General features: G+C 47.6%; 1 pseudogene; it reads right to left on the bottom strand.

The window, feature by feature from the left end:
• Positions 1 to 5,254: 5,254 nt before the first annotated feature.
• On the bottom strand, positions 5,255 to 54,942 carry LOC136580438 (transcription initiation factor TFIID subunit 7-like; annotated as a pseudogene).
• Positions 54,943 to 63,860: the final 8,918 nt, after the last annotated feature.

Genomic DNA, 63,860 nt, shown 5'->3' with positions numbered 1-63,860 from the left:
CCCCCTAAACATTATTTTAAACATTTTTAGTACATTAAGTGAGAAAAATTGGCTTCTACCTCATTGGGGGGTTTTGGCCTTCCTCTGGATCAAGGTCTTTTTTCGGCCTTACATTCTATGTTATTAAACTGATAAGATATAAGAATTGTATTCTGGTTGGATTTACAGCCTTTGGATAAGTTTATCCTACAATGCCTACTTTGTATTCATTAGTGGAACAGGCAAGACTACTGAAAGGTCTTGCTCACAGTGGGCAATAGTTTGGCGGTTCATTACTATCCAAGCAAAGGAAAAAAAATTGGCAAAAAATATTTCTATTAAAAGGTTGCTAAAATGGTCTTTATGAAAATGCATGTATTGCAGTTTTCCAAATGAAGCAGTGAAGTTAGTTCAAATCAGAAACTTTGCTATTAACCCTTTGCAATCCAATTTTGGATTCAGGGTTTCCTAGGGGGCTCTCTCTTTCTGCCATTATACAATGGCACCATCTGCTGGCTAGAGCCAGTACTGCGGTATGGGACATGCTGGAGAGACCCCCAACAGAGCAGCCGGTAATATACAGTAAGAATACCCTGCCGGACGACTTCTGACATTGACATCTGAAGACATTCAGATTGAAGGCTGTACAGCTTCAGACAGTGGATTGGCAAGGGTTAAAGTAATACTAAAAACATATTCACTTAACATAGCGGCCGTTCAGTGCTGAATGTATCAAGTATAGGCCTTTTTAGGTCACTGCTAAAAAATGTTTGATTTTGTAATGATATAGTGGATCTTTGACGGGTGGTTTTATATTCTTAAGTGAATTAAATGTTTGAGGCCCTTTTACACGCAAAGATAATCTTTCAGACCAATGAAAGCTTTAGCAATTTGCATAACGTCTTAATGGCCATTAACACTTTATCATCTTCATTTGCATGTAAAAGGTCCTCTACAAGTTGTTTGCAGAGCCCAGCATGTTTAAAAGCGTGCCCAGCTGTGCAAACAGCTGCCAGAACATTCCATTGTTCTCCTCCAGGCTGCTGGCAGATTGCCTTGTTCTCCTATTGGTTAGTATAAACATGCCACAGGGAGAACATCCTGCAGTCTATTGAAAGATGAACGAAATACAATCACATGGAATGTATTTGCTCAGTCTTTCAGCGGCTGAACGATGGATTTTAAGTGAACCAAAATCCATTGTTCAAAACAAGAAGTGAACAAGGCCTGTGTTTACATGGGACAATTATGGCTCATGTTCAGCTGCTTGGACGAATGGGGAGCGATAATCGTTGCGTCTAAAAGGGCCTTAAAGGGGTTGTCCGGCCATAAACATTAGGTCTCATTACTTCTGTTTGCCCAATACAATGCACTTTGTAATATACATTGTGCATTGTAAATTAGGCAAACAGAAGTTATTCACTTACCTCTTGGCTGCCCCCCCCCCCTGTGTTGCTCCTCGGTTGCCATGGTTCCTGGTTCCGACAAGTCTCTTCTCCTCTTCTTGTCGGGACGACCGGGGACGCGCCTCTCCAGCACAGCTCTGCGCATGTGCAGAAGAACTTCAGCCTGGGAAGCTGCCTGCAGGGGAGGCGTGTCTGCTGGCTCTTCAACTCCAAGGTAAGAATGAGAGGAGGGGCGGGCTCTCGTGGGGGGGGGGGGAGGAGGGAGGGAGGGGGGAGGATGGATGGATGGATGTGTGTGTGCAAGTAGCTGTCAGAAGTCCCGGGAGGGGGGGGTGCGGGAGCGAGCGAGCGGCAGTGATGTGTGTGTGTGTACAATGTCCAGGAGACCGGCTGTCAGAAGTCCCGGGGGGAGGGGGGAGGGGGGGGGTGCTGTTAGTGTACTTGTGTGTGGGCACTGTAAAGGGGGACTCTGTGGGGGAGGTCACAGGGGGGGCACTGTATAGGGACGCTGTGGATGGGGGGCATGTGGAGGGGGGCTACTTTGGAGTGCAGTGGGGGGGACAGTGGGGGGGTGGCATGTGTAGGGGGGGTACTGCGGAGGGCACTGTGGGGGGGGAATACTGGGGGGGCACTGTTGAGGGGGGACTGTGGAGAATGCTGTGGTTGGGGGGAATGAGGGGGGCTACTTTGGAGGGCACCGTAGGGGTGACACTGGGGGGCATGTGTAGGGGGTACTGTAGAGGGCACTGTTTGTGGCACTGTGGGGGATCATTAGGGGGGGCACTGTGGGAGAGTGCACTGTGGGGGGGGGTCATTGTGAGGGGGGGGGTCGCTGTGGGAGGGGGACTATGAGGGCATGTGTGTGGGGGGAAATGTTTTGTTTCACTTTAGCAGGGTGGGGGGGAAGTAGGTAGCCTTGCAGTGGGGGGCTGCAGGAGAGTTCTCTCTGGGCTCTCCCCAGCCCCTCTCAATTCACTTTACACAGTGCTAGTGTTTACAGTCATGCCAGGATTTTATCCTGACATGAGTGTATAACGCAGTCTCCCCTGGCCACACCCCCTCTGATTATAGTATGCAGCAGGGGGCGGGGCCTGGGCGGGGAGAGACTGTAGAGCAGTTCAATAGAGGTGGGCGTGTCGTGGGCGGGGCTAGGACGAGAGCTGTGGGAGGCCATGAAATCCTGCCTTTTCATGTCTCTTACTACCATTGGGAGCGCGCACACAGAAGAGGGAGAGCGCAGAGAGGCGCCATCTTTGAAAGCTGCAGTGAAGATCAGAATCTAAGGTAAGAAACTGACATTGCAGCTGATCCGCCGGCCGGTTTGAGCCCCTGTATGCTGTCTGTTACTATCCTTACTGAAAGGAAAGCAGCAGCATTATAAAAATTTTTACCCTGTGTGGCCGGACAACTCCTTTAAGTCTTAATGTAGATTTGCTAATAAGACTTGTTCTTCAGTGATATGCGTTCAATGTAACAGTAACACTGAATAAACCTGGAGCCGTGCAGCAGACATGCTATTAGATCCAATGTGGTGTTATAGAAAGCTGTCATACAAACAAATGACTAAAATTGCCTCTACCAACACTCTGTCCACATCAGCGTTGTAGCTTCCAGTTTTAATTGGAGCCACAATACTGTGCCGGACTAGGACAGCTACTCTTTCTATTGAATGTGACGGACTCTGCAGTAGAGGCTCTGAACCAAACCTTCGGCATAGATGTGAACAGTCTAAAGCCCAATTTACATGCAAAGATGATCACTTAAAATTCGTTCAAAAGAATGGGAGAATGATAGCTTGAGCGATCATTTTGCATAAGCTGCTAATGGGCACAAATGCTCATTAGTAGCTTATTAGCTTCTTTTGCATGCAAATGAGCCTCCCTTCACTGTATGCAGACAACAGCAGGTGGTCTGTTATCTGCATACAGCCCCTTCGTTCTGCCACAGAACTGCAGCTGAAAACAAGGTCATCATCGCTCCCGTGGAGAATCAGAGCGTGCGGTCCCTGCCATCAGCTGCCCGGCCAAATGATGGATTTTAATCTTAACATAAAATCATCGATCGGCTGAAAAGCAAACGATCACTACTCAAAAAATTGTTTGAGCGACTTTTGAGTCATAATCATCCCATGTAAATGGGGCTTAAGACATGTAGGGGGGTTAAAGAGCATTTTGTTATTTCAGTGTGCTGCCTACAGACGCTACGCATCGAGCTGCCATGCTCTTTTCACTAATGTGTAATTTTTGAGTTTTGAGATTGTACAAACAATATGCCGGTTTGTGCAGGGAATTTGGAGATCTGAATCGGAAAAAAATGAAGTTTTGAAAGCTATAAAGATATATTAAAGGGGTTGTCTCACGCCGAAACGGTTTTTTTTTTTATTCAATAGGCCCCCGTTCGGCGCGAGACAAACCCGATGCATGTGTTAAAAAAAAAAAACGGGTAGTACTTACCCGAATCCCCGCGCTGCGGCGACTTCTTCCTTCTTCTTACTTACCTTAGTAAGATGGCCGCCGGGATCTTCACTGTGAGGTCCATTGCCGATTCCAGCCTCCTGATTGGCTGGAATCGGCACACGTGACGGGGCGGAGCTACAAGGAGCAGCTCTCCGGCACGAGCGGCCCCATTCAGAAGGGAGAAGACCACACAGCGCAAGCGCGTCTAAAATCGCCAGAAGAGGTGATTTTAGACGGATCCATGGAGACGAGGATGCCAGCAACGGAACAGGTAAGTGAATAACTTCTGTATGGCTCATAATTAATGCACGATGTACATTACAAAGTGCATTAATATGGCCATATAGAAGTGCTGAACCCCACATGCTTTCATGAGACAACCCCTTTAAGTAACTAAAGCAAAAAATTGTGGACCTAAAAAAACAAAAACATATGGTGTTAGAAGGTGGGCAACCACTTTAAAAGTGTTATCTGGGGCCAAAAAGTATCTTAATACTAGCCATACTCACCTCTCCAGCCCCCTCCACTCCTGTTCTGCCAGTGCCGGGGCTTCCTGCTGGTCGTCTCTTCTGACTGCAAAGAGCCATCAATGGCATTACAGACACCAGGAACTTGTGACCACTACAGCCAGGCACCTGCTTATTTTGGCCAATGATTAGCTGTGCAGCGGTCACATGTCCTATTGTTCGGAAGTCATCGCTGCTGCAGGTGGAAGTGAAGCTAGCATAGGGCTAGGTACTGGTGGCACATAAGTGGCAGGCGATCAGGTGAGAAGACTATTGCTTGTTTTATAGCATTGTGAACAGTTTTTTAAAAATTCTGTCCCTGGATAACCCTTTTAAATGCAGAAGGCTATTGTAAGTTGGACAGGAAGGTTATCGCAGGTGATTGTTTACGGATACAGAAGCGTTTACTGGAAGAAAACTCAAAAATCAGAGCAAAATTAAAAGCATTTTTAATGATTAAAAGATAGATTGAAACTACTAGTTTCAGACGTTTAACATAAAAATGTCTGTTCTTGATTTGCTGACATTAAAGGGATTATTAGAACTCCATTTTCTTTTATTGTAAAAACAGGTTCACCATGCTGGAAAGTAACAAACGAGCTTATACTCCCCTCCTGACCGACAGAGCCAGCGCTCAATTGTTGTGCTCTGTGATTGGCTGCAGCAGCTTGTAAACAGTACATCATAGCAGAGATCTGGCGCTGTGGGCAGGGCAATGCGGGGAGAAGCGAATAGGAGCTTGTTTTTTTTTTTTTATCTCCAACATGGAGAACCTGTTCTTACAGTAAAAGTGTATCATGGAAAACCCTCTTTACTTGTGGAATTGTCACATAGCAAAACATGTATAAATGACGTACAGGAATGCAGTCTTCACTCAATATTTAAGTAGTTGCGCCTCACAAATATATTTCCATCTAATCTTTATTGGGAATCAGTTATTTCTTAAATGAGTCAACATGTATCAGCCATCATCTTCCAACCCATCTGCCTGAAGATCACCCGGTACTTGAGAGATTACAGAGCTTTGCTGTGTTATTCCGTAGTTTGTTCCTCATTTCTCTATTAGGGCCTCAAGCTGCTCCTGCAATGATGTCACCTAAGAAGAAAACATACAATTATTAGCGGTGCACGAAATATACCTCTAACTGTTTTGCACATGTTGAGGTCAAAAGTAGGGTACGGTTAGAGGACATCTGTCACCTACTTTTAGCCCTATAAGCCAAGCTAAGTTGATGGGCTAAATGTAGATGAAGCGCCAAGTCCAGGGATGTAAGGACTATACCGTAATTCCCCCGATGTCTGCGGTGGAAGTCGCCGCTCAATGCATTGCGCGGTGCTGTTAAGTAGTCCGCCTGTTCTCATACTACTACTGAGCAGCGCTGTTCAATGCACTGAGTGGTGACTTCCATCGCTCACACCGGGGGTATAACTGGGAAAGCAAGTATAACAATTAGATCTCCGGACTCAGGGCTTCACCTACTTTAAGCCCATAAACTTAGCTTGTAGTGCTAGTAGGTGAGAGTCTCTCTATGAAAAGCACCCTCAAAGAGATAAAAGAAAAATATTAGATGTTTCACTCTAACAATCAGTAATACACATCTGTTTTTGAATTACATGTGTTGTCTTTTGTGAAAATTATTTATCACTAACCCATAAATAAAGATTGAAGGAAGTGGGGTTTGAGAATCCCAACGCACCCTTGCCTCTTCGTTCAGTTGCCAGTTTGGCGGTGAGTTGGGGATCCGGATGTCGTACACATCCAATTATACATTTCTTCCATTTAAATCAATCATCAGAAATCCCTGCAGAATTTCACACACACGTTAAACCCCCTTTGTAGCATTATTCTTATTTACGGCTACTATTAGACACCCATTAGGCTGCGTCTGTATGGTGCTTGCGCGCCATCTTTTCCTGGGGCCCTTTGATTCCCCACTTCATACGCTCTGAAGCAATGTCTTGCCTACTTTCCTCAAGAGCCATAGGTTCTGCTCGTATGTAAAAGTAAACATCTTACTGTGTTCTGAGAACATACGAGAGAGCAGGCAGGCTCTGCATTTAGAAGCATCCCTTACATCTGCCAAGAGATTATGCCATTGAGATAGTCTCTCTCTGACACTCACAAGGAGTGAGTGTCAGAACAGCAATGTACATACAACAGGGAGTGGATCGTGTAGAGCAGTTGTGCCTTACACTCAGCGGACATAACATTTAGGAAACAGTGAATGAAGTGATGTCCTGGAGCCATACAATACGTATATCCAACAATTATAGCAGTTCCGTGCCAAGACAAACTGGCTGCTAGGGTTGCACTGCTGTCTGCTTTAGCTGCTTGGCATTATGCCCTAGCAACCAACTGGACTAGCACCATCATGCCAGCAAAGGGGAGAAGGAATTAATCATGTCAGATTTTCCATTGAGAACCTCCCACTAATTGATAACAATGCTAATAATGCCAGTACTAGTCTTCTATTGATTCTGTTCTATAATAAATTTCCTTCTTTCCTCTTAACTTCGTGTTGCCCGTTACGTAATACAAACATATCGCATTTCACAATCAGTAAGACTTAATTTTATAGTAACCGCTAGGTTGTATTTATTGGGCAAAATAATGATGGAAAAATATTGGAAACCCGTACTTTGCTATTTTTTACCTGTTTAATGCTTTTATTGCGCTGTATAATCAATAAAGAGTTGGCTTCACAACTCTATCATTATATAGACATCTGTCTAAAACATTGATTTGTACATTCCAAGGTATGTGAAACATGCACCTCATCATTCTACTATCCGCATGATAACCGAGTTCTGATCTGTGTCCAATCGCAGGGATACCGACGTCTACATGCTGGTTTTTCACAATCACTCACTTAATCTAGACAAAGTATCAAGCTGCAGTTTTTAGTCCCAGAGAATAATTTAAACCATGTACACGGCTGGTGTAAGAGGCTCATGGAAAGCTCAATGGAAAAAATAAGGAAAAGGTACTACATGAGTAAAATGAGAAAAAAAAGTTTGGTACCAAGTTAGCCTGTAGAGCAACATGTGATTGTTCTCAGTAAGGAAAACCAAGTAATGTTGTCGATATGATACATTTTAATGGCTAACAAACATACATTATGTTATAGGGAGCTTTCGGATCTTCTATGGACACTTCCTCAGATTAAGCCTGAGGAAGGGTCCATAGAAGATCTGAAAGCTCACACTAACAGCATGTATATTTGTTAGCTATTAAAAGGTATCATATCTACAAGATTATTGGTTTCTCTTACCGAGAATAATCACACTTTCATAGTGAGTGTTCCCGCAGGACTCAGTCACACGGGCGCATCCGGGCGCCGATGCGCCCGTGTTACTGCAGGATAAGACGGCCGCACTGCAGGTGCGGACGACTCTCTGCACCACCGGAAGAGCATCTATAAATATTGCATCTATCAATATTGCACCTGCCCGTGTTTAGGAAGCCTTACAGTGAGAGCAAAAGGATTAAGGGCCTGCAAGAAGCACATCTCATGCAAAATGTAATTGCCCATCCTATTGGGATTGTAGCCCCCACACTTAATAGTGTAACAAAGCTAATACAGCTATGCAGTGCTACAACTACACCAACAACAGGATAAAGCATCATGTTTTAGCCATACACATCTTATATAACTGAAGTCCTATGAAGACATGGACCTCCAATTCTCTCCAAGAAATAGTTGAAAGGCAATGAAAAAACTTCAGAGGAATGGTAATGTGAAAATCATTATTAGGACTTTGAAATTAAGAAAACAAAATCTGATATCAGCCCTCTAAAAGTTGACCATGGAAAATTTAAAGCGGTTATGTCATTAGAAGAAAAAAAAACCAAAAAACCTATACTTACCTATTCCTCCCCAGGTAGCCTCCTTACCAGATCTTCACCTCACCGATCTTCTCCTTGCTCCTCCAGTCCCTCGGATCACCTCACCTTCAGCCGCCTGGATCCTCTTCTTCCTGTGACGGAACGTACATTGCCGGCATTCTGCTTCCTGCAGGACAATGTACCCGGTCACTAGTGACATAGCATTCGCTGCCTAGCAGGGAATGCAGAATCCATGGCAGTCAGTTTTAACACGGCTGCGCATGTACGATGTCTCGCCACTAGCATTTCATATGCTATATGAAACACTAGCGGGAAGATATCAAGCATGCATACTAAAGCAGGCTGCCGAGGGTTTGGCATTCCCTGCTAGGCAATGAATGCTATGTCATTGAAGTGAACTGCAGGTAATGGACGCCCAAAACAGAAGAAGAGGATCCGGCTAGCAACAGGTGACAGGAAAAGATCGGTGAGGAGAAGATCTGGTAAGGTGGCTGCCTGGGAAAGAATAGGCAAGTATTGATTATTTTTTTCTAAAGACAAACTCCCTTTAATAGTCGACAAGGTGGAGACCGAGGGGCTGATCTCTAGCAGGTATTTTTTTGAAATGTGGGCAAAACATGGTTTTCCTCACAAATACATATCGTCAAGATAGCGCAACGTGTGCTGATGTCTTTATTGTTCAAATCACAGCCCCTCCACACGACCAGCCTTCTGGACGGCGCCAGTTTTAGTACTGTAACCAACATGTCATCATGACCCCTCCATAGATGCAGTGTGCCTTCTGTCTGTGCATGAGCAAGTCCTGGACATAGGAGTCGCACATCTATGGAGTAAACATGATGCCGAAGGCTGGCCTTGCGAAGGTGGACAGAGCCATAACATGCATTTAAATATTTTTTTAAAATGTCCGCAAATGGGGTCCATAACATTTAAAGGTGTGTGGCACAAAACCACCTCCTGCCCTATTTACATGATAGAAAAGAAGCATCTGATTGGTGGGGAACCACTGGGAATGTACACACTACCACTCCATTCATTTCTATGGGACTGCCAGAAATAGCAAAGCACAAGTGCTTAGCTATCTGCAACTTGCCCACAGAACTGAATGGACTAGTAGTGCACACACATGACCACTGCTCTGTTCATTCGAGGACCCCAGGGACTCCAGTTCTTCCAAATCAGTAAGGGTTCCAGCAAACGGACCCCCCAATGATCAGATATCTATCCCCTATCTTAAGTTGACCCAATCCTCTCTCACCTCATCCCCAATCCCACCACCTTACCCATGTGCATCCTGGGGTATTCTGATTAAATAAGCTGTACTTAATGTCTAGCAGCAGCTGCAAAGCCAATAAGATTTTAGCATGGGAGATTTCTCATAATGTGAAGCTAGAAAAAGTGGACTTGTTTAGCTTGGAAGAAAGATGCCTTAAAGGTGGATCGTATTTACACTTATATGTGTGGCCAATACAAAGAACTGTATGAAGGAATGAGGAAGATTCCTTACGCTTTAAGGAAAGCCATCAGACACGAAGGGTTCCTTACAGTTTAGCGTAGTCAAATTATAAAATGTTCTACCCTGAAAAGTAGTAATGTCAGATTCTATAGCAGCATTCAAAAAGGCCCGGAGCCAATAAACTGTAGTGGGAGTTAATAATGATAGTGCATAAAGTTGCAATTGGAGAGATATGTTGCTCAGCCCAAGTAATTATGTTACTATGTAAAACCTGCTGATATCATCAGAAAATTATTTAAATCATGTATTTATTAAAACTGCTCGAGAATAGAACACAAATAAGCACTTGGAATGTAGAAAGGTAAGACGACCAACATCGAATATAAAAAAGCCTACAGGCTTTTTTTTTTGCCCCACACTTTGACCCCTTTATGTGACCTTTGGTGGAAGATTTTGGCGTCATTAGATTTGTTACATCCTCACCACCGCCATAAAATCATACAATGTGAGTTTGATACATGGAGTCACCTATCAGACAAGGTCAAAGTTCCTATGTTAATTCTAGTGGCGGTGTTGTGCTTCAGCCAACAGCGCTGCTAGAGAGAGTAGGGCTCCTTTACACTGACAAGGGCATTATGGGGCCGTGAATCATGGCCTGATCGCCCTCGCGATCCATGTGGAAACCTGTGGATGCGAGGAGTTTTCACATGAAAACAGACTCGTATCCCTACGGGGCTGAAGGAATTCCCCGGCGCAGCTGTCACAGCCATGGCAGGGGATCGCATGCTCTCCCATTGTTATCAATGCAGTCAGCGCTGCTGCCGCCGGCCCCATTGGGAACACTGGGCAATAATCGCAAAAAGAAAGGACATGCTGCGATTCTTTCCCTGCATAGCATCGCAATGCGGTGTCATGCAGGGAAACCTCACAAATGTGAATGCACCCATTTTATGTTCGCGTAGGGAACATCGCGTCAATCTGGTTTTGTAGAATATTTCTGTTGTTTCTCACGGTCTTCCTGCTGCCTGAATTCATCAAGGACTGCTTGTAAACGTGTCTGAGGGGTTACAGATGATAAAGAAAGGTGAGAATACTATTCTAACACCATTATGACCTCTCACAAATACGGGGTAGTAGCAATACTCCTTTCTCCTCACCTTAAGAGCGACATTCTCCACTTTCATGATCAGCTCTTCCTGACGTTTCCTTCTTTCTTGAGTCTCCCGTAGTTTCTTCTGTAAATTTTCTACTTGTTTCTGCAGTTCTAGCACTAAAGGGAAATAAAAAATAAAATATGTATTCAGAAACAAATCAGCACAAAACTGATTCCACAGCATACGAGGGGGTACCCAAAAGAAACGGGAATCTTCTGGTGGGCGGGGCGCTACTAGTACTGGATTCTATTGCTGGGTGAATATCTGTGGAGCCCTTCTGAAGCGGTATGTATTTGGCTATAGAGATTTTTTTTTTTGACAAGTTCTTTAGTCTTTGGCCTACTTTGTGCATATGAATTGGCCATCACAACGTGCAGCTGGGAATTTTTTTTTTCTTCATAAAAAAGTCATAAAAATAAATACATTTAAAATTTTTTTTACAGAATATAAAAATTCCATGCAAACGACCCACCGCCGACCAGAACAATGGCCATACGCACCCTGTAATCCAAAACTATACATAATATACTGTACATCAAAACGTACGAAAGAAAATGAGGATCTCATTTCACATACTTCATTTTAGAGTAAATAGATTAATTTAAAAAACAAAACAACTATAAACGTTAGAAAAATTGTTTGTTTCTAGCTTTTTACCCCCAATAGTTAGTGAAAAAAGATAAAGATACAGATATATATATATATATATATATATTTATTATGGGGGGGGGCACAGTAAAAATAATTTTGGTTGCTGAAAAGAAAAAAAAAATAGGCCAGTAAAAGCCACATGGGTAAAATCCCTAAAAAGTGTCTGGTCCTTTAGGACCAAAACAGCCTGGTCTTTAAGGGGTTAAAAACTGAATTGGCAACATGCCAACATGGTTTTTGGACGCTTCACAATGTCGTTGGTGGATGTCATGTCTAAATCGTAAATTTGTAAGTAATGAGCTCCACTAGTACTAACTGCGGCACCAGTAATTTTATGATTTAAAACCCTGTTTATACTTGGGTAAAAAAAGCTGAAGAGCCAGACTGTTATCCATTATCCAGCACAACAAACCTAATGGACCAATTATAATCCTCTGTGAGGGGCGGATAATGCATCATAAAGGATCGCGACAGATGTCTCATGGATTCCATAAAAGCAGAAGTCATGGCTCTAGTATGAACATAACCATGCTTCTATAGCGGCATTGACTCATTGTTTTTTATGCATACTGTATATCTAAGTTCATAATGGTAAATTGTTGTGGAAGCACTGATTGCATATTCAAAACCCTAAGGCTGGGGTCACACAGGACCGAAATCCCACGGAAATCTCGCGGAATGACCGCATGGAAATACCGCGAGATTCTCGTGGCAGAAATGCAACTTCAAAACCCGTGGATTTTTAAGCGGCTTGGCCACCTGCATTCCGCTGCGGCCATCTCTCCCCATAGAAAGGAAAGCGGCCACCGTGAAAACGGGGAAAGCATTGACATGCCGTGGCTTTGAATTCCGCGTGGCATGTCAGTTTCAGCGCAGCTTGGCCGCAGCATGTGAATGAGATTTTTGCAAATGTTCTCCACTTTGCTGCTTCTTTTACCCGGGATAAGAAGCCGCAGGAGGGATTTCCGTGCAGAAAGTCTGCATGGAAATTCCGCCCAGAGGGAACTCAGCCTAATACCTCCTGCCGCCATGCTCACAGACACAGAAATACCCACTGCAAGTACTAAAATGGTCCCTTCCCTGAGCAGTACATGTGTGTGGAAGAGGTTAGCTGACAATCGTGTACGTCATGCAGTATGTACAACTATTTCAATTGTTAACATTCACCTATCTGGTTGGTTCCCCCATCCTGGCCATTTTGACGGCCTCTTTGCTCATCTTCCGTTTCCATAATGTTCAAGTCTTCTTCTTCTTGCCGTTCCTCTTCCTCTCCATCACTGCTGCTACTAATGTCATTAAAGATCTCACGGAGTTCATCTCGTTCCACTGAAAAGGTTTAGGAAAGCAAATGGAATTAATCAATATAAAATAAAGGCATTGATGAACCTATTCTAAAGGCTCTTTCCCGCAAGCGTATATCGGCCTGCTGTTTTCACAGACGGCTGATATACGCGGTGATCTTATGCACTGGATTCCAATGCATCAGATCACATGGCCGTATTCATGATATGTAAAAGCGACCGGCCAATATAACGCCAGGCGTTTTTAGGTCGGGCCAAAAAGATAGTCCTGGAACTATCTTTTGGGCTGGAATGCGTCGGCCACTGCATAGGCTCCTATGGAAGCCCATGGCAGTAGCCGGAGGGAGTTTAGCAGCGTGGCTGCTAAACTCCTTCCCTCTGCTCTCCTCGCTCAGTGCAGACTTGCCTCTGCTCTCCTCCCCGCTGGCTCTTTGCAATGGGAGGGGGCGGGAAAAGGGCAGAGTTAAGTGCCATCCTGTCTCCTCCAATTGCTGGCTGAAGACAAGGGGCAGGATGTGGGCGGAGCTTAGATCCCGCTCTCTCCCCGCCCCTTGTCCATAGCCATCAATGGGAGGAGACGGGATAACGCTTAGCTCCGCCCCTCCCCTCGCAAAGAACGAGAGGGGAGGAGAGCAGAGGTGAGCCTGCGATGGGGAGGGAGGGGAAAGAGGCAACAGCATGGTAGTCTTGGCGTATATACGCCGGGACCCATGCCGTCTGAATGGGCGCACAAACGTTTGATTTGTGCGCCCATTCACCAGTTTTATCTCTCCCAACATAGCGTATATTGGCCGGCCATGAAAACGGCGGCCGATATACGCTTGTGGGAAAGAAGCCTCAAAGCCTGTGCAAAGGTAATAATAGTGTAGATTTTCATCAACTTCACTATGGAAAAATATGGAAAAAAATAAAGGGCTTCTATTGCATATCCTGAAAAAACAGCCATTTTAATTTACTGTAAATGAAGAATTTAGGTAATTTGCTAAAGGGAATTGGTGATAACAAAAAGGTCAGCACTTAGAAACACATTAAATGTGAAAGCTCATGTAAGCCATGGCTGCAACAAATACAGTAACAGAAAGGCGCACTTCAGCACTCGTACACATTTAATATCTGATTAAAATTGCCCAACTATTGTTTATACTAACCCTATAAAAATGCAAGATTCTTAGCACACATTTTGATCAAAATGTGGGCCCATCTGTCATGTCCCGCTGAACCTTATTGGATGGGTTGGGCTCCTAATTCTAAAAGACACCTCTTTTTTTTTTTTATTGTAATAGTTTTTATTGAGATTATTAATACATTACAAAAAATTAGCAATGGAACAGATAGCAGTACAATAAGTCATAGACGTTGCGAGCAGCTTTACAAGAAATTGGATAACAAAGAAAGTCATGACGCAACACCGATTATTTATGGTGGATCTGTCTATGGAAATTGCATTGGTAAACATAGTATCGTAGACGTCAATAAAAATCATAGCAGAATATAATGAGATAAGCATAGTGTACTGAAATGTATATTCGTGTTTATATCTATAAGGTGTAAACAATAAACATTGAACGTTGAACAATAAACATGGCATCTGCGAGTATATTGTATTGTCAATGATCATATTTAGATCTCCACAACTCCCACTGTGCGTCAAACTGTTTAATCGTATTGTTACGAAACGCTAGCCATTTTTCACTAGCGTATTGTTCTGCCAATCGGTGTTTGAACTCCTCTATTTCTGGGGGTTCTGGTTTCCTCCAATACTTTGCAATTATAGTTTTAGCTGTCATTAAGGAGTGCGCTAGCAGAGGTCTTATTTGTCTTGGGAGGTCTTCGGATCCCACCAGTAGTAGAGCTAATGTTGCTCTTCTAGGTATAGTGATTGCAAATGTGTGTTCCAGGAAAGTGAATATCTTGTCCCAATACGGTTTTAGCTTGGGGCAAGACCAAAAAATATGAGCAAGTGTTCCCTTTTGACCGCACTCCCTCCAACACAAACCGTTTCCTATCTTCGATCTGTTGTAAACTAATGAAGGTGTGTAGTACCATCTTAATGATAGTTTGGTTTGGGTTTCTAGTATACCAAAACCTTTTGTGGATTTGGAGGCCAGCGACAGAGCTCTAGCCCATGAGTTTTCTGGTATGTTTGCTTTCAATTCTTTTTCCCAACTTATCATAAATGATTTTTTTTTCAAGAATGTATTGTTAGTCATAATGTCGTAAAATATTCTTGTTTCAGACTTTCTTTTTAAGCCTGATAGATTAATTATGCTTATTAGTGACGCCGGGAGTGCGATTTTATGTAAAGATGTGTCTTTCAAGAAGGAGCTTATCTTCAAATGGTTGAAGATTTCACTTATTGGGAGGTCGTAGTTAAGCTGTAGTTCATTAAAACTTTTGGTTTTATTTGAGACTGCCAGGTCCCCAATTCGCTTAATACCTCTGACTATCCAAGGCTTCAAATCCATGTCTGGCAGGTATAGGTTTAATATTTCTATGGGTAGTGAAGGTCTGCTCATGTTATCCTCCGACCCAATTTTGTCCGAAAGCCCTCCCCACATATCAATTGAGGTACGCAAAGTCACGGGTGTCTCGGAAATTTGTAGTTTTCATTTTTTTGGGTATAAATATTTTTCGACTGAGATAGCATACATTAAAGCCTGGCCTGAGATGTTTTTTAAAAAAACCTCTCTCTATGGTAGGCCAACCCAAGTCGCCGCTGGTAGGCAGCAACTGTCTTGATTGGTTCAATACAGTAGCTTTGTAATATGCGTTTATGTTGGGTATATCCGCGCCTCCATTTCTTCTGTGCAAGGACAGAACCGATAAGGCTATGCGAGGCTTCTTCCCATTCCATATGAATGCGCTCAGCTGTCTTTGGAATTTGTTTAAGGTAAAGTTGGATATAGAAATAGGCAGGACTCTAAAGTAGTATAGTATTAGAGGTAGGATTTTCATCTTATAGGCCATGATCTTTCCAAACCATGCCAAGTTTAACTTAGCAAGGTGGTCTATCTCTTTTTGAGTAGTATTTAGTAGTTTGGGATAGTTTTCATTTTCTATATTTTTAAGTAGCGGTGTCAAGACTATTCCCAAATATGGGATGCTTTTTTCTCGCCACACAAATGGGAACTCCGCTTGAATCTCCTCTCTTAGATTTCTTGGCAGGTTCATGACTAGTATGAGAGACTTGTCCACGTTTAGCTTATACATAGAGACCCTATTGAAGTGCTCCAGTATCGCACAGGCAGAACGCAGTGAACCCAAGGGATGAGTCAATGACAAAATTACATCGTCAGCGAACAGTCCCAATTTGTACTGCCTGTGGTTCACCGGAACACCCCTCACATTCGGGTCAACGCGAATCAGTTCCGCCAGAGGCTCAATAGCCATTACATACAAAAGTGGGGACAGCGGACACCCCTGCCTTGTACCGTTGGTAATTGACAACGGGTCAGAAAGCACACCGTCCACCAGGACCCTTGCAGTTGGGGAGGAATACAAAGCCCGGACAGCACATGTGATTTTTTCACCAAATCCAAATTTCTCTAGCGTTTTAAAGATATACCCCCAATGGACCCTATCAAAAGCCTTTTCGGCATCTAATGTTAACAATATAGTTGGGGTTTGTGTTTTTTCTATCAAGTGTAATAAGTTTAGAATTTTTCGGGTGCTGTCCAAGGCCTGTCTGCCCTTTACGAATCCCATCTGATCCGAATGGATTATATATGGAAGAACATGAAGAATGCGTTGTGCAAGAGTCTTAGCATATATTTTAATGTCAGTATTTAACAAGGATATAGGTCTAAAATTCTTTGGGAAGTTCGGTTCTTTCCCGGGTTTTGGTAGCACTACAATTGTAGCCTGTAACATTTCTTGGGGAAAAGTGCCCTTTTGCATGGCCTCTACGAACATACCCGTCATATATTTTGTTAATGGCTTTGAGAAATTTTTAAAGTATTCCGCAGAATACCCGTCTGGGCCAGGTGCTTTATTATTTTTCAAAGAGTTTAGAACCTTGGATACCTCGGCAATGGTAATTGGTTCGTCCATCATCTCCGCCTGTTTTTGGTTTAAAGATGGTAGGTTCACCAATTTGAGAAAGTTTTGAATTGAGGTGTTATTAGGCTGGACCGTTTGGGCGTCCTCTTTTAAATTGTACAAGCTGCTGTAGTACGACGAGAATGCGTTCGCTATTTGCTTTGGATGAGTCAGTTTAGTTTTTTTGTTTTGGTGACTCCAAATATAAGGAATATTAGCTTTTATAGTTTTTTTCTTTAATAGGTTGGCCATCCAACGTGAGGGTCTGTTTAATGATGTGTATACGTTAGCTCTTTGAGCATTTACTTCTTTCTCAAAGTCGCCCAGCAGGTATCTACGAAGGTCTAGTCTAATTTTGTGCATGTCGTCATGCGTTTTTTTAGAGGGGTTAGTTTGGAGTTCTCTTTCTTTAAGGTGAAGATTTGTAAGTAACTCATCTATTTTCTTTGATTTGTCTTTTTTATATTTGGACCCCAATTTTATCAGAATGCCTCTTATGAACGCTTTATGGGCATTCCATAGTATAATTGGATTCGTCTGTGGGACATCGTTAAATTCAAAATATTCCGATATGGCTTCTTGAATTTCTTTTTTGTATTTTGGAATAGTCATCAGATATACATTATTTCTCCATGTTTTGTTGGGTTTGTTAGGGCAGTCTATATTTAGATGTATGGCTAGTGGGGCGTGATCGGTCCACGTAGCGGTACCAATTTCTACTTTTGTAACTGATGATAGTAGTGGTTTCTCCACCAAGCACAAGTCTATTCTGGAGAAAGTCCTGTGTCTCGGCGAGTAGTACGAGTACTCTCTCGCCGAAGCATTAAAGCATCTAAATGAATCATACAACGCGTTTCTATACAACCAGTTATTCAATGTGGCGTTTCTTTTGACTGTAGGGTTGGTAGTGTCCATGTCTTTATCCGGGATTAAGTTAAAATCCCCAATCATTAGTATTGGCCCTTGTGCAATTTTGTTTGTTTTTTTCATTAATTTATTGAGGAAACTTATCTGCTTCGTATTGGGTACGTATGTGTTAACCAAGGTTACTTTTTGATTTTTAAAGGTACCTGTTAAAATTATAAAACGTCCCCTTGGGTCACAAATTTGTTTTTCTATGGTGAACGATGTGCCCTCTTTAAAAGCTAACATCACTCCCGCATGTTTTTTCTTTGCGCATGCAAAGATGACCTGTGGGTAGGATCTATGTGACATTCTACTACAATCATTATCTAACAGGTGCGTCTCCTGAATACATACTATTTCCGCGTTATGGGTAGACGGTTCTTTCCAAACGCTTCTTCTCTTGAAGGGCGAGTTCAGACCGTTGACATTTAACGATAATAGCTTCACAGTCATGATGGTGGAGACTGGAGAAAATGCTGTGGGTGTGGGAGATCCAGAAATCTGAAGATGCCTGTAAAAACAATACAAAAAAACAAGACAGAGTCCTCCATGTATGGTGGTCTGCAGAGCAGCCACGGAAGGTGGCTGAAAGCTGCAACGTGGAAGACCCAGAACAGTAACAGAACGAACTGGTTACGGCAAGATTGAACTTGCATATTTCGTGGGGGAGAAAGTCCAGCTTCAATAGGCAGGCACTACAATGGATAGAGAGATAAATTTACCGGTGGTTTCTTGAAAACGTTTCATTTCAGGACGTGGGAGTCTTGTTTGTTGGCTTGTTGACGCGCTTTAGGATCCCGTTTGGGCTGTGGTTTTGGTGGTGCTTGGAGGGGTATTCCCCATGATGCTAAAGCTTCTGTGGCGGCTTTGGGGTTGAGAAAAATGTAGTATTTGCCATCTTTATTTGTAATTATTTTGGTTGGAAAACCCCACTTATAAGGTATTTTTGCTTTCCTCATGGCTGAGGTTATTTCTGCGTATTTTCTTCTTTCTTCTAATGTAGCTTGTGATAGATCTATGAATAATCGCAGTTCGGAATACGGATGCGGAAAAGGTTGGAATTTTCTTGCCGCGTTCATAAGCTCCTCTTTTGTCTTGAAATAATGGATACGAGCTATCGCATCCCTGGGGACATTCTCATCCAGAAATTTCGGACGCGGCAATCTGTGGGCCCTGTCAATTCTTAGATCATGTTCTGGCGTGTTAGGGAGAAGAGCTTGCATGAAGTGCGTAATATAATTTGCTAATTCTGCATTAGATATTTTTTCTGGTATACCTCTTATCTTTACGTTATTGCACCTATTACGATCCTCCAAATCTGTCAGTTTGAGCTGAAGTTTGTTTACTTTGTCTTCTAGATCGTTATGCGCATCAATTAAGGAATTATGTGAGACGACAATCTCCTCCATCTTCTTGTCACTCTTTTCTATTTTGTTATTGATTTCTTGGACTGAGGAATTGACTTTTGATGTTAACATAAGCATGTCAGTTTGGATGGTGTCCCTGAGGGCCATTATTGCCTCTTTAATGTAAATCTCAGTGGCTGGCCTGTTGGTTGCTGCAAGGCTAGTTAACCCTTTTTCTGCTATATTTTCATTAGCAGTGATCATGTCATCTGCTCCCTCCGTTTCAGCAGACATTCTCTGCTTTTGCTTAGCAGGGCTGCTAGTTGGAGATCTGGTGATGGGAAGCGGCATGGCCGGCGCCATCTTAGGTGGGGACATCTTTGCATTATTCTTCCCCCCCTGGACTGACCTTGCAGCATCTGAAGAGCTGATGCTGTGCTGGGAGCTGTCGCTTGCTTCATCAGGTGTCTACAGCTGTCTCCCTGCCGCTTCATCCTCCGCTGGGGCTCCGCTGCTTTCCCTCAGCTCCGGCTCCGATATTGCAGGGACCGATGCCTCCTCGGCGGCCATTACAGGAGCGGAGCCTGCGCGCTGCAAAGAAGGACTCCAGTCTCACCGGAGCCTGCTTGAAGTCTCTCCTTCTGGGCATCTCTGGTGTCTTGGGACCCTCCTGCTGCTTTGGAATGCAGTGAAGCCTCCGGTAAGTGCTTTTAGAAGGTAAAAAGTGCCTTGGCCGAACGGAGCCTAGGAGTTTGCTGCCGTTCCGGTGCCTTGTCAAGCCACGCCCCTCAAAGACACCTCTTTTTGAGCTAAAAGCCTAAAATGAACCTAGGGAAATCAGGATATGTGGCTATATACTCTCTCCACTGATCCACCGAAGCATGAGGAACAAATAGTCAGCACTTACAAAAAATTAAATAAGAAGGTACACGCAAGCCATGACTGAAACAAATACAGTAACAGAAACACATGCTTCAGCACTCGTACACATGGAATAGCTGATTAAAATTCTACAACTGTTTATACTAACCACATAAAAATGCAATGCTCCTAGTGCTTATTTTGATCAAAACATGGGCCTATCTGCCATGACTCTTGCATAGGAGGCCTTTGGCCACAGAGTGGTGTTTATTAGAGTTAGGAACGCGTCCAACAAGGTTTGCCTGGATATGGCAGATGGGCCGACATGTTTTGATGAAAATATGTGCCAAGAACCTTCCATTTTTATGCAGTTAGTATAAAAAAAAATAGTTGTGCGATTTTAGTCAGATATTAAATGTGTATGAGTGATGAAGCAAGAGCTTATTTTTTAATTTCAATGTCAAAAATTAAATATATAAAAAAATCCAGCAGCTTTCACACTGACCACTAGGCCTAATAGGCAGACTAACTGTTCAGTAGAGAAAACTTTTCAGTTCTTGCATTATCATGACAATTTAAAGAAGAAAAGGCATAATTGTAGGGAATCCATGGAGTACTTTAACCTGGTGTGCAGAACTAGAGAATCCTTTTCTATGCCAAGTGTCATTTCCAATAATAAATTACTATATAACAACCTAAATGCTTACAAACAATAAAAGTCAACAAAAACAATAAAAAAAACTTTAATTACTTGAAGATCCATGTACTTGCTTCATTCCTGACATTCCAGGGGAACCATCCAGGCCGGTCAGATTTTCATTTTCTTTGGACTCATCTTCAGCAATCACCTCCCATCCTAAACGTTGGTGTCAAGGAAAAAGACTAGAACTGCCCACCAATCAGAGAAGGCTAAGCAATAAACAAGTCATATACATAACATATACTTCTATCTATGGATCCACGCTGACCATTGGCCATCCGTCAGTTCAATCATCAGTGGTTACACAATGGTACAACAGGGGTCCTCTCACTAGACTTCATTTAGTAACATCCTTCCACGCCTTCCTTTTCCTAACCCCTTTCACACAACAGTACGGGCTCGTTGTGCAGATGTATGTATTTTCTAACACGTGAATAAGGATATATTGGAACATGCAGCGCACTGAAAACAAAGCAATACGCATTCAAAATATAGAAATAGCGGCAATAATAAAAATGGAATTAATATGGATCCATAACGCACAAGTGGGAATGAGCCCCAACCCTGCTGATACCGCAGATGTGTTCTATTTAGAGATGAGCGAACCTACTCGTTTCGAGTAATTACTCGATCGAGCACCGCGATTTTCGAGTACTTCAGTACTCGGGTGAAAAGATCCGGGGGGTAGCAGCGGGGAACAAGGGGGAGCCCTCTCTCTCTCCCTCTCCCCCCCCCCCCCCCCACTCCCCGCTGTAACCCCCCACTCACCCACGGCGCCCCCCGAATCTTTTCGCCAGAGTATGGAAGTACTCGAAAATCGCGGCGCTCGGGCGAAAAAGGGGCGTGGCCGAGTAGGCTCGCTCATCTCTAGTTCCAGTGATGCTACACAGCCTATGAAAAGCTTAGGTTTTCTACCGTACGTGTTATTGATGTCAGAAAGACCTTGTGTGTTCAAAATTAGTTACCTGCATACATAGATACACACAATGGACACCGTTCTAGCAAGTGATCATAGTTCAGCATTGACAATGGGTATTTAACCCCTTTACGACCTATGGCAGATCGATCTGGATCAGAGCCCGCTTCATACTTGGCGCCTATCAGCTGTTTCTGACAGCCGACAACCACCAGCAATGGCCACAATCAGAGCAAGGTACAACTGGAGGCGTTTAACTGCTTAAATGCCACAGTCAATGCAGACATTGGTGTCTAAGCAACAGGCTACAGCGCCCTCTAGCTTCCCATCGGCATACAGTTGGAAAGCAATTGGGGTTACATGACAGTTTACATTTGTTGTGTTAGAATACAATTACCGTGAAGCCCAGAGCCTTTTGAACGCTCCCAGGGCTGTCATGTCTTTCAGCCTATTAAGGCCCAATGTCCACGGGTGAATGTGATTTGCAGGAGATCCGCAAATCAAGCCACCCATAAGGATGCATTAGTGCCTGCAGAACAGTAAAAAGCATGCGTAAGGAGAAATAACAGTATGCTCCATTTTCTGTGAATCTCACAGGAAGTCAATGGAAGCCGTCGGCTCCACAGCACAGCCACAGCTGTCCGTGGACGTGCCGCGGATTTGCGGAAAAGCCGGAGATTTAAAAAAAAAAAAAAAAAAGTTGCACTGCGCATGAGTCTGCCGTGCTGAAGAAACAAGACTCGGCCGGCATGGAGGAAACCAGAGCTGGATCTGAACAGGTAAAAAAAAGGGTTTTTTTGTCCATGTATGCGGGCACCGCTGGATTCCACTGCGGGATGCAGCAGATGGAATCCATGCGTGCAAGTGGACATTGGCCCTAAGCCTTGCCTGTAGGAGGGCTTAATCAGCGCCGGTAAAATTACAACATACTCCAGCACTGTAGTGTATTATTAAAGCAAGCATATAAAAACATTTATATGTTCAACCCTCCTTTTCCCAGTTTTCACATAAAAAAGGCTTAAAAAAAACAACAAAAAAAACCATTATTTGCATTGATGTCCAAAATATGTAATAAAGACAACCCAAAGGGTCCGACTTTGATCTTTTAACAGGTCCTGTAATACGACTGGGATATGTGCCAGACATTGACTTGCAGGAATGCTGTCTTCTAATAGGTGGCGCTGCAGAGGCTTGTACCATGTACCAAATTTCCCAGAGGAGCATGTGTGGCCTTATAAGGCTCCTCACACCTTCTGGCTGCTCTCCACAAGGAGAATGTAACTGGTCTATAAAATACACAGACAGCACATGAACGGAGAATACGCCCGTGTGAATAAGCCCCGGACTATTAAGGTTTCTTCCCCATCACATTCCTATGTGGTAGATAAACGCACCAGTAAAATAGTTTAAGAAAACAATAGACATAAAAAGGATACGGACACTGACCGCCTCCGCGTCTGTGCTCAGAAGACGTTTCACTTCTTTCTCTACATCTGGTGACTCGATGTACTGCGGATGCAGGAGTCACAATTTAGCAGTATTTTCGACACTCAAAAGTAAAAAGTTCCCTGCAGCACCCAAAAAATCTGAGAACATCACAGCCACGTACCTTTTTTTTGGCGGTTTTCCTGAAGCGTCTTTTGCGCACATTCTTTAGTGGTAGTGTTACTAAAAGAAGAGGATAAACAGGATTAAATGGGAACATGTATAACGTAGAAGGAACTGTGATACGGTACCAGAGCCAAGGAGGGAAGAATGATGCTTTTTATTAAAGGACGAAATAATAAAAAAAGGTAAATAAAAAGGTAGGTGTTTCACTGCCAAGGCACGGCAATAATGGAGCGGCAAGTTAGAAACTATTACCGCCGACCGCTGGGAATGTGACTTCTAATGTGAACCAAGTGGTGTGCAGTGACTATATCCCCAAGAATTGTAGTAGCAGGTCTGAAGTGCGCTTACACATACAGCTAGATTTTCAGTGTGACAATTTCTTTAACCCCTTAGGTACACGGCCTATTTTGGAACTTCGAATAAAACTATTTTTGGGGATTTTCATTTTCCCTTTTCAAAAGCTGTAACCATTTTTCCAGGGACATATGAGGGCTTGCATTTCGCATGGCGACTTGTAGTTTTTATTAGTACCAAAAAACTTGTATAACTGTTAGTCATTTTTTTGGAGAGCAGGATGAAAAAAAAAAAAAAGTATGTTATTTTTTTTTTACAGCATTCACTATGCAGTATAAATGACATAACTTTAGAATGAATACAATACCAAAATTCTATATCCTTTTGATTTTTTTTTCACGTTTTTGGGGGCAAATGTGTGATTACTGGTAATCAGGTTTTCTTGAATCCATAAGGAGAGGATCCTCCACTGCTGGACAGCAAACCCAAGTTGATAAAAGTGGGGCACACCTCTCCCTTCCTCAGTTCTTGTCCGCTTTTGCTGGCCTCATTGAAAACAATGGGTGATGTGTTCCGAAGGTACGCTTGAAAATAGGACATGCCGGGTTTGTTGTCCACACCATGATGCTATCTAGTGGGGAAGGATGGTGGCCAGGGGGAGAATCACTCATGTGTATGACCCCATTCAAAAGTGGCCTAAGACAGATAGATATCCCTTTTTTTGCCCACCCATGACAGCACCGCTGAAGTAGTAAGTCAGGAACAGACTATAAAGCTGGGGTCACATGGGATGGAAATGCTGTGGAATTTCCGTGCAGACCCTCCGCATGGGAGTTCCGCATCCATTTTTAAAACTGAGACTAAGAAGCAAAGCAGATGAGATTTGCAAAAATCTTGGCCACATGCTGTCGACAGTCCGCGCAGAAACTGACATGCGGCACGGAATTCAAATCCGTGACATATCAATTTTGGCAACGTTTCCACTGCGGACTCTCTTCTCTCTATGGGGAAAGATTTCTGCAGTGGAATACAGGCTGAAAATTGTGCACGTTTTGTAGCAGCTAGAGATGAGCGAACACCAAAATGTTCGGGTGTTCGTTATTCGAAACGAACTTCCCGCGATGTTCGAGGGTTCGTTTCGAATAACGAACCCCATTGAAGTCAATGGGCGACCAGAGCATTTTTGTATTTCGCCGATGCTCGCTAAGGTTTTCATGTGTGAAAATCTGGGCAATTCAAGAAAGTGATGGGAATGACACAGAAACGGATAGGGCAGGCGAGGGGCTACATGTTGGGCTGCATCTCAAGTTCACAGGTCCCACTATTAAGCCACAATACCGGCAAGAGTGGGCCCCCCCCCCCCCCTCCCAACAACTTTTACTTCTGAAAAGCCATCATTAGCATGGCATACCTTTGCTAAGCACCACACTAGCTACAACAAAGCACAATCACTGCCTGGATGACACTCCGCTGCCACTTCTCCTGGGTTACATGCTGCCCAACCGCCCCCCCCTCCCCCCCACAGCGCACACCAAAGTGTCCCTGCGCAGCCTTCAGCTGCCCTCATGCCACGCCACACTCATGTCTATTTAGAAGTGCGTCTGCCATGAGGAGGAACCGCAGGCACACACTGCAGAGGGTTGGCACGGCTAGGCAGCGACCCTCTTTAAAAGGGGCGGGCGATAGCCCACAATGCTGTACAGAAGCAATGAGAAATCCAATCCTGTGTCACCTCCATCTGGAGCTACACACGTGGGCATAGCAATGGGGAACCTATGTGCCACACACTATTCATTCTGTCAAGGTGTCTGCATGCCCCAGTTAGACCGCGGTTTTTTATAAATAGTCACAGCCAGGTACAACTCCGCAATGGGAATTCCATGTGCACCCACAGCATGGGTGGCTCCCTGGAACCCACTGGCTGTACATAAACGTATCCCATTGCAGTGCCCATCACAGCTGAGGTAACGTCCGATTAAATGCATGCCCCAGTCAGACTGAGGTTCTTTAGAAGTGGACACATGCAGTTACAACTCCCTGTGGACCCACAGCATGGGTGGGTGCCAGGAAGCCACCGGCGGTACATAAATATATCCCATTGCAGTGCCCAACACAGCTGATGTAACGTCAGCTGTAATGCAGGTGGGCTAAAAATTGATTTGATTACACTGTAGGCGAGGGCCCCCAAAAATTGGTGTACCAACAGTACTAATGTACCTCAGAAAAATTGCCCATGCCCAACCAAGCGGGCAGGTGAAACCCATTAATCGCTTTGGTTAATGTGGCTTAATTGGTAACTAACTAGGCCTGGAGGCAGCCCAGTTAAAATAAAAATTGGTTGAGGTGAAAGTTTCAACGCTTTAATGAGCATTGAAACGTATAAAAATTGTTTAGAAAAATTATATGACTGAGCCTTGTGGGCCTGAGAAAAATTGCCCGTTCGGCGTGATTACATGAGGTTTCAGGAGGAGGAGCAGGAGGAGGAGGAGGAATATTGTACACAGATTGATGAAGCAGAAATGTCCCCGTTTTGGATGGTGAGAGAGAACGTAGCTTCCATCCGCGGGTACAGCCTACGTATTGCTTACGTATCGCTGCTGTCCGCTGGTGGAGAACAGAAGTCTGGGGAAATCCAGCCTTTGTTCATCTTGATGAGTGTTAGCCTGTCGGCACTGTCGGTTGACAAGCGGCTACGCTTATCTGTGATGATTCCCCCAGCCGCACTAAACACCCTCTCCGACAAGACGCTAGCCGCAGGACAAGCAAGCACCTCCAGGGCATACAGCGCTAGTTCAGGCCACGTGTCCAGCTTCGACACCCAGTAGTTGTAGGGGGCAGAGGCGTCACCGAGGATGGTCGTGCGATCGGCTACGTACTCTCTCACCATCCTTTTACAGTGCTCCCGCCGACTCAGCCTTGACTGGGGAGCGGTGACACAGTCTTGGTGGGGAGCCATAAAGCTGGCCAGGCCCTTAAAGACTGTTGCACTGCCTGGGATGTACATGCTGCTCGATCTCCGCACCTCCCCTGCTACCTTGCCCTCGGTACTGCGCCTTCTGCCACTAGCGCTGTCGGCTGGGAATTTTACCATCAGCTTGTCCGCAAGGGTCCTGTGGTATAGCAACACTCTCGAACCCCTTTCCTCTTCGGGAATGAGAGTGGGCAGGTTCTCCTTATAGCGTGGGTCGAGCAGTGTGTACACCCAGTAATCCGTTGTGGCCAGAATGCGTGCAACGCGAGGGTCACGAGAAAGGCATCCTAACATGAAGTCAGCCATGTGTGCCAGGGTACCAGTACGCAACACATGGCTGTCTTCACTAGGAAGATCACTTTCAGGATCCTCCTCCTCCTCCTCCTCAGGCCATACACGCTGAAAGGATGACAGGCAATCAGCCGGTGTACCGTCAGCAGCGGGCCAAGCTGTCTCTTCCCCCTCCTCCTCATCCTCCTCATGCTCCTCCTCCTCCTCCTGTACGCGCTGAGAAATAGACAGGAGGGTGCCCTGACTATCCAGCGGCATACTGTCTTCCCCCGCCCCCGTTTCCGAGCGCAAAGCAGCTGCCTTTATGGTTTGCAGGGAATTTCTCAAGATGCATAGCAGAGGAATGGTGACGCTAATGATTGTAGCATCGCCGCTCACCACCTGGGTAGACTCCTCAAAATTACCAAGGACATGGCAGATGTCTGCCAACCAGGCCCACTCTTCTGAAAGGAATTGAGGAAGCTGACTCCCACTGCGCCGCCCATGTTGGAGTTGGTATTCGACTATAGCTCTACGTTGTTCATAGTGCCTGGCCAACATGTGGAGCGTAGAGTTCCACCGTGTGGGCACATCGCACAGCAGTCGGTGCACTGGCAGCTTAAAGTGATGTTGCAGGGTGCGCAGGGTGGCAGCGTCCGTGTGGGACTTGCGGAAATGTGCGCAGAGCCGGCGCGCCTTTACGAGCAGGTCTGACAAGCGTGGGTAGCTTTTCAGAAAGCGCTGAACCACCAAATTAAAGACGTGGGCCAGGCATGGCACGTGCGTGAGGCTGCCGAGCTGCAGAGCCGCCACCAGGTTACGGCCGTTGTCACACACGACCATGCCCGGTTGGAGGCTCAGCGGCGCAAGCCAGCGGTCGGTCTGCTGTGTCAGACCCTGCAGCAGTTCGTGGGCCGTGTGCCTCTTATCGCCTAAGCTGAGTAGTTTCAGCACGGCCTGCTGACGCTTGCCCACCGCTGTGCTGCCACACCGCGCGACACCGACTGCTGGCGACATGCTGCTGCTAACACATCTTGATTGCGAGTCAGAGGAGGAGGAGGAGGAGGGTGCTTTAGTGGAGGAAGCATACACCTCCGCAGATACCACCACCGAGCTGGGGCCCGCAATTCTGGGGGTGGGTAGGACGTGAGCGGTCCCAGGCTCTGACTCTGTCCCAGCCTCCACTAAATTCACCCAATGTGCCGTCAGGGAGATGTAGTGGCCCTGCCCGCCTGTGCTTGTCCACGTGTCCGTTGTTAAGTGGACCGTGGCAGTAACCGCGTTGGTGAGGGCGCGTACAATGTTGCGGGAGACGTGGTCGTGCAGGGCTGGGACGGCACATCGGGAAAAGTAGTGGCGACTGGGAACTGAGTAGCGCGGGGCCGCCGCCTCCATGATACTTTTGAAGGACTCCGTTTCCACAACCCTATACGGCAGCATCTCAAGGCTGATGAATTTTGCTACGCGGACGGTTAACGTTTGAGCGTGCGGGTGCGTGGCGGCGTACTTGCGCTTGCGCTCCAACAGTTGCGCAAGCGACGGCTGGACGGTGCGCTGAACTACACTGCTGGATGGGGCCGAGGACAGCGGAGATGAGGGTGTGGGTGCAGGCCATGAGGCGGTAGTGCCTGTGTCCTGAGAGGGGGGTTGCATCTCAGTGGCAGGTTGGGGCACAGGGGGAGAGGCAGGGGTGCAAACCGGAGGCGCTGAACGGCCTTCGTCCCACCTTGTGGGGTGCTTAGCCATCATATGTCTGCGCATGGTGGTGGTGGTGAGGCTGTTGGTGTTGGCTCCCCGGCTGAGCTTTGCGCGACAAAGGTTGCACACCACTGTTCGTCGGTCGTCAGGCGTCTCTGTGGAAAACTGCCAGACCTTAGAGCACCTCGGCCTCTGCAGGGTGGCATGGCGCGAGGGGGCGCTTTGGGAAACAGTTGGTGGATTATTCGGTCTGGCCCTGCCTCTACCCCTGGCCACCGCACTGCCTCTTCCAACCTGCCCTGCTGATGCCCTTGACTCCCCCTCTGAAGACCTGTCCTCCTGAGTAAGCGTTGCACACCAGGTGGGGTCAGTCACCTCATCGTCCTGCTGCTCTTCCTCCGAATCCTCTGTGCGCTGCTCCCTCGGACTTACTGCCCTTACTACTACCTCACTGCAAGACAACTGTGTCTCATCGTCATCGTCCTCCTCACCCACTGAAAGGTCTTGAGGCAGTTGCCTGAAGTCCCCAGCCTCATCCCCCGGACCCCGGGAACTTTCCAATGGTTGGGCATCAGTGACGATAAACTCCTCTGGTGGGAGAGGAACCACTGCTGCCCAATCTGAGCAGGGGCCCGAGAACAGTTCCTGGGAGTCTTCCCGCTCCTGAGCATGTGTCATTGTAGTGGAGTGAGGAGGCTGGGAGGAAGGAGGAGCAGCAGACAGAGGATTCGGATTTGCAGCAGTGGACGGCGCAGAACTGCGTGTTGACGATAGGTTGCTCGAAGCACTTTCTGCCATCCAGGACAGGACCTGCTCACACTGCTCATTTTCTAATAACCGTCTCCCGCGTGGACCCATTAATTGGGCGATGAATGTGGGGACGCCAGAAACGTGCCTCTCTCCTAATCGCGCAGCAGTCGGCTGCGACACACCTGGATCAGGAGCTCGGCCTGTGCCCACACCCTGACTTGGCCCTCCGCGTCCTCGGCCGCGTCCACGTCCTCTAGGCCTACCCCTACCCCTCAGCATGCTGTATTACCAGTGATTTGATTTCACAGGCAGGAAATAAATTGGCGCAAGACTGCAGCCAAATATAATTTTTTCCCTTTTTTGAAAACGAAAGGCCCCACTGCCTCTAGTGAATGAATAATCTAAGTTTAATAACTGTGCTGTGTCCCTGCTAATGTGTCACAGAACGTGAGGGTAGCAGAGTTATTAACTCTGGCAGAGCAGGTATTTTTTTTCCCAATTAAGGAAAGCAAATGGCGAAGCCAGGAGTAAAACGTAGCTGGTTGCGTCTGATTTTTAAACGTTGCACACGCAGCCGACACGTGTCCACCGCCCTTAGGACGGACAGAGGCAGGACAAATAGAATTATTTTCAGTTTTTTTCCACCAAAAGGCAGCACTGCGTATATTCAATGAACATGAGAAGTTTAATAACTGTGCTGTGGCCCTGCTAATGTGGCACAGAACGTGAGGGTAGCAGAGTTATTAACTCTGGCAGAGCAGGTATTTTTTTTCCCAATTAAGGAAAGCAAATGGCGAAGCCAGGAGTAAAACGTAGCTGGGTGCGTCTGATTTTTAAACGTTGCACACGCAGCCGACACGTGTCCACCGCCCTTAGGACGGACAGAGGCAGGACAAATAGAATTATTTTCAGTTTTTTTCCACCAAAAGGCAGCACTGCGTATATTCAATGAACATGAGAAGTTTAATAACTGTGCTGTGGCCCTGCTAATGTGGCACAGAACGTGAGGGTAGCAGAGTTATTAACTCTGGCAGAGCAGGTTTTTTTTTCCCAATTAAGGAAAGCAAATGGCGAAGCCAGGAGTAAAACGTAGCTGGGTGCGTCTGATTTTTAAACGTTGCACACGCAGCCGACACGTGTCCACCGCCCTTAGGACGGACAGAGGCAGGACAAATAGAATTATTTTCAGTTTTTTTCCACCAAAAGGCAGCACTGCGTATATTCAATGAACATGAGAAGTTTAATAACTGTGCTGTGTCCCTGCTAATGTGTCACAGAACGTGAGGGTAGCAGAGTTATTAACTCTGGCAGAGCAGGTATTTTTTTTCCCAATTAAGGAAAGCAAATGGCGAAGCCAGGAGTAAACCGTAGCTGGGTGCGTCTGATTTTTAAACGTTGCACACGCAGCCGACACGTGTCCACCGCCCTTAGGACGGACAGAGGCAGGACAAATAGAATTATTTTCAGTTTTTTTCCACCAAAAGGCAGCACTGCGTATATTCAATGAACATGAGAAGTTTAATAACTGTGCTGTGGCCCTGCTAATGTGGCACAGAACGTGAGGGTAGCAGAGTTATTAACTCTGGCAGAGCAGGTATTTTTTTTCCCAATTAAGGAAAGCAAATGGCGAAGCCAGGAGTAAAACATAGCTGGGTGCGTCTGATTTTTAAACGTTGCACACGCAGCCGACACGTGTCCACCGCCCTTAGGACGGACAGAGGCAGGACAAATAGAATTATTTTCAGTTTTTTTCCACCAAAAGGCAGCACTGTGTATATTCAATGAACATGAGAAGTTTAATAACTGTGCTGTGGCCCTGCTAATGTGGCACAGAACGTGAGGGTAGCAGAGTTATTAACTCTGGCAGAGCAGGTATTTTTTTTCCCAATTAAGGAAAGCAAATGGCGAAGCCAGGAGTAAAACGTAGCTGGGTGCGTCTGATTTTTAAACGTTGCACACGCAGCCGACACGTGTCCACCGCCCTTAGGACGGACAGAGGCAGGACAAATAGAATTATTTTCAGTTTTTTTCCACCAAAAGGCAGCACTGCGTATATTCAATGAATAATAACTGTGTTGTGGCCCTGCCTACACAATTCTTTCCCTGCAGTATCAATGGAGGGTGCAATGCTCTGCAGAGGCGATTTTGAGAAGAAAAAAAAAATGCAGCACAGCTAACAGCAGCCAGCACAGTACTGCACACGGTTAAATATGGCCCTAGAAAGGACCGTTGAGGTTCTTGAAGGCTACACTCACTCCTAACACTCTCCCTGCCTATGCAGCACTTCTGTCCCTAATGCCGGGTGCAACGCTCTGCAGAGGCGATTTTGAGAAAAAAAATAATTGCCACTGCTAACAGCAGCCAACACACAGCTATCAGTGGCCCTAATAAGGACCTTTGGGGGTCTTGAAGCCTACACTAACTACCAATTCTTTCCCTACAGCAGCTCCGGTACAAACAGCACTGTCCCTCATCTAACTCACACGGCATCTGAGGCGAGCCGCGGGAGGGGCCGACTTTTATATTCGGCGGACACCTGATCACCCCAGCCACTCACAGCAGGGGGGTGGTATAGGGCTGGAACAACACAGGGGGAAGTTGTAATGCCTTCCCTGTCTTTCAATTGGCCAGAAAAGCGCGCTAACGTCTCAGGGAAGGAAGTGAAAGTAACCCGAACACCGCATGGTGTTCGTTACGAATAACGAACATCCCGAATACCCTAATATTCGCACGAATATCAAGCTCGGACGAACACGTTCGCTCATCTCTAGTAGCAGCCTTTCCACTGCAGAAATCGCAAGGAATTTCCGTTTGGTCCCACTGCGGACTTTCCACAAGATTTCTGTTCGGTGTGTCCTAGCCTGAAGGGGGTATGGCAGCCTGCTAAACTTGTTATCAAAAGAATTAATCTGATACTGGGTTCAGCTGGAGCCTATGAGGTTTACAGAAGGTGTGCGTAGAACTGCAGGTAGTTGCCCTACAAATTTCATCAAGAGAGACCTCTCTAATGTCCAATATTTTATTAGGGGCTGGCCGTTGCAGATGGTCTCGGACGCCAGAGACCAAGCTTTATCTGTAGCGCTCCACTGTCCTGGGGTAGGAGGGCGACACAAGGACCCGTCTCCTGAGGAGCCCTCTAAAATAATTATAGCACCACGTGCAGAAAAAAAGGGGCGCCTGGAAACCATGCCACCACTCAGAACCACCTCCAGTAACAGCATGAGAGGCTGCTCCAAAATGGCACTGACATGAAGTGACGCCACTCTGAATCACCGCACTTCTAAGCCCCACAAGACTTTGCCATGCCGGAAATTATGTGGCACCTGCTGTTAATGCCTTTGGCATTTATTTTCACTTTAAGCTGCACCGAAAAGCGTCGAAAGACTAAAATGACCAGCCTTCGCCCTGACATAAAAATGGAGACACTTACTTCCATGATTCCAAATAAACTTCTTTTCTCTGTCCCGGTCTTTCTTTTTGATGGCCTTTGGGTCACTTGTTCCAGTTGGTCCTCTAGAGGAGGGTAAAGGTCTCCATCAAGGGTACAAACTAACATCTAAAATAAATTAAGAAAATTAATCAGTACAAATTGAAATCCTATTTACAGATGCATTAAAGGAGCCATCTAGGTATTAAAAAAAATGCCATCATCATAGAATAAAAAAACAAAAGCTATTTATGTCTTCAATCATGTGCCATTACTTAAAGGGGTATTCCAGCACAGACTAACATTATAACATTTAGTGTACATCACAATAAGTCCTCTGTAATAGGTTTACTGGTCTGGCTACTTTCTTAATTTTCTATGCCCTGTAACCCTCCGTCTGAAAAATATCTCCACTTCCTCTGACATCTTGTCCCCATTTGCTACTTCCTCCCTTGTCCATAGCCTCCAACATATCCTGTGAGCAGTGCATGATGGGAGGACAGGAGCGGAAGTACTGCACTGTATTGCTCATGTGCAGTTCAGAGTGCTGGAAGGTCCGGTCTGTTGGATTCAGCAGGCTTTCCCTGAATGAGTGGGAGGTTGGTGCTGGTAAGTTGTAGGACCTGAGAGCTGGGGGCGGAGCTGGCCGGTAAACAAGCTCTATGTATGATGGAAGTTGTAGGGAACAGTCTGCTGTTGTGCATACTGCAGAAGTGATACATGTAAGCACAGCAGCCGATCTGCGGCTGCACGGGATGAAGAAGTGGGTCCAAAGGAGCAGATAAGGTACAGGTTGCCGCTACTTAGCTGTACCTTCTAGATTTCAGCATTTTCTGAATTTCCATGGCTCAGTAGTATGACATGTGAACACCAAGGCAGTTGATAAACAAAGACCAACAGGGACTACAGGAGGATCTGCACTCGATCGGCAGAGGATTAAAGAGTGGAGTAGCATTTTTTGTTGGCTTTTTCCCCATTTTTATATAACATTCGCATCTCTTTTCCTAGAAGCCAAATAACCCCTTTAAAGTCCTTCTGGCAAAAAAAGGCCTTACCTGACAAATGTCAGCAGTCTTGTAGAAAGTCTTCTTGTCAATGGTTTTCAGACACTCTAATACACATGGAACATCAACTAACTTTGCAGCAAGTGGAACCCTATCAACACGCACGATCCCATGACGGCCATCAGCTGTAAAACAGTCACAGTATTTATTATTAACACCTTTATGCTTCACAAATCTTCAGACTTAACCAGACAGCTTTCAGCCATATTCCATTTCTGCTGGTTAAATAGTAGAGATGAGCGAGCATACTCGTTCGAGTATTAGGGTGTTCGAGATGCTCGTTACTCGAGACGAGCACCACGCGGTGCTCGACTCCATTACATTTCGTTCCCTGAGAAATTGGCTTTTCTGGCCAATAGAAACACAGGGAAGGCATTACAACTTCCTCCTGTGACATTCCAGCCCTATCCCACCCCCCTGCAGTGAGTGACTGGGGAGATCAGATGACACCTGAGTATTTAAATGTGCCCCGCCCGCGGCTCACCACAGATGCATGGTGACAGAGATCAGGGAAAGTGCTGTCTTGCTGTAGCTGCTATAGGGAGACTGTTTGGTGTTATATTCGTCTTCAAGAACCCCAACGGTCCTTCTTAGGGCCACATCTGACCGTGTGCAGTACTGTTGAGGCTGCTTTTAGCAGTGTTGCACAATTTTTTATTTTTTTTTGTATATCGGGCGTGCAGACCATAGCGTCCTCAGTCTGCAGTCATTTTTAGAGATGAGCACCACGCGATGTTCGAGTTACTTTCACTTTCATCTCTGAGACGTTAGCGCGCTTTTCTGGCCAATTGAAAGACAGGGAAGGCATTACAACTTCCCCCTGCGACGTTCAAGCCCTATACCACCCCCCTGCAGTGAGTGGCTGGCGAGATCAGGTGTCACCCGAGTATAAAAATCGGCATCTCCCGCGGCTCGCCACAGATGCGTTCTGACTTAGCTGAGGGAAAGTGCTGTTGTGTTGGAGCTGGTATAGGGAGAGTGTTAGGAGTGATTGTAGGCTTCAAGAACCCCAACGGTCCTTCTTAGGGCCACATCTAACCGTGTGCAGTACTGTGGAGGCTGCTTTTTGCAGTGTTGCACTTTTTTTTTTTTCCAAATCGGCCGTGCAGAGCATTGCGCCCTGCAGTAATACTCCAGGGACAGAAGTGGTGGTTAGGCAGGGAGAGTGTTAGGAGTGATTGTAGGCTTCAAGAACCCCAACGGTCCTTCTTAAGGCCACATCTAACCGTGTGCAGTACTGTGGAGGCTGCTTTTTGCAGTGTTGCACTTTTTTTTTTTTTTTCAAATCGGCTGTGCAGAGCATTGCGCCCTGCAGTAATACTCCAGGGACAGAAGTGGTGGTTAGGCAGGGACAGAAGACATATAAATATTATTGATTGAATATAGGCAGTGGGTCTTTTCCAAAAAATATTGGGCAAAAAATCTATTTGGCCTGCCTGTCACTGTGCTCAGTGTTCTGGGACTGTGTGTGCTGGGTGTAGTAGTTCTACAGCAAAATCATACGCAGCCTGCTAAGTGTTACAGCAGGCTTGCGCCAAATTATTTCCTGGCTCTGTCTGGGCTCTGAAATTACTGCAGTATTGCAGTCCACAGTGCAACACTCTGCAGTTCAGTGAAATACTCCAGGGACAGAAGACATATATTCCTTGAATATAGGCAGTGGGTCTTTTCCAAAAAATATTGGGCAAAAAATCTATTTGGCCTGCCTGTCACTGTGCTCATTGTTCTGGGTCTGTGTGTGCTGCGTGTAGTAGTTCTACAACAAAATCATACGCAGCCAGCTAAGTGTTACAGCAGGCTTGCGCCAAATTATTTCCTGGCGTTCCGTAAACGAAGTCAGCCTCTAACCACAGGCCAATAAGCGGCACATTAAATTACAACGTTCTGTTTCTGCACTACTGGTAATACAGCATGCTGAGGGGTAGGGGTAGGCCTAGAGGACGCGGGCGAGGACACCGAGGCCCAAGTCAGGGTGTGGGCACAGGCCGAGCCAGTGCATTGGCCAGGGGTAGAGGCAGGGCCAGACCGAATAATCCACCAACTGTTTCCCAAACCGCCCCCTCGCGCCATGCGACCCTGCAGAGGTCAAGGTGCTCTACGGTGTGGCAGTTTTTCACAGAGACGCCTGACGACCGACGAACAGTGGTGTGCAACCTTTGTCGCGCCAAGATCAGCTGGGGAGGCACCACCACCAGCATGCGCAGGCATATGATGGCCAAGCACCCCACAAGGTGGGACGATGCCCGTTCACCGCCTCCGGTTTGCACCACTGCCTCTCCCCCTGTGCCCCAACCTGCCACTGAGATCCAACCCCCCTCTGAAGACACAGGCACTACCGTCTCCTGGCCTGCACCCACACCATCACCTCCGCTGTCCTCGGCCCCATCCAGCAATGTCTCTCAGTGCAGCGTCCAGACGTCGCTAGCGCCACTGTTTGAGCGCGAGCGCAAGTACGCCGCCACGCACCCGCACGCTCAAGCGTTAACCGTGCACATTGCCAAATTGATCAGCGTGGAGATGCTGCCTTATAGGCTTGTGGAAACGGAGGCTTTCAAAAGCATGATGGCGGCGGCGGCCCCGCGCTACTTAGTTCCCAGTCGCCACTACTTTTCCCGATGTGCCGTCCCAGGCCTGCACGACCACGTCTCCCGCAACATTGTACGCGCCCTCACCAACGCGCTTACTGCCAAGGTCCACTTAACAACAGACACGTGGACAAGCACAGGCAGGCAGTCTCCAATTTAGTGGAGGCTGGGACAGAGTCAGAGCCTGGGACCGCTCACGTCCTACCCACCCCCCGAATTGCGTGCCCCAGCTCGGTGGTGGTATCTGCGGCGGTGTATGCTTCCTCCACTAAACCACCCTCCTCCTCCTCCTCCTCCTCCTACGCAACCGCTGTCTCGCAATCAAGATGTGTCAGCAGCAGCACGTCGCCAGCAGTCGGTGTCATGCGGCGTTGCAGCACACCGGTGGGCAAGCGTCAGCAGGCCGTGCTGAAACTACTCAGCTTAGGAGATAAGAGGCACGCGGCCCACGAACTGCTGCAGGATCTGATAGAGCAGACCGACCGCTCGTAACCTGGTGGCGGCTCTGCAGCTCGGCAGCCTCATGCACGTGCCATGCCTGGCCCATGTCTTTAATTTGGTGGTTCAGCGCTTTCTGAAAAGCTACCCACACTTGTCATACCTGCTCGGAAAAGTGCGCCGGGTCAGCGCACATTTCCGCAACTCCAAGACGGACGCTGCCACCCTGCGGACCCTGCAACATCGGTTTAATCTGCCAGTGCACCGACTGCTGTGCGACGTGCCCACACGGTGGAACTCTACGCTCCACATGTTGGCCAGGCTCTATGAGCAGCGTAGAACTATTGTGGAATACCAACTCCAACATGGGCGGCGTAGTGGGAGTCAGCCTCCTCAATTCTTTACAGAAGAGTGAACCTGGTTGGCAGACATCTGCCAGGTCCTTGGGAACTTTGAGGAGTCTACCCAGATGCTGAACGGGGATGCTGCAATCATTAGCGTCACCATTCCTCTGCTATGCCTCTTGAGAAGTTCCCTGCAAAGCATAAAGGCAGACGCTTTGCACTCGGAAACGGGGGCGGGGGAAGACAGTATGTCGCTGGATAGTCAGAGCAACCTCATGTCTATATCTCAGCGCGTTGAGGAGGAGGGGGAGGAGCATGAGGAGGAGGGGGAAGAGACAGCTTGGCCCACTGCTGAGGGGACAGATGCTGCTTGCCTGTCATCCTTTTAGCGTGTATGGCCAGAGGAGGAGGAGGAGGAGGAGGAGGGGGAGGAGCATGAGGAGGAGGGGGAAGAGACAGCTTGGCCCACTGCTGAGGGGACAGATGCTGCTTGCCTGTCATCCTTTTAGCGTGTATGGCCAGAGGAGGAGGAGGAGGGGGAGGAGCATGAGGAGGAGGGGGAAGAGACAGCTTGGCCCACTGCTGAGGGGACAGATGCTGCTTGCCTGTCATCCTTTCAGCGTGTATGGCCAGAGGAGGAGGAGGAGGGGGAGGAGGAGGAGGAGGATCCTGAAAGTGATCTTCCGAGTGAGGACAGCCATGTGTTGTGTACAGGTACCCTGGCACACATGGCTGACTTCATGTTAGGATGCCTTTCTCGTGACCCTCGTGTTACACGCATTCTGGCCACTACGGATTACTGGGTGTACACACTGCTTGACCCACGGTATAAGGAGAGCCTTTCCACTCTCATTCCCGAAGAGGAAAGGGGTTCCAGAATGATGCTATACCACAGGGCGCTGGTGGACAAACTGTTGGTAAACTTCCCATCCGACAGCGCTAGTGGCCGAAGTCGCAGTTCCGAGGGCCAGGTAGCAGGGGAGGCGCAGAGATCAGGAAGCATGTACAGTGCAGGCAGGGGAACATTATCCAAGACCTTTGCCAGCTTTATGGCTCTCCAGCAAGACTGTGTCACCGGTCCCCAGTCAAGGCTGAGTCGGCGGGAGCACTGTGAAAGGATGGTGAGGCAGTACGTAGCCAATCGCACAATCGTCCTCCGTGACGCCTCTGCCCCCTACAACTACTGGGTGTCGAAGCTGGACACGTGGCCTGAACTCGCGCTGTATGCCCTGGAGGTGCTTGCTTGTCCTGCGGCTAGCGTCTTGTCAGAGAGTGTGTTTAGTGTGGCTGGGGGAATCATCACGGATAAGCGTACCCACCTGTCAACCGACAGTGCCGACAGGCTTACACTCATCAAGATGAACAAAGCCTGGATTTCCCCAGACTTCTCTTCTCCACCAGCGGACAGCAGCGATACCTAAACAATACGTAGGCTGCACCCGCGGATGGAAGCATCGTTCTCTATCACCATCCAAAACGGTGACCTTTTTGGTTCATCAATCTGTGTACAATATTCCTCCTCCTCCTCCGGCTCCTCCTCCTGAAACCTCACATAATCACGCCGAACGGGCAATTTTTCTCAGGCCCACAAGGCTCAGTCATATAATTTTTCTAAACAATTTTTATACGTTTCAATGCTCATTAAAGCGTTGAAACTTTCACCTCAACCAATTTTTATTTTAACTGGGCTGCCTCCAGGCCTAGTTAGTTACCAATTAAGCCACATTAACCAAAGCGATTAATGGGTTTCACCTGCCCGCTTGGTTGGGCATGGGCAATTTTTCTGAGGTACATTAGTACTGTTGGTACACCAATTTTTGGGGGCCCTCGCCTACAGTGTAATCAAATCAATTTTTAGCCCACCTGCATTACAGCTGACGTTACATCAGCTGTGTTGGGCACTGCAATGGGATATATTTATGTACCGCCGGTGGCTTCCTGGCACCCACCCATGCTGTGGGTCCACAGGGAGTTGTAACTGCATGTGTCCACTTCTAAAGAACCTCAGTCTGACTGGGGCATGCAGTGTGGGCCGAAGCCCACCTGCATTTAATCGGACGTTACCTCAGCTGTGATGGGCACTGCAATGGGATACGTTTATGTACAGCCAGTGGGTTCCAGGGAGCCACCCATGCTGTGGGTGCACATGGAATTCCCATTGCGGAGTTGTACCTGGCTGTGACTATTTATAAAAAACCGCGGTCTAACTGGGGCATGCAGACACCTTGACAGAATGAATAGTGTGTGGCACATAGGTTCCCCATTGCTATGCCCACGTGTGTAGCTCCAGATGGAGGTGACACAGGATTGGATTTCTCATTGCTTCTGTACAGCATTGTGGGCTATCGCCCGCCCCTTTTAAAGAGGGTCGCTGCCTAGCCGTGCCAACCCTCTGCAGTGTGTGCCTGCTTTTCCTCTGGCAGACGGACTTATAAATAGACATGAGGGTGGCGTGGCATGAGGGCAGCTGAAGGCTGGGCAGGGACAGTTTGGTGTGCGCTGTGGACACTGGGTCGTGCGGGGGGGGGGCGGTTGGGCAGCATGTAACCCAGGAGAAGTGGCAGCGGAGTGTCATGCAGGCAGTGATTGTGCTTTGTTGGAGGTAGTGTGGTGCTTAGCTAAGGTATGCATTGCTAATGAGGGCTTTTCAGAAGTAAAAGTTGTTCGGAGGGGGGGGGCCCACTCTTGCCGCTAATGTGGCTTAATAGTGGGACCTGTGAACTTGAGATGCAGCCCAACATGTAGCCCCTCGCCTGCCCTATCCGTTGCTGTGTCGTTCCCATCACTTTCTTGAATTGCCCAGATTTTCACAAACGAAAACCTTAGCGAGCATCGGCGATATACAAAAATGCTCGGGTCGCCTATTGACTTCAATGGGGTTCGTTACTCAAAACGAACCCTCGAGCATCGCGAAAATTTCGTCTCGAGTAACGAGCACCCGAGCATTTTGGTGCTCGCTCATCTCTAGTCATTTTACAGAGTATAGGGGCAGTACTGGTGAGGCAGGGAAAGAGGTATACTGGCTATATAGGCAGTGGGCTTTTCCCCAAAACGTTTAAAAATATACTATATTTGGCCTGGCAGTGACCGTCTTCAGTTTACGCCGTGTCTGCTGGGGGGAGTAGTCGCTGATTAATACCCAGCCTTGCGCATAATTATTTCCTGGCTCTGCTGTGCGTTCCGTAAGCGAAGTCAGCCTCCAACAGGGAAATCGAAATACAGTGTATATCAGAGGCAGTGGGCTTTTTCCCAAAAAGTTTAAAAATATACTATATTTGGCCTGGCAGTGACCGTCTTCAGTTTACGCCGTGTCTGCTGGGTGGAGTAGTCGCTGATTAATACCCAGCCTTGCACATAATTGTTTCCTGGCTCTGCAGTGCATTCCGTAAGCGAAGTCAGTCCCCAACAGGGAAATCGAAATACAGTGTATATCAGAGGCAGTGGGCTTTTCCCCAAAAAGTTTAAAAATATACTATATTTGGCCTGGCAGTGACCGTCTTCAGTTTACGCCGTGTCTGCTGGGGGGAGTAGTCGCTGATTAATACCCAGCCTTGTGCATAATTGTTTCCTGGCTCTGCAGTGCGTTCCGTAAGCATAGATAGCCTCCAACAGGGAAATCGAAATACAGTGTATATCAGAGGCAGTGGGCTTTTTCCCAAAAAGTTTAAAAATATACTATATTTGACCTGGCAGTGACCGTCTTCAGTTTACACCGTGTCTGCTGGGGGGAGTAGTCGCTGATTAATACCCAGCCTTGCGCATAATTGTTTCCTGGCTCGGCTGTGCGTTCTGTAAGCGAAGTCAGCCTCCAACAGGGAAATCGAAATACAGTGTATATCAGAGGCAGTGGGCTTTTTCCCAAAAAGTTTAAAAATATACTATATTTGGCCTGGCAGTGACCGTCTTCAGTTTACGCCGTGTCTGCTGGGGGGAGTAGTCGCTGATTAATACCCAGCCTTGCGCATAATTGTTTCCTGGCTCTGCTGTGCGTTCCGTAAGCGAAGTCAGCCTCCAACCACAGGCCAATAAGCGGCACATTTAATTACAGCATTCTGTTTCTGCTCTAATCGTAATACACCATGCTGAGGGGTAGGGGTAGGCCTAGAGGACGTGGACAGGGACAAGGACGTGGAGACCCAAGTCAGGGTGTGGGCACAGGCCGAGCTCCTGGTCCAGGTGTATCGCAGCCGACTGCTGCGGGATTTGGAGAGAGGCAAGTTTCTGGGGTCCCCAGATTCATCTCACAATTAATGGGTCCACGCGGTAGACCTTTATTAGAAACTGAGCAGTGTGAGCAGGTCCTGTCGTGGATGGCAGAAAGTGCATCCAGCAATCTATCGACCACCCAGTCTTCTACGCCGTCCACAGCTGAAACTCTGAATTCTCTGGCTGCTGCTCGTCCTTCCTCCCAGCCTCCTCACTCCATTACAATGACACATTCTGAGGAGCAGGCAGACTCCCAGGAACTGTTCTCGGGCCCCTGCCGAGATTGGGCAGCAATGGTTCCTCTCCCACCGGAGGAGTTTGTCGTGACCGATGCCCAACCTTTGGAAAGTTCCCGGGGTCCGGGGGATGAGGCTGGGGACGTCCGGCAACTGTCTCAAGAGTTTTCAGTGGGTGAGGAGGATGATGACGATGAGACACAGTTGTCTATCAGTCAGGTAGTAGTAATTTCAGTAAGTCCGAGGGTGGAGCGCACAGAGGATTCGGAGGAAGAGCAGCTGGACGATGAGGTGACTGTTCCCACCTGGTTTGCTACGCCTACTGAGGACAGGTCTTCAGAGGGGGAGGCAAGTGCAGCAGCAGGGCAGGTTGGAAGAGGCAGTGTGGTGGCCAGGGGTAGAGGCAGGGCCAGACCGAATAATCCACCAACTGTTTCCCAAAGCTCCCCCTCGCGCCATACCACCCTGCAGAGGCCGAGGTGCTCAAAGGTGTGGCAGTTTTTCACTGAGAGTGCAGACGACCAACGAACTGTGGTGTGCAAGGTTTGTCACGCCAAGATCAGCCGGGGAGCCACCACCACCAGCCTCACCACCACCAGCATGCGCAGGCATATGATGGCCAAGCACCCCACAAGGTGGGACGAAGGCCATTCACCGTCTCCGGTTTGCACCACTGCCTCTCCCTCTGTGCCCCAACCTGCCACTGAGATCCAACCCCCCTCTCAGGACACAGGCACGCCCGTCTCCCAGCCTGCACCCACACGCTCACCTCCGCTGTTCTCGGCCCCATCCAGCAATGTCTCTCAGCGCAGCGTCCAGCCGTCGCTAGCGCAACTGTTTGAGCACAAGTGCAAGTACGCCACCACGCACCCGCACGCTCAAGCGTTAAACGTGCACATAGCCAAATTGATCAGCCTGGAGATGCTGCCGTATAGGCTTGTGGAAACGGAGGCTTTCAAAAACATGATGGCGGCGGCGGCCCCGCGCTACTTGGTTCCCAGTCGCCACTACTTTTCCCGATGTGCCGTCCCAGCCCTGCACGACCACGTCTCCCGCAACATTGTACGCGCCCTCACCAACGCGGTTACTGCCAAGGTCCACTTAACAACGGACACGTGGACAAGCACAGGCGGGCAGGGCCACTATATCTCCCTGACGGCACATTGGGTGAATTTAGTGGAGGCTGGGACCGAGTCAGAGCCTGGGACCGCTCACGTCCTACCCACCCCCAGAATTGCGGGCCCCAGCTCAGTGGTGGTATCTGCGGCGGTGTATGCTTCCTCCACTAAACCACCCTCCTCCTCCTCCTCCTACGCAACCTCTGTCTCGCAATCAAGATGTGTCAGCAGCAGCACGTCGCCAGCAGTCGGTGTCACGCGGCGTGGCAGCACAGCGGTGGACAAGCGTCAGCAGGCCGTGCTGAAACCGCTCAGCTTAGGAGAGAAGAGGCACATGGCCCACGAACTGCTGCAGGGTCTGACAGAGCAGACCGACCGCTGGCTTTCGCCGCTGAGCCTCCAACCGGGCATGGTCGTGTGTGACAACGGCCGTAACCTGGTGGCGGCTCTGCAGCTCGGCAGCCTCACGCACGTGCCATGCCTGGCCCACGTCTTTAATTTGGTAGTTCAGCGGTTTCTGAAAAGCTACCCACGCTTGTCAGACCTGCTTGGAAAGGTGCGCCGGCTCAGCACACATTTCCACAAGTCCAACACGGACGCTGCCACCCTGCGGACCCTGCAACATTGGTTTAATCTGCCAGTGCACCGACTGCTATGCGACGTGCCCACACGGTGGAACTCTACGCTCCACATGTTGGCCAGGCTCTATGAGCAGCGTAGAGCTATAGAGGAATACCAACTCCAACATGGGCGGCACAGTGGGAGTCAGCCTCCTCAATTCTTTACAGAAGAGTGGGCCTGGTTGGCAGACATCTACCAGGTCCTTGGAAACTTTGAGGAGTCTACCCAGATGGTGAGCGGCGATGCTGCAATCATTAGCGTCACCATTCCTCTGCTATGCCTCTTGAGAGGTTCTCTGCCTGCAAAGCATGAAGGCAGACGCTTTGCGCTTGGAAACGGAGGTGGGGGAAGACAGTATGTCCCTGGATAGTCAGAGCACCCTCATGTCTATATCTCAGCGTGTTTTGGAGGAGGAGGAGGAGGAGGAGGGGGAGGAGCATGAGGAGGAGGGGGAAGAGACAGCTTGGTCCACTGCTGAGGGTACCCATGTTGCTTGCCTGTCATCCTTTCAGCGTGTAGGAGGAGGAGGCGGAGGAGGAGGATCCTGAAAGTGATCTTTCTAGTGAGGACAGCCATGTGCCAGGTACCCTGGCACACATGGCGGACTTCATGTTAGGATGCCTTTCTCGTGACCCTCGCGTTACACGCATTCTGGCCACTACGGATTACTGGGTGTACACACTGCTCGACCCACGGTATAAGGAGAACCTTTCCACTCTCATACCCGAAGAGGAAAGGGGTTCGAGAGTGATGCTATACCACAGGACCCTGGCGGACAAACTGATGGTAAAATTCCCATCCCACAGCCCTAGTGGCAGAAGGCGCAGTTCCGAGGGCCAGGCAGCAGGGGAGGCGCGGAGATCAGGCAGCATGTACAGCACAGGCAGGGGAACACTCTCCAAGGCCTTTGACAGCTTTATGGCTCCCCAGCAAGACTGTGTCACCGCTCCCCAGTCAAGGCTGAGTCGGCGGGAGCACTGTAAAAGGATGGCGAGGGAGTACGTGGCCAATCGCATGACCATCCTCCGTGACGCCTCTGCTCCGTACAACTACTGGGTGTCGAAGCTGGACACGTGGCCTGAACTCGCGCTGTATGCCCTGGAGGTGCTTGCTTGCCCTGCGGCTAGCGTCTTGTCAGAGAGGGTGTTTAGTGTGGCTGGCGGAATCATCACGGATAAGCGTACCCGCCTGTCAACCGACAGTGCCGACAGGCTTACAATCATAAAGATGAACAAAGCCTAAATTTTCCCAGACTTCTCTTCTCCACCAGCGGACAGCAGCGGTACTTGAACAATACGTAGGCTGCACCCGCAGATGGAAGCATCGTTCTCTATCACCATAAAAAACGGGGGCCTTTTAGCTTCATCAATCTGTGCATTATATTCATCCTCCTGCTCCTCCTCCTGAAACCTCACGTAATCACGCCGAACGGGCAATTTTTCTTAGGCCCACAAGGCTCAGTCATATTACTTTTGTAAACAACGTTTATACGTTTCAATTCTCATTAAAGCGTTGAAAGTTGCACCTGAACCAATTTTTATTTTAACTGGGCTGCCTCCAGGCCTAGTTATAAATTAAGCCACAGTAACCAAAGCGATTAATGGGTTTCACCTACCCTCTTGGTTGGGCATGGGCAATTTTTCTGAGGTACATTTGTACTGTTGGTACACCTATTTTTTTGGGCCCTCGCCTACAGTGTAATCCTAGTAATTGTTATGGGCTTCGCCTGCACTGATGGTACAGCAAGGTGTGTGGGGTTGGCCTAAACTTTTGCTACATAAATGTAACTGGGGCCTTGTCTATACTGCAACTACTGAAATGTGAAAGAGACTGTTATCTCCCTAAACTGCTGCAACGGGAATGTTACTGTGGCCTGTCTTGACTGCTACTACTACTGAAATGGAACTAATACTGTGCTCCCCCTATACTGCTGCTTCGGAATTGTTACTGGGGCCTGTCTTGAGTGCTACTATTACTGAAATGGAACTAAGACTGTGCTCCCCCTATACTGCTGCTTCGGAATTGTTACTGGGGCCTGTCTTGAGTGCTACTATTACTGAAATGGAACTAAGACTGTGCTCCCCCTATACTGCTGCTTCGGAATTGTTACAGGGGCCTGTCTTAAGTGCTACTATTACTGAAATGGAACTAAGACTGTGCTCCCCCTATACTGCTGCTTCGGAATTGTTACTGGGGCCTGTCTTGAGTGCTACTATTACTGAAATGGAACTAATACTGTGCTCCCCTTATACTGCTGCTTCGGAATTGTTACTGGGGCCTGTCTTGAGTGCTACTATTACTGAAATGGAACTAAGACTGTGCTCCCCCTATACTGCTGCTTCGGAATTGTTACTGGGGCCTGTCTTGAGTGCTACTATTACTGGAATGGAACCAAGACTGTTAAGGACCGCTGCGCGGCCACGTAACCTTTCAAGTCTTGAGGTCCAAATTAGTTCGTACCTGGATGCATCAAGGAGGCCAAGAACTTTATAATTTATAGTTATCAGTTCCCACAGATATGTAGAGATGAGCCGCGGCAAGTATACAGCCCACTCTGCTTAAGGCGCGTACACTGGAAGTTTATTCACTTTGGTATAGTTCTAATACAGGAAAGGAATACGTCATTAGTCACGGGGTTAATCTCATTGGGTTAGAAAAACATTAAGCATCATGCATTGTTCAGCAATCAGTGTAGTGAGAATATATCTGTAATGTTTTCAAGTGTCTGTTTCTCCCAGTGTTATCTTGGTCCTCCCTGGTCCTCCCTTGTATTCACTTTGTTATTCAGGTGGCTGTAGCACAGTCAGTTCCTTTGTCCAAGTCTCCGAATGGAGGTGTGGGAGGGCTTCTTCTGATAACAACTGCGTGCTGACTTGGTTCTCATGAAAAAGAACAGAGACACATCATTAGACATTGCACCGAATCTCATGCTCTAAAGCTATTTCTGCTTGAATTATTGTTTCACTACACACAAGCTTATTTACATCTTATAATGCTCCATTTTGTATCTAGCGGCCATTTTGAGACAGATTCTTCCATTTTATGAGCCTGTACTTTCCCAAGACTGTGCTTCCCCTATACTGCTGCTTCGGAATTGTTACTGGGGCCTGTCTGGACTGCTACTACTACTGAAATCGAACTAATACTGTGCTGCCCCTATAATGCTGCTAGTGATATGTTACTGGGGCCTGTCCCTAATGCTACTGCTGAAATGCTACTAATTCTGGGCTCTGCCTATACCGCTGCTAATGCTATGTCACTGGGGTGTGGAAATGGAGGCTTCCCAAAGACATGATGGCGGCGAGGCCATTTCCCACCAACGCGGTTACTGTTAAAGTGCATATAACCACGGACACGTGGAGAGGACACGTAGTGCCTCAAAAACATCCCCCTCCTCCTCCAACAATGAAAACATTCTTGGCAAATACCTTTGCATTGGTCCGTCTGGTGGCAGTCCAAGAATTTCACCTTTACCGACACAACAAGAGAGCCCCCCCACCATCCCCCTGCCACGGCCCACTTAATCCTGGCCACATTCCGAAAACCAACTAAATAAAACCGCTCTACTAGGTCCGCAGTCGCCACCACATTCCCACCAACGCGGTTACTGTTAAGGTACATGGGGGGCATGCACTGTGGGCTGAAGCCCACCTGTATTGTATCTGACGTTAGCTCTGCTGTCCAGGGCACTGCAATGGGATTTGTTTATGTACCGGCGGTGTATTCCAGGGAGCCACCCATGCTTTGGGTCCACACGGACTTCACATTAGGGATTTGTACCTGCCTGTGTCTATGTATTAAAAACCCCGGTCAGACTGGGGCATGCAGTGTGGGCCGAAGCCCACCTGCATTTAATCTGACGTTACCTCAGCTGTGCTGGGCACTGCAATGGGATTTATTTATGTACCGCCGGTGGCTTCCTGGGACCCACCCATGCTGTCGGTCCAAACGGAGTTGTACCTGCCTGTGTCTACTTATAAAGAACCCCAGTCTGACTGGGGCATGCAGTGTGGGCCAAAGCCCAGCTGTATTTAATCTGACATTAGCTCTACTATCCGGGGCACTGCATTGGGACATACTACAGGATCAATACAGCGCTAAAGAGACGTGCACAGCTACGCTAGCATTGGAGTCCGCTGTAGGCACGCGATTGCTGAGGGTTTGTGCAGAGGCCTATGTCCTGGGTGCAGTGAAAGTCCGCTTCCTGCTTAGGATTGCTGAAGCTGTGGGCCGAGGCCTATGTCGTGGGCGCGGTGCAAGTCTGCCATGTTTGGCCGCCCAGATCAATTTTTGGTTCATGCCTTGGGTTTCCTAGGACCCACCTATGCTGTTGGTGCAAACTTAGTTCCCATTGCGGTGTTTGACCTGTCTGGCACAAAGGCACTGACTGACTTGGGTAGGGGGCAGAGCGCTGACGGCTTTCCCCTTGCAGTGTGGATTGAGCTATGCGACACCTTGACAGAATGAATAGTGTGTGGCACATGGATTCCCCATTGCTATGCCCACGTTTGCAGATCCTGATGGAGGTGGCACAGGATTGGAGTTCTCATTGCTTCTGTACAGCATTGTGGGCTATCGCCCCCGCCCCCTTTAAAGAGGGTCGCTGCCTGGCTCTGCCAACCCTCTGCAGTGTGTGCCTCCGGTTCCTCCTCATAGCACACGCACTTATAAATAGACATGAGGATGGAGTGCCTATGAGGCCAGCGTGTGGCATGAGGGCAGCTGAAGGCTGCGCAGGGACACTTTGGTCTGCGCTGTGGACACTGTGTCGTGCGCGGGGGGGTTGGGCAGCATGTAACCCAGGAGAAGTGGCAGCGGAGTGTCATGCAGGCAGTGATTGTGCTTGGTTGGAGGTAGTGTGGTGCTTAGCTGAGGTATGCCTTGCTAATGAGGGTTTCTCAGAAGTAAAAAGTTGGGAGGGGGGGCACTCTTGCCGCTATTGTGGCTTAATAGCGGGACCTTGGAACTTGAGATGCAGCCCAACATGTAGTCCCTTGCCTGCCCTATCTGTTTCTGTGTCGTTCCCATCACTTTCTTGAATTTCTCAGATTTTCACAAATGAAAACCTTAGCGAGCATCGGCGATATACAAAAATGCTCGAGTCGCCCATTGACTTCAATGGGGTTCGTTACTCGAAACGAACCCTCGAGCATCGCGAAAAGTTCGACTCGAGTAACGAGCACCCGAGCATTTTGGTGCTCGCTCATCTCTATTAAATAGCAAAAACTTTGTGGCTGATAAAAATAGTATAAAATACCGTATTGTATAGAAAGACTTGAAATGTTTCCCCTTCTTATGCCTCTAATCATGTGCCTGGTGTATAGTCAATATGGTTTATAACTCAAAAAGTACCGTATTATGGACACATTGAAAGAAATGAAGCATCCTATGTCTTTCACCTTCTGAGACTAACTAGTATTTGGTAGGATGAATACAAATGTGACGAGTATAAAATCACTTTCAATAAACTATTCTTGCGTTTCTGTTTTTACTTACGATGCAACTCAATCGATAGTCTGTCTTTTGCATTGACGTTGCCGGACTGCACCATCCTTCTCACCGTCGATGCGTATTCCTAGAAGGCGAAATAAGGTGGTACATAAAGTTATCAAACAGGCCCTGACAAATAACACCTTAAATAAGTATTTCCTTCTTATTGGAATATAGACCAAAACAGCAATGAAAATAATAATAAATCAACAAACACCAAAAGAGCAGAGAAAGTGTCACCAAATTAGGACTATTCTTCTATAAATTTCCAATACAGTTTCTGGAATCACTTTCTTAAAGATCTCTGACTGCGAGCATTAGATGTGAACCTTTATTTTTATACGTTCTTTAGAAAAACAAGTTTGAAATCGAGGCCGCTGCTTCCACTGGAAGTAAATAATAAAGAAGAAGAACTGCAACATTTTACAGTCTGGGGGCTTATTCGTCGTCTGAATAAGCCCTTGTACACAGAGATGTAATAATTACATTAAAGCTTTAAAGGGCCACTCCAGCGAAAACACATTTTTCCATCCCTGCACCCTAAACATGATTGGCTGTCACACTCTGGAAGTCTTCTATGTATATTACAGTCACTTCCATGTGACCGATTCTTAGCAAACACCATCCTGATGCTGAAATTTATCACCGCTTTCTATTTCACTGTTCTGTGCCATCAATCCCAAAATGCTTCAGCACATCACATGAGGAGCTAGAGATTGTACCATCTCTGCCTGTTGGGAGAATAGTGTGATTATCATTACCTTCTATATTCTGCTAAATAAGCTACAGACCATCAGTATACAGATGGGAAGATGAGCTGTGACAACCTTCATCATCATTATATGACAGCAGAGTAATCATCAGCACTGCCTATGCTAGAAGTTTGTGTCCTCCTCTAAAAAGCTTGCAGGTAGGGTTCATCATACAGGAAATATGCTGATTGAAAAAAACTACTTTTTGAGAGGAATATAAACTAAAGTAAGGGATAACTAAACAGGTTAAAGGGGTTGTCTCGCGAAAGCAAGTGGGGTTAAGTACTTCTGTATGGCCATATTAATGCACTTTGTAATATACATCGTGCATTAAATATGACCCATACAGAAGTTATTCACTTACCTGCTCCGTTGCTGGCGTCCCCGTCTCCATGGCTCCGTCTAATTTCGGCGGCGTCTTGCTTTTTTAGACGCGCTTGCGCAGATGGGTCTTCTCCCTTCGGCTCGGTAGCAGCGACTTTTTGGCTCCGCCCCCTTGTACGCGTCATCGCGTAGCTCCGCCCCGTCACATGTGCCGATTCCAGCCAATCAAGAGGCTGGAACATAACAGTACCGCAAGTCAGAAAGATTAAGATGTGGAAGCCTTCCATCGCCCCACAAGGGAGTTTCAGCAGGGAGCTCCCTATGACCGGTTATTCCCCATCAAGTGGATAGCTTTATGCTTGGTGGAGGTCTGACTGCTGGGACTCCAACCGAGCCCACCAACAGGGGTCCATGCAGTCCCCAAGTAAAGGGAGTGGAAGTCGCACAGGCACACTGCCAATACATTCAATTCAATGACAGTGCCAGAGATTACACAGTTCAAGCACTTTGCCAATCTGTGGCGCTGTCATTAAGGTGGAAGCAGCCACAGCGCGCCTGCGCATCATTCACTCTGGGACAGACTGGAATCTCGTTCTCGGGATCCAAGGGGAGTCGCAGCTGTTGCACCCCCACCGATCATAAAGCTATCCCCTATCCTGTGCATAGGCTATAAGTTTATAAGGTGGCACAACCTCTTCAGCCTTTGGTATTGGATCCAGCCAGTGCTGTATGTATCTCAGTAGACCCACTATGTAATAGTAATAATAGTCTAATAATTTGAAATCATGCAGGGCCACAGCTGCCATATCTTTATGGCGCAGCAAGGTTTCTATACATAACTGATTATGTAAATTTTCCACAATAAATGACATTAAGACATTTACTGTAGAGAAGACATTTTGCTGTACCACAATAGCTTTACGTCCCAGCAGCCGTATGTCCAAAACACTGTACAACCATTCATTTCAATAGGGCTGCTCACACAAGCAGCAAATGGCAGAGCCTTCAACGCTGTTCTATCTTTGGCTGTTTTCAGCCATGCGTCGCCCATTGAAATGAATATGTAGCAGTTTCAGCGCTGCTGAAAACGTGCCACAACTTGGTACCAGGTTTTTGGCAGCGCTAAACGCAAGCCCTAGCTGCACCACCTAAAAAAGAAACAAACAAACAAAAAAACAATACACACCTAGCTGGTGCCTTTCGGGTCCCTTCCGCTGCTCTCTGAAGCTCTGGGCTGGCTGCCGGGCACTTGCCATTGTCGACAGAGCATCTTTTGTTAGTGACTGTGTTTGCAGACCCCGCCTCCAGCAAGAGATTGCTCTGATTCGTTCCTCAAGCGCTGGCTGAGCCAATCAGAGCCAGCGCTCGATGAACCAATCATGGCCATTCAATGAATGGCTCTAATTTATCCATCCAGCGCTGACTCTGATTGGCTGAGCTTGCTGGAGGCGGGGTCTTCAAACCCTGTTACTAGCAAACGATGATCTGTCAGCACTGACAAGTGCCTGGAAGCCTGCCCAGAAATCAGGAGAACAGCGGCAGGGACCCGGAGGGTGCCAGCTAGGCGAGTATCTTTCTTTTTCCAGCTTCCTTGGCTGCATTTTTAGCTGGGCTGAAAATGCAGCCAAAACCCTGGCAAAATGCATGCCAGCGCTGCGGAAACCGCAGTAAGTGCAGCATTTAAAAGCGCTGCGTTTCTGCAAATGTCTGTGTGAGGGAGGCCTTAGGCTACCTACGCATGGGCAAGTGCAACATCAGGCTGTGAAACTCGGCCCGATATTGCACTCGTGAATGTGTGATTTACCCGCGGATGCGAGGAGTTTTTCAGGGAAATTCCGATCCTCACGTGAGAAGTGTTTCCAACTGATTTCAATGGAAAAACCTCACATTGCACTTGCATGCACATTACATGGCATGCGATGGCCGTGCGAGGCATTAAAGCTCTCATTGAAATCAATGGGTGATGCATTCAGAGGAACATGAAAAATTAGAGAATGCCACAATTTTTACATGGCTCGTGTATATGACTTCAATCAAAAGAATGGGGTTCATATTCGCGCAAGATTTGGGAGTTTATCCTGGCCGTATGAAATCGGCCTCAAGGGGTTAGAGGCTGTTTTGGTCATATGACTGATAAACAACTGCAGGATCGCTTACAGTTATAAGAAATGTGTCATGTAACGAGTTATGATCATGTGACCAGATCAGATTTTTATCACCTGGGTGTAAACAATGAAGCTTCACATTTATTAGCAAAAAGCTGGATCAACATTGGGAGATAACAGGCCGAACTGGATGGACATATGTCTTTTCTCGGCCATACATACTATGTTATTAAGCAGAGATCTTGACAACATAGAGGAATTGACACAAGAAGCATATTGGAAAGTTATGTGACTTTTCATTAAGCAAAGAATAACTTTGAACAGCTCTAAACGAGTTGTCCCACCGGGGGGTTTCACCCCTGGAACCATCACTAAGTTATGGTAGCGGTGGCTGCATGCGCACCGCCACTCCATTCATTTCAATGGATCCACCAGAGATATCCCATTGAAGTGAATGTTGTGGTGGCCACTACTGTCAAAAGTTCAGAACACACCAGGGGTGATATCTCAGGATCAATGGAGGTCACAGCAGTTGGACCACCACTGATAGCAAGTCATTCCCTATTCTTTTGATATGTGATAACTTGCTAAGTTGGGAATACCCCTTTAAGAAACTCGGAAGGTGATCCTGTGTTGGGAGAAAAGACATACAACATTTTTTCACAAGATTCAATATAAATTTGTCATAAATAGATGTAATAGGAACCATGAAGAACCCAAGCTGATAATAGCAGCCCGTTGTCATTTGCAGGCTAAACTGTATAGTGAGATTTTGCACAATGTCCAATACCAAACCAAATGATGTAATGCCACGAGCATCATACCTGGGGAAGCCGCAAAACAAACTGTTTCTCTAATTCATGGGGAGCATCATCTTTGCTACTTGAAGTCTTTTGTTCTGCAAGGAAGAAATAAAATGCTGTTTACTGAGTGACCGGTCTACAAATCCGCAAAATGTATCACTGTTGACAATAGCAACCAATCACATTCCAGCTTTTATTTTTCCAGCAAAGGCTGAAAACGTAGTGACCTGATAGGATGCTATGGGCAATAATGACACTTATTTTATTAAAGGGCCACACCAATGAAAATGTTCTCATTAAATATGTACAGTAGCTAGACCCCCTGTGTGTGTATATATTACACATACATATATACACACACACAGTGTGTGTTAACTAGGTTGGTTATTCTAACCAAGACTCCTGGCCTCTTTCTCCTTAGATGGTCGTGTGATCTCAATTCTGGCCAGTCAAATTTACTTGGATTTAAGTGTTCATTTCCTAGTCAGTTTCTCAGTCTGTGTGCTGATGTTACATGGTCCCTACCTCAGAAACTGTTAAGAGGGGCATACAGACACAGTTACTGATGATGATTAGAGGCTTCTGTCACACAGTTATAAAAGAGGAGATGACAGCTCATCTTGCTGACTGTATACCTGTAGCTTATTTAGAGGAATATAGGTCATTTACTGCTATATGTTTGTCTTGGGTGATATATTTGGTAAAATAGAAGACTCCATTCACACCTCGTTTTTGACTCTGCCCAGGGGTCCCGTCAAGGTGTCTGTTTAAAATCCCGAAAATGAAACCCCTGGATGAAACCTATCTTGGCCATTATATAAAACTACTGAAGTAAGAGACCAATAGGATCCCCCTGGGCAGAGCTGAACATAAGATCTGAATGGAGAACAACATGACATGATCTCAGGACCCCTAAAAACATTATGTTAGTAAGAATACTAGCAGCACAAACGTGAATAATGTTACACTTTTTTAAAGTTTGTGCTGCTATTTCTATTCATTTATTCGTATACAGAAGGGTTCCCACAAGAGGGTCCTGGGATCCTTTCATTGAACATTTTAGATAAGGCCAATTTGGCTAAAGTCGACAACTGAGACACACATAACATGGAAGGAGTGCACTACGTTTCTAAACAAAATATGGCCCATCTATAGAGCACCAGGATGGCAAGTTACTTAGACCGCCGTTTTTTTATGCTGGTGTAAGTAAGGAGTGCTTCAGAGCGATGTGCACCAAGTGTTTTGATGAACTTTATTTATACCCAGTGCTGTGACTGTAACAAGAGGACATCCTCTATATCTATAGAAGGGGGTTCTTTACTGTAAGAGCAGTGAGACTATGGAACTCTCTGCCTGAGGTCAGTGATCCATGGATTATTCCGATTCCCAGATTTAGAGTCAGAAAATGAGGATAATTGGCTTCTACCTCATGGGGGGCGTTTGGCCTTCCTCTGGATCAACATTGCAGGATAATATGTTATACTGGATGGGCATGTGTCTTTTTCAGCCCAAGGCCGGGCTCATACAGCCCAAGCGCAAAACACTTTGGGGGTTTACAGTGCTTTTTGCAACTGTGGTGTGCACAGAAACACCGCACAACAGACGCTGCAGGCAAGTGTAGCACCCCAGATCTCAACACTCCTGTCCTAACCATTTAGGCTGGGTTCACACGAGGCGGAATTGCTGGGGAATTTCCAATCTTAAATCGAAGCCCAAGCAGCAAATTGGATGAGATTTGCAAAAAACTCTCGTCCACACACTGCGAACAAGTCGCTGCGGCCAAGCCACGCGGAAGCTGACATGCCACGCGGAATTCAAAGCCACGGCATGTTAATTTCATCACCGTTTCCACTGTAGGCACTCTCCTCTCTATGGGGAAAGAAAGCCACAGAAGAATACAGGCACTGAAGCCGCTTCAAAACCTGGGTTCTGAAGCTACCTTTCTGCCACGGAAATCTCACAGAATGTATGTACAGTCCCGCTGCGGTCATTTCGGTGAGATTTCGATGGGATTTATGCCCAGTAGGACCGCAGCCTTACAGTCTCAAGGAAAAATGGCTACTGTTCTCTATGGGAGTCCCCGCACACTGACTGAAGTCAGGAGCGCCGACTTCCACTGGTGACAGCGCAGGAACAGGCAGCTGGGTAAGTATACGAAGCATACCCCTGGTACTTGTTCCCAGTCCTATGAGTGCCATAGCTTTGTTCCTGGTTCTTGTAGTACCTAACAGGTTCCCTCTAACAAGTATGCATTTATTTTTCATACATGTAATATATTTCTTACTTGTAGACATCATCTCGATTTCTGCGTTGTCTTATTCTTCAGTATCTGGAAGAGAAAATAAAGGAAACATTAAACAAACGTTTCAAAACAGATCATTCTAAACCCAAATCTGCCCATATGGGCATAAGGCCGGGGTCACAAGAACAGGTCGGCAGCGGAGGACCTATGTACGACCGCGGAAGTGAGTGCATGGCCGCGTATGCACGTGGTTTTCCGCATAGGTGTACAGCTTTTGACAACGTATTGTCCATGTGGAAGAATGAACGCAAGCAGGGAATGACATCAGAAATTTGGCCAACTGCCTGGAAATACACCCCCATCACTCAGGCGACTTTCTTTCGTGCTGTCGTGGCAAGTGCTGCTCTGATACTGCTCTCCAGGCTCGGCAGGTTTATACTACTTATTTTGTAAGTAGTATACACCATTTTTTTAAAAAAACACCTTTTGGAAGAAGAGCCCAGAAGAACAAGTGGAGGTTGCAGACAGCAGGCTAGATAGTGTGTTGCTCCCCCCGACTCCATCCTGCATTGTCTGACCACAAATTCCTGCTTTCTTTATATCATTTAAGACCATCTGGACTTCTAGCAACATCTATACAAATCCGCAATGTTAATTGTGTATGCACTGCTGATCAAACGCATCCATAGAGATCAATGGAGCTTATACCTGCGGAATCCGTGGTAAAATACAGCATGCTGTGATTTTTCTTCCGCTTGCGGAACCGTCGAAAATCAGTGCATTTGATATATTGTGCAGACAGCGATTGTGAAAAACTATGTATGAAACCACATGCCAATTTATACGGCACGGAATACCTTTAACGAGGTTCTCAGGAACTCCACTACTGATGAGCGAACCTCAGAATGGGCCATCAATAGTTGATCAGTGGTGTTCCTCCTTTCCCTTTGGGCAACCAGTGGATATTGATGTAGCGGACAGTAAGGACCTAGCCCTATCTTATTAGGTCACTGACAATGGAGGCTGCAATACCGTGTGACCTCTTGTCAGAGCACAACCAGAAGTGGCGGATCCAACTCTGCGCGTTAGGTAAGAAATTTACAGCAATAGCTAACCAGTTTAATGACTCCACAGAACTGCAAGTGTACAAGCACAAGAGTGCAACAACATGGGCAACGTTATGGTGGATTCACATGTGGCGGATTTGCGCAATTAAGATTGGCAGCGGAGTACAGAGCGAGCTGCGCACATTATATGAGCTGCAGTACACAGCCTGCTCATTCTGTTGTCGATTTATATTGGATTGTCGCTTTGCTGCAAAACCCGGCATGCAGTTACATCTCAGGCAGATATGCAAATTAGCGTTGTGGCGGGATTATATGAACAGTCTTGCCAGCCGAGGCCCTAGAAATGGTTCAATTTGCAGTGGTGTCATGAACAAGTAACCTGGACTATTACAGAGTGGAAAAGGGTTGTTTTCAATGACAAAGCCAGCTTTAGTTTGGGCACCGATGACGGCCTTGCTCGTGTCTGGAGACCTCGGGGTGAGCGCCTCAATCCTGCCTTTGCTGTGGAGCGGCACACTGCCCCCACTGCTGTTGTGGTGGCCTGGGGGGCATCGCATACAACAATCGGTCACCCCTAGTAGTGGGGGCAATGACAGCTCAGCAATACGTTCAGGGCATCCTGCAGCCACATGTGTTCCTCTCATGGCGGCTTCCAAGAGGCAGCAGGATAATGCTCGGCCGCACACAGCAAGGGGGTCACAGGAAGCCCCCACATCATTGTCACACTTTGCCCAGTTGCCAGATTTATGGCCAATAGAACATATATGGGACCATCTGGGACACCAACTTCTACAGCCAACAAGCTTGCACGATCGCACATAGAAAGTTTTATTCGATCCCGACAACTTCTGGGGGATGGATGGTTTTTGATTTATAGCGAGATCTGCAGCAGAAATATTCCACAGCAATACAGGAACGCCAAAGAGTTCACACAATGGAAATTGCACGTCTGCTGTGTCCGGGCGGTGGTCGGCTCTTGCGGAAATTTCTGCAACTGAAAATCAGTTCTATTTATTGAAGTGGAGTTGTTTCTGCAACAAGTGCACAAACTTCTGCCAGCCCAACTTAGGGTCACGTTTTAGAAAGATGTACTTACTGCTGTGGGAGGTCGCCCTCATGGAGACCCCCTAAAAGGCCGAGCTCAGGCAAAAGAAGAGTCTTTGCCTTAGTAATGCGAAAAAAACTTTTAATATTTCAAATGAAGCACTGGCGGCAAGGGAGGGAGGGGAACCCCCCCAAAAGTATAGCAGCGAAGCTGACAGAAGCAGGAGGCCAACAGAGGCAGTCTAGCTAGCATACTGAGGGAAACCAATAACTGGCAGTGATTGCAAGTTTAAACAAAAGCCTCCACCCAGGGGCGGAGGGAGGGGGACAGCCAACTCCCAACAGAATATAATAAAAGTGAGCTCATGCACGGCAGCTGCACTCACAGGTGCGCGCACACCCCGCGCCATTCGCCACCAGCACCACTCTGTCCATGCGGACCAGGCACCCGTGCCCCCAGCAGCCAAACAACAGGCCGGGGGGATGCGACCTGACCGTGGGACCCCGCACACCGCCGTCCTGGGATGACCAACAACTGCCGCATGGTGACAAGTAGTGACATCTCACAGCGGTCCCAGCGATAATAATGACATCCCACAGCGGTCCCAGCAGTAATAATGACATCCCAGAATGACCCCAGTAGCAAAAGTGACATCCCACAGCAGTCCCAGCGGTAATATTGACATCCCACAGTGGTGCCAGTAGTAATAGTGACATCCCACAGCAGCCCCCAGTAGTAATATTGACATCCCACAGCAGCCCCACTAGTATTAGTGACATGCCACAGCAGTCCCAGTTGTAATAGTGACATCCCACCATTGCCCGTAGTAGTAAAAGTGACATCCCACAGCAGCCCTAAGTGGTAAGTGACATCCCACAGTGGCCCCAGCAGTTATAGTGACATCCCACAACAGCCCCCAGTAGTAAAAGTGACATCCCACAGTAGCCCCCAGCAATAAAAGTGACATCCCACAGCAGCCCTAAGTGGTAAGTGACATCCCACAGTGGCTCCAGCAGTTATAGTGACATCCCACAACAGCCCCTAGTATTAAAAGTGACATCGCACAGTGGCCAACAGGTTTCACATATCCAAGTGATTCTGGCATTGTTTTTTTTTTTTGCCACATATTGTACTTCATTTAGGTGGTAAAAAAGTCAGATAAAATTTAAGTATATTTATTAAAAGCATAATTAAAAGCATATTAATATTATGTCCGTGTGCACAAAAGGGCCCAAACCGAGAGGAGCAGCCGATGGCTTTCGGAACAGAGATTTTGCTTGAAGGTGTTTCAGGCCCCATTGCACACTTATAGAGCTCTTGAGCGGCCAAAACGATATAGAATCCCCACAAATGACCCCATTTTGAAAACTAAACCCCTTAACGAATACATCTAGGGGTGTACTGCGTATTTTGACCCCACAGGTTTTGAATGAATCTAGGCTAAGCAGAAGAAAGAAATTACGATTTTCATTATTGGGCTATTGTGCCATTTTAAAAACACTTTTTTTTAACAGCAACATATGAATGAAGATTTGCACCCCAAAATGGATCCCCCTGTTTGTCCTGTGTTCAGAGACATTCCCATTGTGGCCCTAATCTTCTGTCTTAATGGACAACAGGGCCCAAAATGAAAGGGGCAGCCGTTAGCTTTCAGAATAGAAATTTTGCTTGAAGGTGATTTAGGCCCCATAGCACACTTGTGGAGGCCTTGAGCGGCCAAAACGATTGATAACCCCCACAAATAACCCAATTTTGAAAACTAGCCCCCTTAACGACTTCATCAAGGGGTGTACTGCGTGCTTTGACCGCACAGTATTGGGGAAGGAAAGGAAGGAAAAAATTACAATTTTCATTTTTTTGGCAATTGTGTCAATTTAAAAAGAGTTTTTTTGTACAGCACACACATAAATGAAGGCTTGTACCCCAAAATGAATACCCCTCTTTGTCTTGTGTGCAGAAACATACCCATTGTGGCCCTAATCTACTTACAGGACACATGACTTGGCCTATAATGGAGGAAACACCCGTTAGATTTTAGGGTACAACCGAATAAATTCCAGACCCCATTGCCCACTTGTAGAGTTCTTGAGCGGCCAAAACTATAAAGAAGCCCCACAAATTCCCCTAATTTGAAAACAAGACCCCTTAACGAATTCGTCTAGGGGTGTACTGCTTATTTTGACATCACAGTTTTTGAATGAATTTAAGCAAAGCAGAAGGAAATAATTACGTTTTTTTTTTTGGCAATTGTGTCGTTTTAAAAACAGTTTTGTTTGTACAGCACACATGAATGGAGACCTGCATCCGAAAATAGATACCCCTGCTTGTCCTGTGTTCAGAAACATACTGACTGTAGCCCCAATCTACTTATAGGACACATGGCTAGGCCTTTAATGGAGAGAACACCCGTTGCATTTCAGGGCACAACTGAATAAATTCTAGGCCCATTGCCCACTTGTGCAGAAAAAAAATTGACTCCCTAAAAATAATCCCCCCATCTTGATTTTTTGCCACTCCCTAAATCTTAGATAAAAGTAATAATTAGAGATGAGCGAACGCGTTCGTCCGAGCTTGATATTCGTGCGAATATTAGGGTGTTCGGGATGTTCGTTATTCGTAACGAACACCATGCGGTGTTCTGGTTACTTTCACTTCCTTCCCTGAGACGTTAGCGCGCTTTTTTGGCCAATTGAAAGACAGGGAAGGCATTACAACTTCCCCCTGCAACGTTTAAGCCCTATACCACCCCCCTGCTGTGAGTGGCTGGCGAGATCAGGTGTTCGCCTAATATAAAAGTCGGCCCCTCCCGCGGCTCGCCTCAGATGCGGTGTGAGTTAGATGAGGGACAGTGCTGTTTATACCGGAGCTGCTGTAGGGAAAGAATTGGTAGTTAGTGTAGGCTTCAAGACCCCCCAAAGGTCCTTATTAGGGCCACTGATAGCTGTGTGTTGGCTGCTGTTAGCAGTGGCATTTTTTTTCCCTCAAAATCGGCTCTGCAGAGCGTTGCACCTGGCATTAGGGACAGAAGTGCTGCATAGGCAGGGAGAGTGTTAGGAGTGCGTGTAGCCTTCAAGAACCTCAACGGTCCTTTCTAGGGCCATATTTATCCGTGTGCAGTACTGTCCAGGCTGCTGTTAGCTGTGCTGCATTTTTTTTGGGCTTCTCAAAATCGCCTCTGCAGAGCATTCCACCCTCCATTGATACTGCAGGGAAAGAATTGTATAGGCAGGGCCACAACACAGTTATTATTCATAGAATATACGCAGTGCTGCCTTTTGGTGGAAAAACAAGTGGAAACAAATCTATTTGTCCAGCCTGTGTCCGTCCTTACGGGCGGTGGACACGTGTGAGCTGCGTGAAAAACATTGCTAAATCATACGCACCCAGCTACGCTTTACTGCTGGCTTCGCCATTTGCTTTCCTTAATTGGGAAAAAAAATACCTGCTCTGCCAGAGTTATAATAACTCTGCTACCCTCACGTTCTGTGACACATAAGCAGGGACACAGCACAGTTATTAAACTTCTCATGTTCATTGAATATACGCAGTGCTGCCTTTTGGTGGGAAAAAACTGAAAACAAATCTATTTGTCCAGCCTCTGTCCGTCCTAACGCCTGTGGACACGTGTGAGCTGCGTGAAAAACATTGCTAAATCATACGCAGCCAGCTACGCTTTACTGCTGGCTTCGCCATTTGCTTTCCTTAATTGGGAAAAAAAATACCTGCTCTGCCAGAGTTATAATAACTCTGCTACCCTCACGTTCTGTGACACATAAGCAGGGACACAGCACAGTTATTACACTTCTCATGTTCATTGAATATACGCAGTGCTGCCTTTTGGTGGGAAAAAACTGAAAACAAATCTATTTGTCCAGCCTCTGTCCGTCCTAACGCCTGTGGACACGTGTGAGCTGCGTGAAAAACATTGCTAAATCATACGCAGCCAGCTACGCTTTACTGCTGGCTTCGCCATTTGCTTTCCTTAATTGGGAAAAAAAATACCTGCTCTGCCAGAGTTATAATAACTCTGCTACCCTCACGTTCTGTGACACATAAGCAGGGACACAGCACAGTTATTAAACTTAGATTATTCATTCACTAGAGGCAGTGGGGCCTTTCGTTTTCCCAAAAGGGCAAAAATTATATTTGGCCTGCAGTCTTGCGCCAATTTATTTCCTGCCTGTGAAATCAAATCACTGGTAATACAGCATGCTGAGGGGTAGGGGTAGGCCTAGAGGACGTGGACGCGGCCGAGGACGCGGAGGGCCAAGTCAGGGTGTGGGCACAGGCCAAGCTCCTGATCCAGGTGTGTCGCAGCCGACTGCTGCGCGATTAGGAGAGAGGCACGTTTCTGGCGTCCCCACATTCATCGCCCAATTAATGGGTCCACGCGGGAGACGGTTATTAGAAAATGAGCAGTGTGAGCAGGTCCTGTCCTGGATGGCAGAAAGTGCTTCGAGCAACCTATCGTCAACACGCAGTTCTGCGCCGTCCACTGCTGCAAATCCGAATCCTCTGTCTGCTGCTCCTCCTTCCTCCCAGCCTCCTCACTCCACTACAATGACACCTGCTCAGGAGCGGGAACACTCCCAGGAACTGTTCTCGGGCCCCTGCTTAGATTGGGCAGCAGCGGTTCCTCTCCCACCAGAGGAGTTTATCGTCACTGATGCCCAACCATTCGAAAGTTCCCGGGGTCCGAGGGAAGAGGCTGGGGACTTCCGCCAACTGTCTCAACAACTTTCTGTGGGTGAGGAGGATGATGACGATCAGACACAGTTGTCTTGCAGTGAGGTAGTAGTAAGGGCAGTAAGTCCAAGGGAGCAGCGCACAGAGGATTCGGAGGAAGAGCAGCAGGACGATGAGGTGACTGACCCCACCTGGTGTGCAACGCTTACTCAGGAGGACAGGTCTTCAGAGGGGGAGTCAAGGGCATCAGCAGGGCAGGTTGCAAGAGGCAGTGCGGTGTCCAGGGGTAGAGGCAGGGCCAGACCGAATAATCCACCAAGTGTTTCCCAAAGCGCCCCCTCGCGCCATGCCACCCTGCAGAGGCCGAGGTGCTCTAAGGTCTGGCAGTTTTTCACAGAGACGCCTGACGACCGACGAACAGTGGTGTGCAACCTTTGTTGCGCAAAGCTCAGCCGGGGAGCCAACACCAACAGCCTCACCACCACCACCATGCGCAGACATATGATGGCCAAGCACCCCACAAGGTGGGACGAAGGCCGTTCACCGCCTCCGGTTTGCACCCCTGCCTCTCCCCCTGTGCCCCAACCTGCCACTGAGATGCAACCCCCCTCTCAGGACACAGGCACTACCGCCTCATGGCCTGCACCCACACCCTCATCTCCGCTGTCCTCGGCCCCATCCAGCAGTGTAGTTCAGCGCACCGTTCAGCCGTCGCTTGCGCAAGTGTTCGAGCGCAAGCGCAAGTACGCCGCCACGCACCCGCACGCTCAAACGTTAACCGTCCGCATAGCAAAATTCATCAGCCTTGAGATGCTGCCGTATAGGGTTGTGGAAACTGAGTCCTTCAAAAGTATCATGGAGGCGGCGGCCCCGCGCTACTCAGTTCCCAGTCGCCACTACTTTTCCCGATGTGCCGTCCCAGCCCTGCACGACCACGTCTCCCGCAACATTGTGCGCGCCCTCACCAACGCGGTTACTGCCACGGTCCACTTAACTACGGACACGTGGACAAGCACAGGCGGGCAGGGCCACTACATCTCCCTGACGGCACATTGGGTGAATTTAGTGGAGGCTGGGACAGAGTCAGAGCCTGGGACCGCTCACGTCCTACCCACCCCCAGAATTGCGGGCCCCAGCTCGGTGGTGGTATCTGCGGAGGTGTATGCTTCCTCCACTAAAGCACCCTCCTCCTCCTCCTCCTCTGTCTCGCAATCAAGATGTGTTAGCAGCAGCATGTCGCCAGCAGTCGGTGTCGCGCGGTGTGGCAGCACAGCGGTGGGCAAGCGTCAGCAGGCCGTGCTGAAACTACTCAGCTTAGGCGATAAGAGGCACACGGCCCACGAACTGCTGCAGGGTCTGACACAGCAGACCGACCGCTGGCTTGCGCCGCTGAGCCTCCAACCGGGCATGGTCGTGTGTGACAACGGCCGTAACCTGGTGGCGGCTCTGCAGCTTGGCAGCCTCACGCACGTGCCATGCCTGGCCCACGTCTTTAATTTGGTGGTTCAGCGCTTTCTGAAAAGCTACCCACGCTTGTCAGACCTGCTCGTAAAGGTGCGCCGGCTCTGCGCACATTTCCGCAAGTCCCACACGGACGCTGCCACCCTGCGCACCCTGCAACATCACTTTAAGCTGCCAGTGCACCGACTGCTGTGCGACGTGCCCACACGGTGGAACTCTACGCTCCACATGTTGGCTAGGCTCTATGAGCAGCGTAGAGCAATAGTGGAATACCAACTCCAACATGGGCGGCGCAGTGGGAGTCAGCCTCCTCAATTCCTTTCAGAAGAGTGGGCCTGGTTGGCAGACATCTGCCATGTCCTTGGTAATTTTGAGGAGTCTACCCAGGTGGTGAGCGGCGATGCTACAATCATTAGCGTCACCATTCCTCTGCTATGCATCTTGAGAAATTCCCTGCAAACCATAAAGGCAGCTGCTTTGCGCTCGGAAACGGGGGCGGGGGAAGACAGTATGCCGCTGGATAGTCAGGGCACCCTCCTGTCTATTTCTCAGCGCGTACAGGAGGAGGAGGAGGAGCATGAGGAGGATGAGGAGGAGGGGGAAGAGACAGCTTGGGCCGCTGCTGACGGTACACCGGCTGATTGCCTGTCATCCTTTCAGCGTGTATGGCCTGAGGAGGAGGAGGATCCTGAAAGTGATCTTCCTAGTGAAGACAGCCATGTGTTGCGT

The sequence above is a fragment of the Eleutherodactylus coqui genome, chromosome 10 (assembly GCF_035609145.1).
Source record: "Eleutherodactylus coqui strain aEleCoq1 chromosome 10, aEleCoq1.hap1, whole genome shotgun sequence".
In the NCBI taxonomy this organism is placed as follows: domain Eukaryota; kingdom Metazoa; phylum Chordata; class Amphibia; order Anura; family Eleutherodactylidae; genus Eleutherodactylus; species Eleutherodactylus coqui.
Note: the sequence above shows the minus strand (reverse complement) of the source record. Positions and strands in the feature narration are given on the sequence as shown.